This window comes from Mastacembelus armatus, chromosome 5 (genome assembly GCF_900324485.2).
Source record: "Mastacembelus armatus chromosome 5, fMasArm1.2, whole genome shotgun sequence".
NCBI classification, from domain to species: Eukaryota; Metazoa; Chordata; class Actinopteri; order Synbranchiformes; family Mastacembelidae; genus Mastacembelus; species Mastacembelus armatus.
In genome coordinates, this window is record NC_046637.1 from 27,556,694 (window position 1) to 27,628,782 (window position 72,089).

Consider the following 72,089-nt stretch of genomic DNA (forward strand, 5'->3'; position numbering starts at 1 on the left):
TTCACAGGTCGTTGCTGTGTATGCTGATCTGCTTAAAAGCCAAATGATTAAAAAAAAAAATGCACTGGGTTTGTTTTTAGTCAAACATTTAGTTTATTCAAAATGCTTATTAAAATGTCAGATAATACAACAGAAAGACAATGGGATGTACCACACAAATACAAGCTGTCATCTTCAATAAACAGTATAAAAATACCTTTAAATATGGCACCTTTTCTCTGGCAGGTAAACATGCAGTCGTGATCAGCTACACAACTTCCCCCCAAATAACAAAAACATTATGTACAAAACATTGGCAGAATACGGATCGATTCTTCATATTTAATATAAATGATTAAAATAAGTTGTTTTTTTTTTTTTACTTTGACACATTTAGCTGATCAAAATTGATCAACGTTGGATTCAAAGACAATTTGGAAACATTTATGGTAAAGTTTTTCTTTTGTTCCTTATGGAAGCTCTCATTTACATTTCTGGCTTTTCTCTCCTCAACACATCAACGGCTGTAGAAGCTGTTATTTGCTTCTTTTAGCCATTCGCTAACTAAAGTAACTGACAAAAATAAAAATGTGATTTATTACAAAGTTGAAATACTGAGCTAAAATACTGTTACACTATGCAGATGATGTTTGTGTTTCAATATTTTTGGAAAACTGCACCAAGATTATGATTAGTACAAAAAGTAAAAATGCTTAATGCTCTGTTAGAAGGAGGAGGCAAAATAAAATCTCCTTATTACACAACATCTTCGTAGTATTTGGTAAATGACAGAACAAACTACACTGATTATGAATTTAACTAAATGTCCTGTTACATGTATTTGATTTAGTGTTGTCTGCTTATGTTCCTCCGCTTTTATTGCAGCTGTCATGTGTTTTTTTAAGACTTTTGTCCTGCAACACATTACAAATCAGCAAGTCCAGCAATTAGTGTGTCGGCTTTAATAGAGGCCATGAAATCGCTAGTTTTATTATTTATTTTGAAGCAATATGAAGCACAGGGCTGCTGCAGCTTCAGTCGTCGGTGCATTATTTTCAAATCATTAGGATTTAAACCAGAAAACCTTCAACCCCAAGAAGGAAACTGTGACATGTAGACCTTTTGCTTTTAAAATCAATCAGTGACTTTGACAAATGTTTAACGAAGGTAAAATAAAAACAACATCTGCTAGACGCTAAGAAATCATGTAGCTTTTAAAGAAGTGGAACAAAATACTTTTAAATACCAAAAAAACAGAACATATTTGTCTTAACCTAAGTGGATAAGAATGTGCAGCAAGAGTATTTTTATTATAAAATACTATACTATTCTAAAATACTATAATAATCATGTATGTTTACTTAATACATTTGACAGTACAGTGTTAGCTGAGTCAGGTAATTGTCCCCTCCATGTTTGTATACAGACGCTGGTCCTGTTACCTGTGTGCAACATGAAACTGATAAAGGTACAAAAGTACTTCAATAGTTGGCAAAGTTAAACTGAGAAAATCTGGGTGAAGTCTGAAAAACGTCTCCACTGTGCAAATGTCAAAATGTCTGTTTTACTGCTGCACAAAAAGAAAAGCTTTGTTCTTTCTGTGCATGGTTTGAAGAACATAAACCAGGGAGGCACTTTGATATCCTCATTCAACCCAGGGAAAGGTGTGGTTGGACTTAAAGAATCAATAAATAAACAAGAACAAGTCCTGGACAAAAAGGTCTATTTTAGGCCGACACTCCTGTGGCTGAGGAGGAGCTGGTCACAATCACCGAGCTGCCTTTAAAGGACGAGGACCTGCACAACAGATCATCATTTAGTTCTTATGTATTCAACACCCGACATAAGCCATCGTGTGTGTGTCTGTGTGTGTGTTTTTGTACCTTCGGCCTCCCCAAGGCAGACCTCTTCACATTCCTCCAGGTGGAGGAAGCGGTTGTCATTACCTTCACAGCCGCTGTAGATAAAGGGCCTGCAGGCCTGAGCCAGACTGTTAAAGTACCAGCGCAGAGTGTATCGTCCACAGCTCCCCTCCTCCATGGGCAGCTTGCACAAGTCTGCAGGAGCTACACACACACACACACACACACACACACACGTATGAAGTGTGTGTGTACACAGATACAAAGAGACATGCATAATGAAAAATGGGCAGGCCAGGCAAAAAGGAGCTGAGGCAGAGCAGTAATAAGTAGCTCCCCTGGACCCAAAGCAAACACTCTCAGCCACTGAGATTAAAACAAACCTGTTTATTTCAAGTATTTGATTTTTTCTTTTGATAAGAAGGAACACATTAGGACTAACATTCTCTGTTCTATTAATCTTTCTTGTTATCTTTTACTTTACTGGATGTTTATGTGCTTCTGAATCAACACCACAAGAGCCAATAGAACCTGAGACATGCAAGGAGGGCAAGACATCAGGCAGGAAGGACGGCAGGTTTAACCCTTTAACAGATCCCAAAACAGGACAACAGCACATGAGCTGGTTTACCTTCCCCTTTGACTCTCCTCTTGGACCTGACTGATCTGGACTGGACTGCTTTCATAGGTATAACTTTGGCAGCTTTCTGCTCATTAGCTGCTGTTGTTTTCTGAACATCAGCACTGGCTGATTTGCTGTTTGGTTCAACTTTGGCTGCATTTTCAGACTCCTTTTTGACAGCCGCACCTGTTGACACACACATGATCACACAAACACACATGAACGGGCACACAGGAAACAGCAGAGGCAACTGAATTAGAACAACAGAACAACAGAGAGAACAACAGGCTCAGGACGGTTTGCACTTGTAACAGTCTGGTACTGTCATGAAATGGGCACAAAGTGAAATGCCATATAACATGAGACACACTGCTCCAGCACAAATTGGATCATGCGCTGATTAAGTTAACTGAATTATGGGATATGGGCACAAATATGATGCCATCCTCACTTACCACATGAAACAGCTAAGTCAGTAACATGTAAATGAGTCATGACTTCAGCTCAAGGGGATTCGTAGTAGTTGTCAAACTAAACTTTCTAAAACTGACATTTGCATCCACTGCAGCCTGGTCAGCTGCTGGTCAGCTGCTGGTCAGCTGCTGGTCAGCTGCTGGTCAGCTGCTGGTCAGCTGCTGGTCAGCTGCTGGTCAGCTGCTGGTCAGCTGCTGGTCAGCCTGTGTGCTCAGTGTGATAGAAAGTGCTACGTCGCTGCAGGTTAGCAACAGATGAAGACTGAAACACAGTACCGTCACTCAGATTAGCAGATGGAGGGAAAAAGAGCAGTTCGTCCATGGGGTCATCATAGGCCTCGATGGAGTAGATGTGCTCGTAGTCTGGGTCGTTGGTGTTCATCACCACATGCAGCTCACGGCCTGAAGGAGAAGCAGCACCACATAGATCAGAGATCCTTCACCTTTATCTGCCAAGCTCCAAGGTAGAGGTGACGCTCTCGACCACATTAACTCAAGGCTAAACGCTTAAAACAGGCCCAGTTAAATAAAGCCAATACCTTTCCAGAGTATCTGTCAGGATGTACCCAGAGATATGAAATACACCGTAAACTGTGTCAGCCGGACACATAAAACAAAAAAATGGAGCCTTCTGTTTTCCATGATGAGGAAAAAACCCAGTACTCAGGCCTCCAGACGGAGCACAACCAATCGTGTTTGTTAGGAACAGACCCCCAACACAGACAAACACACCAAGGGAAACAGGTAGGACCATAGACGTACACACTCACCCTCCTGGCCCTTCAGGACCACTTGTTGCTCTGGTACAGGCCGAGTCCTGACTGTGTCCTGGGACTGAGTGTCTGGGCCTGAACCTGAGACCGCCAGACAGGACAAGGAAAAGCGAACCGGGACACCGAGGGAGCACAGTCAGGATTCAGGGAAGGAGAGCGACCCGGTAATTGTTACCCAACATGTGGAAAAGGAGGTGAGCAAAGGCAAAATGTTGAGAAAAAGACAAAGAAAGGACAGAACACTGGGAGTAAAACATTTAGAAACATGAGCCAACAATGAACCCAAAGCAACACAAAAATCATTCCCCCGATCCAACATCAACACACCACCTAAAAGGATTTACCCAAGTTTTTTTTGCAAGACCGGTCAGCACGAGCCAATCTCCCAAAAACTGGTGGTAATCCTTTACGGACTCAAGTCACCGTGATGTGGACTTGTGTCGCACTCGAGTCAGTTTTTTAATTTTTTGACTTGAGTCCAACTCAGATGAAGACTGCAGGCTGAAGCCGTCACTAAACTGTTAATTAGGGAAATATTTCTTCGATAATGCAAAACAAATGAAACGAGTGAAATGTGTGTTTGTGTACACACACACACACACACACACACACACACACACACACACACACACACACACGTGCACTAATCATGCTGCTGCCACTGCTGCTTATAACTAACAACTTCAACAACAAACACACTTTGGGAAAGTTGATGATTTTTGTTTATCCACTTTAACAGATTCTATATTATTGCTCGTCATTGGGGATACAGGTGTTGGATCCCTTCATAAACTGGATCTACAGTGGATATTAATACCATAGGCCATTTAATAAAAGGCCAGAGCACCACATTTATCTAATTACTGAAACAGTCGGGGCAAAAGGACTCTGACTCTAGTATATAACAGATATAATAGACCGACTGTTGTCACTACAGACTCTGAAGCAGCATATGTGGTAATGTGGTACACTGCTGTGACTCATCCTAAATCACAGCCCTTCTGTCCACCTTTTTCTGCTGCAGTCCAACGGCTCACTCACCTCCACACGCTGAGGATCAGACAGATGGACAGGAAGGGAGCCGAAAGAGAGGGGATAATAAAAAGCGGTTAGAGTCATGAAATTACTGTAGTTCTCTGCAACTTCTCTTGTTTCATATACTGGAGTTTAGCTGAGCCCGTGACTCATATGCTGCGATTACTATCTGAAGTTCAACCTGGGGACAGCACTTATAAATTAGCAATGCAAGCTGCACGAAAGACTCACCACAGTGCTGACTCATCTCTGAGCGAACATACTGTCTGACCTCATCCTCCTGAATGCAAAACAAAGAGGGGTACGCTTACAAACACAACCCCAACATCAACTCTGCGTATATATCTGCTTTCTGGAGTCAGCGTCTGAGGACTGAACCCTGAGCCCTGAGGTAAGGATCAAGCACTGACCGTCATGCCTGGCTCTCCTCTGTCTCCCTTCGCTCCACTTGTGCCCATTTCTCCCTGCAACGTGAACAGGTTTTAGGCAACACAAGACCCACAGAGAGGCTTGGAGCACATTAATTCATTAGACTAAGACGAGAGACATGAACTAAATGCAAAGTCAAAGTGGTGAGAGGTGACCTCGGTAAGAATCACCTACACAGATACATTCAAATAAATCAATCATTAGATTCTTAATCTCGACCGCTTTATTCTTGTATGTAATTCCTAACACGTTTGATATGTGGCTGTAAATTTAAATGTCACATCAATGCATCATGTCCATCAATCAGGTCCAGTCCACAGCAAATAGTTCAAACTATGAAAGTTGGTTACCAAGAAATCAAGCAAAATATAGAGATATATAGAGATTAGGGTGACATTAACCTGTTCTCCTCTCTCTCCCGGGATGCCCGGGATACCCCGTGGACCAACCATGGCGGGACCGATCGGCCCTCTCTCTCCCTGACAGACAAGGACAATGACATTACAACATAGATCAGCAGCAGACAGATAAAACATAAAACGTAAACCACAGGTAAATCTCATGGTCAGGATGGTCAGGCTCTTGTATCTACAACATATTTCCATATTTATTCTACAATACACATCACGACGACACATTTACACCATGTAAACGGAGCAGACCGTTGGCCATTTTATATTATTATACAGTCGTCCTGTTATCACATCATTCTGTGATAACAGGACAAGAGTGTGTCTCAGTCTAAAAAAAAAAAAAGTGTGTCCATCAGAGAGACTTGACATGACCCTGATCTCCCGTCACCAGCTTTCTTTATTTACTCGATGAAGGAGCAGACAAGCCCGTCAAACACAGGGCCCACTAGCTGTCAATCATCAGGAAATAACGTACAGTAATCAAACCAAACTACCAGTCGGGCGAAGTAGAAAGAGGCGAAAAAGAAAGAGACTATTCTTTTTCTATTTCTTACATCATACGTTTTATGTCAGAACTGTCGAAACAAAAGTTTATCGCAGCCACCTCTGACATTTTGTACGCTCAGTGATGTAATTCATGCTTCTGTCTACTCCTGCTTCCATTATGGGGCTGTTTTTAGATCACCATTAACTCTCCGCACAGTCATGACCGACGCTGCATCCATTTGCTGGTGAAATGTCATTAGATCCTGTCTTATGATTCCGTTAATACACCTCCACTGCCACAGATGCAACATGTGACATGTCTAGAATTAGACATCGTCAGGTCGAAGTATAAACATTCACCTTCTGTCCCTGGAGCCCCTCAGGGCCTTTAGTACCAGGCGGTCCCTGAGGACCGGTCTGGCCAGGGGGTCCATCCACTCCTCTTGGACCAGGAGGGCCAGGTATAGCAGGTGGACCCTACGTGAAGATCAGAGACAGTTAATTATGTATGTCAAGATTTCCTGATACTGTGCCTCTGAGAGCACATGTTGAATATGACTCACCCTTTCACCTTTCTCTCCCTGAGCCCCTTTGGGTCCTGCAATACCATCAATTCCACGGTCACCCTTCACAGACGGAGAGAAATCAGTTTGATTTCACACTAAGGGACAGTTATCGTAAAAACAGATGGGTTTATGATGATGCGTATACCTTAGGGCCGACTAGCCCCTCATTTCCAGGGGTGCCAGGGGCACCAGCAGGCCCAATATCCCCCTAGAGAGAAAGCAAAAAACCAGACAACAACTGATGATGATCAATGTTGAAGAAAAATATATGGATGCACAAAACATCTAGAGATCTGAGTCATACCTGTTCACCTTTTCTTCCTGGTAGACCTGATCGCCCATGAATACCAGCATCGCCCTGAACACAAACACATTCATTCATTTAATTTTGTTTATCACACAATACATGATTCATACACACCCGAATCATTTAAAATATATGAATCATCAAGCATCATCTCATGTATTTGCTTGCTTACACAGCAATATTACCAAATTAGCATGTTTCTGTTAATTAATGTAAAGGAATAAAAAAACAACCCACCCAGTCTGAAAGTAGCACTAGACTAGTTCTTCATTCATACTTGTTTCATGTCCTCTTCCTCTGTCAGTTTCACTCTCACCTTTTCTCCTTTGGGTCCTTCGCCTCCACAAGCCCCCTTGGGTCCTCGATCACCCTGGAAACACATAAGTTCATCACCGACAGACACATGAAGAGACTCATGAGTCACAGACCAGCCAGACGGTGAGCTCATCCATAGCCTTTACACCTGCCACTCGGGCTGAATACTAACTAACGTTTACTGAACAGACACGAGGGCTGTATACATCTTCTCATTTATGAGAACTTTTTAAAGATGTATGTGATTACACAAAGGCAAAATATTAATAAATAAATTCTAATATTATTACTATATTTATTTTTTGTTAGCCTGCATTCTCTGAATACAGTAATGACAGGGTGAGAGCAAATATTCCGCCAGAATATTTGTGACACAGTCTGTGTTAATATGCAATTACCAAGTTATGACCATTCTCATGCCATGTGCACAAAAACACTGAAAATACCTTGATTCCTCTCAGTCCGATGATGCCAATCTCTCCCTTCTCCCCTTTACGCCCTGGCAGCCCATCTTTTCCTGACAAACCCTGGAAGAAAAGGGAGATATCATCCCCAGCTCTGTTCATTAAAGAGCAACAGGACACAGAGAAAATGAAGCGAACACACAGACCGATTCACCAGGTACTCCAGGTTGACCTGCTTCTCCCTGCAGAGCGAAAGTAGAATTACAGTAATTATAGCAGTAAAATTATTACCTGCACTGACTAGTGACTGGGTTTGCTTTTAATTATGATACTGACATAATCATAATGTTCAGCCATGCACAGCGTCACTCACTTTCTGTCCACCAGGCCCACGGGCACCTGGGAACCCAGCAGATCCGCGCTCCCCCGGCTCACCCCTCAGACCCTTATGTCAAATTCACAGAAATAAGCATAACGATAATTTATAACGTTTCATTTAAATGTTATCTTTGCACTTAAGCTACAATTAAAACACTCTCCATTCGATGCACAATCTGCTTGGCCAATTACCGAATTAGTCAAATGACAGAAAATGAATCAAGAACAACTTAATAAATGTTTTTTTTTTTTTTTTCAGCAACGATTCTGCAGCTTTCTTGCTATGATTAGAAGTCTAATAACAGCAGTGCACAGATGCCACTTTGGGAATTCCTGTACTATTTCCTATGTCTGAAAATAAACCAATTTACCTGCTCCCCTGGAGGTCCCTCTTGACCCTTAGAACCTTTTTCTCCCTGCACGCCTTTGATTCCCCTGTCACCCTGAAATGGAGACCAAATATATAAGAGCAAGAACATTAATCAGGAACCAAAGTGGAGATTTATTATAATCTAAATGTGTTACACATCCAAGTGTTTACTGACTGTTTCTCCTTTATTGCCCTTTTCACCAGGAGGTCCTCCCACCAGCACAGTATCCCCCTGTGAGTGACAATACAGGTGTAAACAGCTGCCTCCAATGTCTCATCCTGTTACGTCTTCATAAGTTAAGTGTCACAGTCATTACCAGTGTGTGTATTCATGTATTCCTCCTTCTCTCAACAGAGAGAGACTCACAAAAATGCCCTTTCAAAACGGCCACTGCACAATATACAATACGTCTGACTTCCCTTTGTGTCAGTGTCTTACAAATCTAAACAAGTGAGAGAGAGAGAGAGAGAGAGGGCGAGAGAGCAGTAGTTGAGCTTATTAGATATTAAAATGCACACACCTTCTCTCCTTTGTCACCTTGCGGCCCAGAGTCTCCCTAAAAAAAAAAGGTTTGAGAGCAAAACATTTCATTCAGGCGTGACAATTTAATCACTACTTTACATGAGCAGAAATCTCAGGGAGCACAGCTAACATGATGAGACACAAAAATGGGAAAAGGACTGGGAGAATTCACCTTCTCTCCCCGAATACCACGAATCCCTGGGGGTCCCTGATGAACACACACACACACACACACACACACACACACACACACACACACACACACACACACACACACACACACACACACACACACAGCCCCTATTATACAGGGCTCCACAGGGAAAACTGACCACTTATGTTTCCACATTCACCTTAGACAACGAAACACAAATCATAATAATGTCACGACTCCTCAAGGCCTAAAAGTCTGATTAAAGCACAGGCAGACGTCTGTAGAAAATATTTTAAAATAATAATTTGCAATGGCAGAAGGGAAGATTTATAATATAATTCTCTAAGAAATGCATCGTGTCATTTTAAGGAGCTGCCCATCTATAATTAGAAAATAACAATTCTTATTCTTTCAGGTCTCTGTGCAGACTGCCTCCAGGTGAGTGAGGCATTAAAAAACACAAAAGAGATCCCGACTTCAGTGGTGGAAACAGTGGATGTGTCACGTTGCTGAGCAAAGGATGGCAAAAAGAAACACGTGATATTTACTGTTGGCCCTCTCTCCCCATCCGAGCCAGCTCGACCCTCCTCGCCCTAAGACACGACAGACAAAAGGCGACACACCAGTATCAGTTTCTATCCTTCAGGTGCACGTTAGATTACAGCTGCGTTGACTGCAGTGCGACTAATGTCTTACTCTGGGCCCAGGATCTCCCCTCTCCCCTCTGGTACCAGGGATTCCAACACCAACTTCTCCCTGGGAATACAAGTAACATTTGCACACGTCAAAATATTGTATTAGCATCGAAGCAGGTAAACACAAGTATGTGTTGGTTTGCTAGTCACCTTGTCCCCTTTGACCCCATTGGTACCAGCAGCGCCCTAGAAAACAAGGTATTAATGATTTATCTAATAGATTCTGTTTCTGTTCTTCCAGTTCTCTCACATTATCACAGACATATTGCTTTTTTTAAAAGATCCGATTTAACCTCATTGAAAACACAATCTTTGCACAGTTGTATGCAAAAGTTCAAGTCAGGGGACAGTGTGTTCATGGTGGATCTTTGTCCTATTGTAGAAGGAACCTTTTTTTAGTTTGACATTTCCATTCAGAGGATGCCGACATTTAGTGGGATCCATTCTTCGTTCTATCCTGTGCCACTGGCAGCAACACAACCCCAAAGACTATTTACAAGCCCATGGAGTTGGCAAGACAGTGGTTACAAATACTGAGAACAGGGGCCCATTTGTCCATGGGTCCTTTTAATGTCGGTTTTCTGCAGGGAATCTATTTACAACTTTCCCCTTCTGAAGTCAACAAAACTGGGGTGTACACAGCTCTTACATTCAGCCTAACTAGATATAACCTAACTTCTGTTATCAGACCATAATATACATGTGCAGTGAGGTCAGATGCCGAGTGGAAATACTTAAATGCTTGGCAAAACCTAGCTAGACAGCATAATAAAACCAGAACCTAAACTCACTGCTGATCCGGGAGGTCCAGGAGGACCAGGAGCTCCGGCATTTCCTGCACGTCCTGGAAATCCTTGGAGACCCTGCAAGTGAAGCTCGCCAGTTGAAAACCATGTCACAGAGAGATTAAAACTAAAAGCAAACTGGATTGATCTTTATGAGCAGCTCCACTGACCGTCTCCCCTTGTGGTCCTGGAGGTCCTGATTGCCCATTTTCTCCCCTAAGGCCAGGCTGCCCAGCATCACCATGCTTTCCCTGTGGTCCGGGAGGACCAGGAGGACCAGGAAGACCTGGATCTCCCTGAAATACAGCTGTAGTTAGATTTTGACCTGTGACATTATCTGATAAACTGCACTAAATGATTAGAGATGCAAAAACTAATTTTGCACCACATGCCTTCACTCACCTTCAAACCTTGAGGTCCAATCAGACCAGGGGGACCGACCATTCCTATTCCCTTCTCTCCCTGCAACACAAGTCGTCATAAGTGTCAATGACAGTTTTGGCATCAGAGAAATCAATAAAACAAGTAAAAACCAACTCACCTTATCTCCTTTAGGCCCAGGGGATCCCTGTGCTCCCTGCAGGAAAAACAAAGAGTTAGCAGTAACACATTATTTGAAAATATACATATACATTTTTATCATTGTTATTAATGATAAATCCAAAGTCAGGACTTTGCAGATTTGTTAGTGGCTGTGTTTTTGGATTCCCTCCAACTCTCAGTTCAGTTTTCACTGTTATGCTGGTGAAGACGTCATGTTCTGTCATTACAGTTTAGCTGCCTCATTAAGCTTAGAGACGACAAATAACCAAACCCTCGAGTCTTGGAGGAGATTGGGCTCAATTACAGCTGACACTTTCAAAAAATTGAAATTGATAGAGGTGTGATTCCTTTGTTCTGGTTTTGAAATGAACGAATCTGACAAAAAAAAAAAGAAGCTTAGTTTATAAAATGTCTTAAACGGAAATAACCAAAATATTTCACCTGTATCAATATATTTACTCTACCTTTGCAGGAATACTGGATAACACTGAATCTTACATAAGATGTGATAAGTTAAATTTCAGAAACATGCTAAATATGATCATGCTACAAATAATATAAAAACCTGAGCCACATATTAAATTTCTTTAGATACTCATAAAACCCAGCTTTATTCTGCTGGGTACAGCACATGATGAATAAAGTATATACATATCTATAACACAAGCCATCTGCTGATTGTTTACATCCAGCTCACTACTCACGTCTTCTCCAGGATCCCCTGGTTCTCCAGCAACTCCCTAGTATGACGACATGGTGACAACACGTTTTAAAGATGTTGTCGTCTTCACATTAAAATATAAGTGTTGATCTACAGAAGTGGTTATACTCACTCGTTCTCCTTTGCTGCCAACAGCACCTTTGTCACCCTTTAATCCCTGAATCACAGCAATTATTACACAGAGTTAATGAAAAAGCACCTTCACGGTGCCTGGTGTCACTGACAGAGAGTCTCATGGTTTGGTGAGACTCACCCTTTCCCCAGGTGGGCCTCCCTCTCCGGCTGTGCCTGGCAGTGTTTGACCAGGAAGACCCTGCGTTAATCAGAAGCAAGAAAGTAAAGTGAGCTGCATGCAGCTACTCTGTTCTACTACTCCATATGTTTTTAAATCCTTTCTGGACTAAGACAGAAGACAAACAGATTACTGGGGCTACTTCCATATCAAGGCAATATTCAGTGACTCACCCTCTCTCCTTTGGGTCCAGGAGGTCCAGCCACTGCCTGTAAACAGGAGAGGAAAAAATGAAGAAATAGTAGAAATGACCAGTGCAGCCTGGTATGGATGTTTGGTTATAAAAGGCTGTAACCGTGTATTTAAATGGTATTTAAATATCCCATCAGCCCGACCTCCTACAGGTTTAATGACTTCAGCTACGAGACCCAACAAACATGACTCTCAGTGCTTAACCTTTGCATTTTACCTCATCTAACCTTTTCAATATTAGTTTTACAGCCACTGGTCTCAGAAGTCTTTGAGATCATAATGTGCCCATTCTATTATATTTGACAATGTCTGAAAGAAATACTCAGCTGTGACGACTGAATCAGGTTCAATAATAAAAAATATTTTGATTCCATTTTGACAGAACGACAACTTCCTGAAGGTTTTCTGGGTCAACAGTGACTGTACGAAGCAAAGTGGAGACTCAAAGGCACCGATACCAAAAAGCTTAGAGCTGTATTTTAAACACCCGTAAACACCCAGTGCAGATGTGTGTGTGTGTGTGTGTGTGTGTGTGTGTGCGTGCACGTTTGCATCTGTGTGTATACAAATGGTGGAGCTGAAGAGCAGATGGACGTGTGTTGCCTGGTCATTTGTCAAAACTTGTGAACTCTGTCCAAGGTGCTGAACCTGAGGCAACGAGGGGGAGCTGCTCAACACACCTGACGATTTGTGTCAACATCACAAACATGAGTGACGGCACAAACTAAATCGCTGCCAATGAGAAGTTCATGCCAATGAGGAGTTTAATAAAATAAAAGAACAGGATGGCCCAGTGCTTAAAGACACATATTCTACCATATGTTGTGGTTCAGTTCCCGCCACTGATAAAAGCTACAATCTGAATGAATGGAACTATAACACAGATCATTTTAAAGCCATTATGTACAACCTGGTGTAAAAAAGCAGCATAATGTTGTGTGATTAGACTTAGTTCAGCATGAAAGCAAGAATAGTTGAAACAGCTGTTTAATATCTCCTCGAGCGACTCCATGAATTCCTTTTGAAAGGCTCGGAAAACAGAGCGGTTCTGAGTTAACGGCTAATAAATGCGTGACGTTATGAAGTCTGGCAGGAAGCTGATAGACTAAGGTTTTGCATTACAAAAAGCACTGCTCCGAGCCAAGAGGTTTGAGGGCTCGGAGCTCAGATGAGGGGGAATCTGTTGCACCACACACAGAAGTACCACATTAGAGTACAGTGTGCTGGGAGCATGCACAGGTTACAAATAGTCTGGTAGCACTTTAATAAAGACGAATAGTATCTGCAGTGCAATGACATTGATACAGGAAGTGGAAAAGTTGTACTGAGGCATGTCTATTAAAATGTAAGAAATACAGAGAATTCTGACTCTGTGTGATAATCCCTTAAAAAAAAAAAAAAGAAGTTATAACCGTATTGTACATGACCTTCTCTGTCATTTTCATTCTCACTGAGCAGAAATGCGACTTAATTGAGATCCTCACTGGCAGAACTGGGACAGTTCAGGGCTTTATGAAGCAAAGCCAGCCCCTAATAACAGTCTGCAGTCATTCAAATACAGACAACTGACAGGCAATAATATTTCAGTGTCAGTGCTATTTCATTTTTTATGGTTCTGTAAAAGTTTGACACGTGTAAGTCAAATATAACTCACTGAAATCCAGCCGGTTGTTCTCTTGACTCCAGACATAGCAGCTGCTATACTAAAACAACCTGACCCCTATGGTCAGACACACACACACTTTATCGTGCCTGATTAGATAATGGGTCCCAAGATTGGAGGAGAATACATACGGATATTTCTTTGTGATCCAACACACCTGAACAAGCAAAAGGTCTTTCTTGTTATACGTAAGGATGGAACTGCCACAATAAATAACTATAGAGGTTATTTATATGAGTCGGATGAATTACAGGGTGAGGCTGATTCTGTTAATACACTGAAGGCAATGATCCGCATATCTTTTTGCAAGGATTTAGCTAAAATTCAAGGTTATCTCTGGTATTTTATTCGTAAGGAGACACTCCTCTGGGTTTTTTCCTGTTTATTCAGCATAAGCTCCGGGGCTGAACTGCAACAGATAATAGAGGAGCAGAAGAACAAATTATTTAACAGGTTTCATTCATAAAAATAAATAAATAAATAAAAAGAAAAAATCATTTTACTGGGTCAGCAAGTGCCAGAGAATTAACTCTCTGAATGTCAATCAAACCCACAGAGACAGCTTGTATGGAGACACAGTTCCTGCTGCCTAATCCCAAAATTCCCACCAAATGGCAGGGAATGTTGTGCTGGGTATTTCATATTACAATTTAGGGCTAAAAACAGAGATATGGACATATGTTTGTTTGGCTAAACCAACACTGAAAGAAACTATTACTAAAACTAAACATCCTAAAAAGCTTTCATACAGGTCTGTTTAGTCCTTCCTCAGCAAAACCAGCTCAGTTTCCCACTGTCTCTTTCTCAACAGATGGAGGTGCAGCACCTTTTATTTCTTTCTTTTTTTTTTTTTTTAAAGATTTTATTTTACTTTGTTTAACTTCCAGCAGCCTCAACCCTTCAGGACCCTCCTGCTCCGCCTGAAGCAGAAAAGGCTGTGACCAGCTCTGCTCTGTGGGCAGCGATCAGGCATAATGGTGGCCACCGTCGTACGTAGGAGCACGGGGCCCAGACTCAAAGAGACAAACCTTTTGCATCTCCTTGCAGCTGGTTAGCGTCTCTCTCTAGATGTTTTGTCTCTTTGTAGTTGTTTTGCTTGAATTCGGTTGTTCATAGCATTAACATCGCAATGTGCATTCTCACATCACAATAAGAGAATACAGGCTTTAAAAGTCACTTCAGCGAATCATCCATGTCCACAAAACTGTTCATCCAGAGGCTGATTGGTAGATACAGCATGTTCTCACCTTCCCTGGAGGGCCACTGTCTCCCTGCTCCCCCTTCAAGCCAGGTTGGCCTTGAGATCCAGCAATGCCCTGAGAAACAAATTGGACAGCGATCACTACGAGGACAACCGTACAAAAACAGAACAGGATCAACCACAGATACACACAACATTAACATCAACACACACACCTGCTTTCCAGGTAATCCAGGTAGCCCTTCTTTGCCAGGCACTCCATCTCTTCCAGGAACCCCAGGTTTTCCTGCTTCACCCTGTAAAGCAGCACATGTACAATCCTGTTCTCCAAATTATAAAGACTAAACACGACCGAAGCCGCCATTTATCATAGAAAGCAGGGCACACATGTACAACCAGGATAAAAAAACCCTCCAGTGGCATACTTCCTCTCTGTGCTCCAAGGTGAGAACAGCAGCCGAATCAGAATTGCATACTCACCACCTGCCCTGACAGTCCTGGAGGGCCTTGTGGACCCTGCAGGGAGAAATAAATACATTGGTAAGAAGGGACACAGTGTGATACACACAGGGAGATATAAAAAAACATGAAAGCAGCTTTTGAAGAAGATGAAGTCGTTTTTATGAAGACACTTACGACAGCTCCTGGAGGGCCCGGTGGGCCTGGGAGACCTGTGCTCCCCTGGGCGCCAGGAGGACCCTGCAGAGAGAAGAAATAAACTCACACACACTGTAGATCTGTCTATATTAACAATTAAATAGCTGGTCCAAAAGCCATTGTGGGAATTAAACAGCACCGTCACTGTTTTACCTGGACTCCAACACCTGGCTCTCCTTGACTGCCCTGTGGAGAACAAACTTTTTATGACTCAGGGCAGCAAATAATAATAAAATGTGTGCACGCAGATATGGGCACTGAAACTCACCTTCACACCGGGGGAACCTGGAAGTCCACTGGGACCCATGGGGCCCTGAATAAAACACAGACCAACATGTAAATTGCTGCTGCTGTTGATAAAGAGTCTCTGGATGTGTATTCATGCGTCATCTTACGCTTCATACTCACAGTTGGCCCCCTTATGCCAGGATCTCCTGGATTTCCCTACAAGCAAAACAGAAGTCACTGACAGTACATTCACAGCATGAAAGGCCACACGCAGCACACAGAACACATGTTAAAGCAATAATTTGACATCTGCCTCAGACTTTCTGACAAACTCTCTGTGAGGGCAAAACTCCATGAAGTCACTGTGGACACGGTTCCACTTTAAAATGAGCTGTTTTTACACTTATGTGTGTGTACAGCTTAAACAAACGAGGCATAGCAGGTTAATTAGTGCTGCCAGGTCAATTGTGTTACCTTTGGACAGAGCCCAGCTACTCTTTCTGTGAAGCTAACCAGCTGCTGCAGATCTTTATACTCGATAAGCAGACGTCAGAGTGGCTTTAACCTACTCAGCGACTGCATGTCTCATCAGGAATGCAAAAATGTCAAACTATTTCTTTAAGCGACATATTTATTGCGTAAATATGTTCAGAATATTGAGTCGGTAAATGTCTAAACATTCACGGACTCAATATTGGACGTGGAGTTTTAAACAACGCACAGACAAACCGGTTGACACGAGGAGACACAAACGTACAAACACGACGACTGACTCGTGACAACAGGTAGGACGGGACGGACGCACAGTCAACAGTGTCACTACAGAAACACTCAAACTGTAAGCTCTGGAAAAAAATAATAAATCAGTGCTGTGCAAAGGATAAGCACAGAACAGACAGCAGGCACAGCTGCATGCACGATAAGCAGACTCGAGTGAACCGACACACAGTACTTTTTGGAGTAGACCCAAGTTTGTACCCACCCACCCACCCACCCACCCGACTATTGTACGCTGGATCGAGGCGACAGCTTCAGCTGAGCTGACTTCCTTTCATCTCCTCTAACAAATCAATGGTGTTTTACATGTTTAAGATTCGACTCTTGAGTCTGACACAGGTGCTTTGGGCACAGGTGCTTGTGATTAATATTTCATGAGGAACCAATCGTGGTGCAACTGCTTTCTCAGACCACAGCTCCCAGAAGATGCTTCCAATACAAATGAATTAAGATTAAAGTGGTGAAATGTGCCTGGAAGGTACATTAGGGCATGTGCATTTGGAAGATAGCTCGTCCCAGTCAACTGCTGTTAAACGCAGATACATGTACATTTTTCACGCTACTTAAAGTCCACTTTGGTCCACTTCCCCTCTTCTTCTGTTATCTGATATTACTGTACAGGTACATGTCCTCCCAACCCTCCCTCCTCCAGAGCTCAAGCATGCCAGCCAGCAGCAGAGAACCTACCGGTCTGCCTAGAACTCCTGGAAACCCAGGCAGGCCCTGGAGAGGATGTAAGACAGAGAAAGGGAGGGCATGGGGAACAGGTGGGTGGAGAATAGTTTTGGAAAAGGGGGAACAAACAACACAAAGGAAACGGACAGAGATGAGAGACATACGAACAGAAAGGGGCAGTTAGAGAGTCAGGCGTTAGCTGCACAGCTGCAAAAGGTTACTGTCTAAGAATCTATGAAGCCTCGGCCCAAGGAGGGAAAAACAGAGCTCCGTTGGCTTTGTGCTTGCAGCCGACCCAGTGGTTTCAATCTGCAGATCAAGCCTAAGAGAAGGTCTTTTTGCTGGGTTACTGGTTACTCACTGGTTGGCCTCCAGGACCAGCGGGCCCTGATGGGCCCTGCTCCGACATGGAGGAAAGGAAAACAAAAAAATGTGAGGAAGTGCACGTGGTTGCTCCTCTCCTCTTTTTATCATTACACCACACAAGCAATCACAACTGACATCATGTGACCAACAGTGCTGTGTGCTGATGAGATGAACCAACCATGTATAGTATGTTTTTGTATTAATGCAGAACATAACTTTTATATTATTAACTATATATAGTAGTTTCCATAAGAAAAAACAAAACATACATACCAAGTCTCCTGAAAAAAATATTCACTACAAATTTACAAATTTATGAAAGACAATAATAAATCATTCAGGGTTTTCTATTTAAATGTCACTTTCTGATATACAGTAACTTAGCCTACATCCAACAGGGCACTTACTGGTTTCCCATCCTGACCAGATTGTCCTGGTTCTCCAGGTGCTCCCTGAAATTACAAACCACATGTTAAAACATTAAATGAACGGTGCTGACATTTTGGGAAATATGTGCATTGACAGCACAAAGAGAATCCCCTTGTAAAACCACAACATTTCATTTTCACAGTTCGCTTTTTGTATGGGAATAAACAACAAATAATGAGACAAATAGCATCTTTAACAAATAAAGAGCGAGGCTAGCTGTCTCCCCCTTCTTCTGGTCCTCATGCTAAGCTGAACTAGCCAGTGGGTTGCTTATTATTTCATGGACAAACATGAGCGGTAAACAAAATGATTTGTAGAAACAACGGCAAGAATAAAATATGATTTTTTTTTATCATTATTACAATATTCTAATCTAAGATCTGAAAGCCACCTCACCGATGATCCATCACGTCCCTTTTCTCCAGACTCTCCTTTGCTGCCTTTATCCCCTTGAGGACCCACAAAACCCTGTGAGATATATTAAAATAGCATATTTGTATTAATAACACACAACATAAAAGGATATGTGATACTGATATGTCTTCTTTTTTTTTTTTTTACCCGATCTCCCTTAGGTCCTGGTGGTCCTGTAGCACCCGGCTCGCCCTTCTGTCCCGCAAGTCCTGGAGGGCCTCTGGCCCCGGGTGCACCAGTCAGTACCGAATCAGCAGATGCTCCCTACAGTACAGAAATAGCCTATATTTACTAAATAATGTATCACAAGGGTTTCAGTGTATTAATAATAAAGATGAGAAGAAGTTCACCTTTTGTCCTTGTGGACCAGCTGGTCCTGTTAGTCCAACTTGACCCTGATAAGCAAAAGAAATTTGTCAAAAAACTGTCAAAATGTTTTGTCCAAAACATGAAAATCAGCTACATGAATCAAGCAGAAACACTTACAGCTTCGCCTCTGTCACCTTTCTCTCCTCTCTCCCCCTGAAACACACACAGGAATATTAGCAGAGGTGTTTATTTCACGAGAATATCTTCTGTGTTGTCAACCAACTCTTTGCTTCACCTTGTCCCCTGGTCTTCCAACTTCACCCAGTTCCCCAGCTCGGCCAGGAACACCTGGTATTCCTGGCTTGCCTGGCTCTCCAGCAGGTCCCGGGGGTCCCTCTGGGCCACGCTCTCCAATGGCTCTTCCAGGAGGCCCCGTTGCTCCTATGGGCCCTCGCTCCCCTTGTTCCCCTTTTGCTCCTCTCTCTCCTGAAAAACCACGACCACCCTAACATTCAACAGGAAATGGAAAGAGAAATATTATGCTTTAAAACAAAATAATCAGGTGAATATAAAATGCAGTAAACATCAAAATGAAATGTTGAGATCATACTGGGGATCTTTATTTGTTTCTACTGTTCTTCCTCCCAGATGCTCTGTCATACTCACATCGGCACCAGGTGGTCCTCTCAGTCCTGGTTCCCCCCTGTCTCCTTTGTCACCTTTCTCTGCCTTCTGTACTGGAGGAGCTATTGGTATGTCCTTCCTGTCCACGACCACCTTCAGATCAGACACCTGTGTGGAGAGAAGTGACATGGTTGACAGGAGCTTCATAACTTTAAGCCACAGGTGCTTGTCAGTGAAATGCTTTAGATACCCGTCATTTAGAGTTCTGGTGTTTTCTGTTTCACCGTCACCTGCTGAGTCCAACATTGGTTAAATGTATCGAGAGCGTATCCACGTTTACTGTGGGAGAATTTAGAAAATGTACCGCGAAACAATATTTCTAGCATGAAAAAATGTGATGAAATGCAGCATGAAAATTAAACGCAATCTGAAGTCAATTTAATTATGACTCCCCGAAGCTGTTTATGTAATTTATGTTAATACAAGACAGTGTAATAGGCCAGATCGTATTTTCTTGACTGATCTGATATTGAGTCTGACTAAGTCCAGCTTCTTCACCACTTGAGTTTTTACAAGGAACAGAGGAGGAGGTGGAAATCTGCAAGCTCTGCTGATACGCTGTGGTTTACGTATCGACTAACACCACTAGCCTACGCTCATCTACAATGGCGTCATCACGGAAAATCAGTGACCACCAAACACTTAAGACACCTGCAGCACCAGTCCGGGCATCAAGTCAACACACAATAGAGATAACACCAAGCACTGGGGTCTGGGTCGGCAGCAAGACGTGAGTCCATCTAAAACAGCTCATTCTCTAACACACGTACGGCAAATCAGACGTTGCTGTCAATATATGAGGATATGAAGGTGAAAGAAGGTAGGAGTCACTTAATCCTTATTTACAAATGCTGCAATAGATAAGTTTGACAATAGTTTTCCCTCTTAGTGCAGTAACTATACTGCGCCATGAGTGAAATGTTACAACCCACACAATTAATAAGTCTCCACATTATATTATATTTTTCTAATGCTAATTACACATTTCAACATTGCACCTCTGTTAATCCACATTTAATATAATAAATTGAAGGCAATTTTATTGTTAAATTAACTGGGTTGTTGACACATGGGTTACAGTATAATTACTGCAGATCAGCTGGTAATGGTATGATGACATTTGCAAACAAATGGACAAATGAAACACAGTTCCAGGAAATCAGTCAATAGAGAGGAGCTAAAATAGTTAATCCATAAATCCATAATAGATGCATGAGTAAAAGGTGAATTTTCAGGCTGTTAGGATGGATATTTTTAAGTATTACTGGGCAAATGATCTTAAATGTCATGAGAAGCAATGATCCATTTGAGGCAGTGCATCCCAAAGAAAACAAACTGTGTGCAAGTTCATCTGTTTCCAATTTTAAATCTATTAAACATTTCTGGCTCATAAGAAGAAACCTTATGTGGTTTAGGACTCATAAGGGTCTATCTACTGCAACTATATTTTATTATAATGATTTATAATCTTTTATATGTGTGTGTTGAAAAGGTACAGCAAACATTTTTACAGAGTAAAATACGATTAAGGAAAGTTAATTATTACTACTAATAATTCAAATTAAATATATATATATATATTCCTAACAGTTTTAGATGATCACATACCTGGATACCGAAGCCGGCCAGAGCCTTCTGTAAATCCTGTTCACAGAAATACAGAAACGTCATTGAACAGAGATGAAGAGTGAAGGCGGTGAACGATTCACAGCTGGGTCATGACGAGCGATGTGCTGAATCTTACCACTGCTGTCCCGGGTTTGCCAGGCGAGCCGTCTTCTCCTGGATCTCCCTGTCAATGAGAGGATACCAAAGTGCAGACACAAAACACGTGAAACCTTAAAGTCATGTCACGTTTCAGTTCAACAGGAGTAGAAGTTCAACTTACAACTTCGCCTTTAGAGCCAGGGAGACCTCTCTCCCCCTGGAACAAAGAAAGTTAGAAGGTCAAAAAACAAACTGAGCCGTTACCAAACTAAAGCAAATTTCGATTAGTAAAGACAACTACAACTTACTCTGGCTCCCGCAGCTCCTGGGATCCCAGGGACACCCTGAAGGACAGAGCGAGGACAACGATAAAACAGCAGATAAGAGCGGCAGGGACGTAGCAGCATACAGACAGAAATGCAGATAAAACACACGTCACTGCTCCTGCAGCTGAGAGGGCGATGGTGCTGAAGATACTACGACCACACAGGAGCTAGATACATATTACCACCAAATGTTTATTCGGCACCTTCTGCTGGTGTTTCTGTAAAATTACCACACACAGCACAGTTGTGAAAAACAATCACATGCAGAGGATTGGTTCTGTGTGTGTGTGTCTTTCATTAATGCATGTTAGCCCACGTGATTCCTAGAGCACCACGCTGCAAGAACAGCAGCCGTGTGTGTATTAAGTTGACATGCATTTAAAGAAAGTAATTAACAACAATGTCACGACACTGCAAAGTCGTGCACACTCACAGGGGTGCCTGGGGGTCCCTGTGGGCCTGGGATTGGTGCCGCCTCAGCTCCTTTCACATACACAACCTGAGAGACAGACCAACACAGATTGGTGATGACACTATCTTTCTCTCTTGTGAGAATTTTAAGTGTGTCTACATCATATGGACCTGTCCAGGAGGACCAATGCTGCCAGGTGCTCCAGGTGGGCCCTGAGGACCAGCGGGGCCAACAGAACCTGCAAGGCCCCGGTCTCCTTTCTGCCCATCACGGCCCTGGAAAACACACAAGACTTGCACTCAAGGTTACTTCCTCCTACCCCATAGTGCAGGCTGAGCTGTAAAATCAAAGCAGGTGGCTGCTGCCACCCCTCCACTGATGTTGGAGAGATAATTAATATGAATTTGCACATGAAAACACCACGCTGACATTTGGCACTCCTCTGGATTCCTCTCAGAAGTGGCTCTGCCTTAAAGGCTAAGCTTGATCATTAGAGGCTGTAAATGTATATGGCTGCTTCTGAGATACTCACTGATTCAGGAGTGAGTGAGGCTGTGATGGCAAGAAAGCTAAAGTGGACAAATACACACTTGAGGGGAGAGCTATGGGAAGATGAAAGAGGAAAAGTGATGTGTACAGCAACACACTAAAGCCAAGGAAGGCAGATCGATGCAGGAAGGAGCAGCGGGGCAGGCTGAGGCTAGAAGAGAAAGAACAACAGTGTAGAAACAAACAAGAGGAACAATAATATGAAGGAGATTTGGCAAAACTGACATCTCTTCCAGGTGTTCCCGATTCTCCTTTGTCACCCTGTAGAGTAAAGAACGCAGTGTCAAATTACAAAGAGAAATACAGGCATAATAATTCATTGTTTCAATAAGATGATTTTGTTGTTTGTCTAAATCTTAAATACCACTGGGGTAAAAAAAAAATACATCGTGCCAGGGCAGGATGATCTCATACAGTGACAAAGAGACACAAACCTTCCTCCCATCTTCACCTGGCACTCCATCCTCACCCTGTAAGTAAAACAAAGAGCATTACAGACCGGACAGGGACAGACTGAATAATGACCAGTCTGCAGGAGAAGTGCTCCGATATTTCTGTGCCGCTTTTTTACAGACTTGCTTAACTCAGCCATTATGCAGCAGACCCTGAAATAAATGTCGAAACTGTTCCTGATCAGTATGCATCATTCTCAGGAAAGGAGCATGTCAAATCCATTACCAATTAGAGAATGACAGAGAGACACACTGAGTAAAAACACACTCTACTGACAATGTTCATGTTCTTACTGGACAGAATCAATATCAAAATATGTCAGTCAAAGCGGTAAGAAATGTGTGGCCTGTCAAATTGGAGTATGTCAGGAAAAGATGCCATCATATTCAGGAGTATACCAGCCAAGAAAAGTTGGAGTAAGGAATTACCATTTTGCCAGGAGGCCCAGGTTTGCCATCTTCCCCTGCTTTACCCTGAAATAATAATAATAATAAATGTGGTTGACTGAAGTGTGAAGAAAAAAAGAATAAAAAACTAACAAATGGATGCGTGTAAAGGAAAGACTGTGTGTATACTCACAGGTATCCCTGGGGTGCCTGGAGGTCCAGTAGGTCCAGGGGGGCCCTGTTCCCCTCTAAGTCCAGGTAAACCCTGAGAAAACAGACCAACACCCACCAGTGCATGGTTTAATGACACATTTAGTTCATTTAATTATCTGATAAGCTACAACCGATACAGGTTCAGTCGTTTTCTGCAGAATATTACAGGAAGAGTGTAACATGTAGTACATTTCTACAGCGCAGTAGTATTTATACATCTATTAACAGTAGTAATCAGTTTTAGAGTCAATATTACAGGAGACTATTATGGATCGTTGGCCTGGAGACGCCTGTCTCTACAGCCGACTTATGCAACTGGTCACAGGCTGAAGACTGAATTTAACATCTCCACAGCGCCCTCTGCAGCAGGCACAGTTAAAGTGCAACTCAGGGGCAGATGAGTGTTGCTGTGATGACACCAAAAATAACACAACTTACTAAAGAAATGCAAATCTCACTACTAAACTCAGCATAACACACAATTATTAGCATTTATTACCAGTATGTATTACTAATCAGCCATACATTCAAACTACCAAACCCACAAAGCAAAAAGGAACCTTACATCTCTCCCAGGATCCCCCTGCTTTCCAGAATCACCCTGCAACACACGAAAAAACAAATCTGTCAGCGTCATACCCACTAAAAGCCCTGAAGCTCCACAGACAGTACGTGTTTCACTGTTTGGTGAAAAGATACTTAGAAACTGAAGTACCCTCTGACCAGGTGGTCCAGGAGCACCTTGTTTACCATCCAGACCAGGGCGTCCATCTAACCCGGACGCTCCCCTTTCTCCCTGATCACACAGAGACTTTGAGTTAGAAAAACCGTACAGGTGGGAACAGCAAACAAACGGTCAGAGCAGCTCATGAAGCTCATGAAGCTCCCTGCCAACGGCACGGAAATACAATCCAGTGGCATGAAGGGCAGAGGGAAAGCAAAAAAAAAAATTTAATTTATTCTATTTTATTTTTTTTTTAATTCTGATAAAATGACATGGCTGAATGAAGTCAGTGTAAATGCAGAGGCCATTCAGATTCAGATTTCAAACCTTGTCTCCAGGTGCTCCTCTTTCTCCTGTGTCTCCCTGGAAATATTAAATGTGAAAGACAAATGTGAAAATGGTTGAGATGTGTCCTGCAGCCCTGAGAACTGATGACCAAACACAGTAACTAAATGCAAACTCACTCTTGAGCCTGCAGGCCCCCGTAGTCCCTCAAGCCCCTTAACAGACAACAGGGAAAGAACATTAAGGCACAAAGGATCATTAACTGTGTGGGGCAGATCTACAGGGAAATGGGTCAGTGTGGAGACAGATGCAGACACAGTGACCAGAAGGTCACAGAACCATTTCTAAATTGCAAGAGTGAGGCAAACTCACCCGTGGGCCTGGGGCTCCAGGAGTCCCCGCTTCACCTTTTTGACCTTTGCTGCCATGCTCTCCCGGGTCGCCAGAATCACCCTGGGAAATTAAACGACATCAGAGGTTTTATTTGAGCTAATTACTGTTTCTTTTATTTATTTAACTTTTAACCCTGACCTAATCATGAAACAGTGGTTTTAGAGCTGCCTGGATGTGAACACGTTACTGTGCATGAACCTACAAACACAGTCCATCCAGGTGGGATGCACACACCGTACCTTATCTCCTCTCTCTCCTTTCAGTTGGCCCTGGACGTCAGCCTAATAAAGACAAAACAAACGTAAGATCAAATGTAGTCCTGCTTCCTTTGTTTTGTCACAAATGTATGAAGGTTGGCCAGTTTTAGGAGCATGTAGTTCACTTTAACAGTTTAACTGTATGTGACACACTCACCACTTTTCCTGGTGGTCCCGCAGGCCCTTGGAGTCCCTTAAAAAAAAGACAGTATGTGAATCCACTGACAGTAGATATAGATGTGAACAAGGTTGTAGTTGCAAGAATAAGGCAGACAACAGACCTGTTCTCCTTTCTCTCCTCTTGGCCCTGCAGGTCCAGGGCTGCCCTACGATTGAACACAGATTATTAAAGATGCCGAGCAGCTGACCTCTGTCACCGTTTCTCCTCTCAAGGCCTCAGTGGAATAGCACAGGAGCATATTGAAAAGCTGTCTGTAATTTGTGTCTCACATTTCTTCCCTGCTCTCCCGGGTCTCCGGGGTCTCCTTTCTCTCCTGGCCGCCCAGGCTGACCAGTCAGTCCCTATGGGGGGGTCAAACAAAAACTTAACACGTGAACTGAACTTTTTATTGATGTAACTTTCAAAGTTAATTATCAAAGATTGACAATAATGGTTTCAGAGATACCCTTAGTCCTTTGTCTCCTGGTTTCCCTGGAAGTCCAGACTCCCCCTGATGAAAAACAAATTCAGAACGAAAAAAGGCAGAGGCAGTGACACAAAGGTGTGTATCATGACGAATGAATGAATGAAATGGAGAGAGTAAGAAGACTATATCAAACTTACAGGAGTGCCTTCGTCTCCCTTTTCTCCTTTCTCTCCCTGGAACATAAGAAGAAATAATTCAGATGAAAGTGTTAGACACTTTCTATAGTTTACGGATCACGTCCTCCACTCTCACCTCTTTTCCAGGAATACCGGGCTTTCCTGGGATTCCCGGGCGCCCGTTGTCCCCCCTCTCTCCTGGGTCACCTGGGTCTCCCTAAAGGACAGTGAGAATCATCCTTTAATAATAAAATTAATAGAAACAAACAGAAAGGCTAAAGAAAAGACAGCAGGCCTCTCACCTTGGCACCCGGCCTTCCGTTGATGCCAGCAGGTCCCTGAGGAAAGAGCACGTGTCTTATGGGTAACAGTTTTGGAGTAAAGTGACAGGTGGCACAAGCTTTAAGACGTAAAGGAAGCTATGATCACAGCAGCTGTAAACACATGATAGTTCTGATAATGTGGTGTTTGCACTCACTCGGTCTCCAGGCTCTCCTTTAGGTCCAAAAACACCTGACCCTCCTGACCCTGGAGACCCCTTTCAGAAGGACAGAAAGGGAAATTCCACACATGCACATATAAAATCATATTGTACACACACACATAAACAACTACACATTTTAGGACATTATCATCCAGCGGTTGCTCACCTTCTCTCCTCTCTGCCCCGGCTCTCCTTTTTCTCCCCTTGACCCATCAGGACCAGGCAGGCCCCGCTCGCCCTGTGGGAGAAGAACGGAGGTGTCAGAGTCCAGTGAGCTAAAACGAGAAGTTATCCGATACCAGAGTCTGATACCTTACCTGTTCCCCTTTCTTCCCTGGAAAACCTGGAGTCTGCGTGGTTTAAATAGAACAGTAAAGAGTCGTCGTCACATACGAGGACGTGAAGGACATTATAAGAGCGTACTCGAAATTAAGAGGACACTCCAATTATTACAAGTCATGACTTTTTTCTCATCTAACTCACACTTCTGCCAGGCTCCCCACGTGCTCCCTCGCTTCCCTGGGAACAGACAGGTTCACTTGTACATTCATCTTTCCTTGGAAATTCATTACATCAGATTATGAAACGTCCTTTTATGGAATCACGTTCCTGTTGACCTGCTGCCTCGCATGTGATTACACTTAATTGAATCAGTCTCACCTTTTCTCCGGGCGGTCCACTGGGCCCCGGTAAACCCTGAGGACAAGTGGAAAGACCCAGTGCATTTCTAACAGTTAGTCCAAGCAGCAGATATGAACCAAACAGCACAAAGATGACATTTGCCAAATCTACGTCTGTCACTCACTCTCAACCCTTGTGGTCCGGGGAGGCCTGACTTCCCTGGGTCCCCCTGAGGACACAGGATTATTTCAGTTACAGCACAAAATCCCACTCCAAGGAGAGGATGTCATCACAGCTGTACTCACTCTCTCCCCAGTTTCACCACCCGGTCCTCTCTCCCCCTGCAAAGAGACATGTCCAAATTCACTGACTGTTTTCTAGTTTGTCTGTAAATCTAAACTTTTTAGGCTCAAATCACGTGACTCACCCGGTCTCCCTGTGATCCAGGCTCACCCGGCTGTCCTCGGTCACCCTATAGGATTAGAGAGAGCGACAGAGCTCAGTGTTATTTATTTACATCCACCAGGAGAATTTACTTTTCTTACCTTCGTCTTACCTTGCTGCCAATTTCTCCTGGGGGCCCACGGGGACCCTGAAAGACACGATTAAAGCTGTTGTTTTGGGCACTTAAAAAAATGACAGATGAGACTTCAGTGGCAAAAAGTTTTAATTTTGGACAGCACCACCATGTGGCCATTTATACACCACTTACACTTCAGCTCACAACTCCTGAATGTATCTATCCATAGTTGAGGACAATCTATTTGCACATATAAAACTGAAAAGTACTTTCCTGTTCTGTATTGGTGTGTTTTAACATACGTTATCACTCTTCCTGAAATCATTGAACTCATAGCAAGTACAGACATATTTTAATGATACGTCCCTTTAGGAGATACAAAACTTAAAAAGATGTTACCTGTGCATGGAACTACAGCCTTATGGTGAATTCAAATGACCATAAAATCATTATTTTATACTCTTCAATGACCATGACTTTAGTCTTACACAAAAAAAAAAACCAGTGTAACTGTCTATTTGTTTGCTGTGATGCAGAAGAAGCTCACGTTTTTTAAAATTGTGCAGCCTTAGCAAACAAATGTCCTATGACTGTAGGTTTTACTGTACTTACATCTGTGAAACTAGGTACAGTTTGTACAGTGTTTCTGACCTACCCTGTCCCCAGGCTCTCCTTGCCTGCCTTGAGGTCCAGGTGGACCTTCAGCACCATCGCCCTGAAAAACAAAAATCCCAAGGCACGTCTCTGAGATAAACAGCTCACATGCTCAACCATTTATACACCGATTCTCTTGGCAACTACTGTACCTTGTCTCCTTTGCTGCCCTGTGGACCCGTCAGACCTCTGGGTCCTTGAGGTCCTGGAGATCCTGTAGTACCCTGATAATATAAATGCAATTAGCAAATGCAAAACACAGGCCTAGATGCAAATAGGGTTCATCCGCACACATATAGCCAGTGATTGACAGCACTTACCGGGGAGCCCTTCTCGCCTTTCACAGCCACCCCGCTGCCTACTCCTGGAGGTCCCTGACAGCAGAGAGAGATAAAAGCTGAGAATCATTATGTTTTGTGCTCATCGGGACTTTTCTGCAGTGAGAGGACAAGCTGGTGATGGTGTGACTCACTCTTTCTCCTGGGCTGCCCTTATCTCCCTGCAGAGATGTAGAAAAAGCGAGAGGATACTGAAGTTTCATGATAACCAATGATACGATGATGATTGATTGTTTTTATGGTTATACACATATAATCAGATTCTTTCATACATGAACAACCCACTAACTCAACAATAAGACAAAAATGATAAAGGAAACTGATGATAACAAAATACCAGGAAGAAAACTAACACATAATAAATAACCAATGATTTTTTAATCCCCAGAAAACCAGTTCATAGGGAATGAAAAACGCATTTCTCGTTTGCTGGTAATGAGAATCAATACTATAAATACTCAATTGTTGTGGCTAAAAGTTTGAGAACACCCTGATTTTTCCAGTTTTTAGTGGGATTTAACCAGTTTTACTTCAGTAAATAACCTGAAATGGAACAAGAGGTAACTAGTAAAAAAAATAATGAATATTGTTGTATATACAAAAAGGCCTTTTTCAGTAATGGGTCAACAACTTAAAAGATGTTCTGCAGCAGTGAAAAACCTACAGGTTTATTCCTACAGGTGTCCAAACGTCTGTTGTTTACCTTCTGTCTGTAGTGTTACTACATGCTCTTAAGCAATATTTGGAGAGTATTACTCTGCAGTAAATAGTATATTGCTCTCATAATGATGAGAAAAAGGCTATTAGAGGAAGACGGGCAAACATAATCCCATATTCACCAAATTGGCCCATTGGGTTTGGGATGAACTGGGTGAAAGCAAAGAAACCTACAAAACGTGTGTGAACATCAGCAACAGCTTTGGGAAAAACTTTTTGTATAATCTGTTGTAAAGAGAAACCACAGGTGTTATACAGATTCAGATTTAAATTAGTTAAAGAAATGATTTCATGATATCTATTTTTCACAAATTGTTTATTTGTCCTATGCCTTAAAGTAGGTCCATAAAAACTGTAAAATCCGAAGTGTTCCAAAGGTGTTCCTTTGACCAGTACTGTTTGTGCTGTTACAAAATCAAGATCTGTTTTTCAATGCACTGGAAAACACAGAAAAAGTGAATAATTTAATTTGGATGAACTCACAAAAGTGGCCCCTGAAATCTTAGATTTGCATGGACATAGATTGCAAAGCCTCCAGTGAAGAAGTACATAAGTGGCTCAGTGCTACCACCATGTGTGTGAGTCTGACAATAACAGTTTCATCAGGGAGCACTGGAGCCAAAATCCTCCACTGAGGCAAACCTTGATGGAGAGTCCTGGTGTTCCTGGTATTCCTGGGCGACCATCCTGACCCGGTGTCCCAGGAACTCCAGGGGCCCCTTTGGCGCCGTCACTGCCTGAGCGACCTGAAGTACCCTTAGTACACAACGCAAACACTGGTCAGTATATAGAAAAGATGAAGAGATTTAGATGCGAGACTGTGGGATTGAGGTTAATGTGACCATACAAAGCATGTTTAGTCTGGTACTTACTGGTATCCCTGGGATGCCTGGTTCTCCTTTCCTCCCTGGTAGACCCCCTCCAGGTACTACTGAGCCTGGTTCACCCTGAAGCATCAGCAAAAATCAGGACACACGTCACATTTTGTCTCCCTTTCTCTCTCAGACCATCAAACCAAGTCCAGTGATCCAAGTCACACAAAGCACTGGATAAATAACTCACACACAGAAACATGGAACAATAAAACAACAACAACGCAGACGGAAACCAGCAACAAAAGTTTCTAAAAACAAACAAAAAAATAATCTTAAAATCTAAGAGAAAATAAAATTGGGGTGATATGAAAAAAAACACAAACACACCAACACATATAAACTATTTGTCAAATGCATTAGAAATGATGACTGTACTCACCCTCTCCCCTTTATCACCCTTCGGACCTGGTGGCCCTGACGTACCTAGTTCACCCTAGAATGATGCAAAAAGATTTAGGAAGCAGTCTACTTCATATTCAGACATGCACCAACAACTCAGCAGGACAGTTACTCACTGGGTCGCCTCTGATACCAGGTAGGCCCTGTGAGCCCTGCAGCACACAGAAGAAACGGCATATTGTTGATGCTAATACGACAAACATGAACAAATCAAGCGGGTCCATATGTCCTGGTCCCTCTACTCACCGGGACCCCTGCACTTCCAGGGGAACCTGGTCGTCCTGGCAACCCTGGGTTCCCATCAATACCAGGAAAACCCTAAAAACAGAAAACATGTTTGTTACTTTTTTCCATCTGGACAAGTTTGTCTGGTGTTGCTATAGTCTTCACTGTACTCACTCGCTCCCCCTTTTCTCCTTTCACCCCCACTGAGGGGTCAATAGGGATAGTTTGGCCTGGTGGACCTGGGCGCCCTTCAGGACCTCTGGGGCCATCCCTCCCAGGCAAGCCATCACGGCCCTGCATCACACACACTTTATTTCCATGCACTAGAAATATTCAGTTGGTGCATCGGCTCATTGCTCTGATGCTTCATATAATCATCAGGGTCAGTGTTGATGGGTGACTCACAGGCTCTCCTTTGCGCCCATCTGCACCGTCTCTGCCTCTCTCACCCTGTTGTGGAGTCAATAACAGTGACACACTAACAACTGACCGTGCAAATGACAGTAAGAGTAATTAAAAATGGATCTGGTGTACGGTACCTTCTCACCACGGTCGCCTTTCTCGCCCTAAAAAAAAAATGGGGAAACGGGGAGTAAAGAGAAAAATCAAAGATCTTTTTGTCAGTTATCAAACACGATGAGTCTGAAACAATAAGCTGAATCTGGCAAAGGTTGGAGTATGACTGTAGTTAGAGATCAACTCACCCCAGGGCACTGAACGGTACACTGGTCTGTACCTGGAGTTACCTAAACATAACAATAACACAGACATGCGGCTGAAACGGACAAAGGTTTTTTTTCTGTCTTCGTTTTTACAGCAATTCAACTTTGCAGCAACTGATTTGAAAACATGCTTTTTCCAAACTTCTTCTCACTTCTGGTATTCTGGCAATTCCACAGAGCAGGTCTGCGAGATCAGTGTGTAACGTGTCCAACTGTGCTGCATCACGGATATACAGGACGTTCTGGGTGCTGCTGTCCGTCACAGCCCGCCGCAGCTCCTCAGTATCCGCCTGGTCAATACCCACTGCTAACACTGTGACACCTGGCAGACACACACACAGATTTGTCCCCCTGAACAGGCTGATGTTTGGGTTTATGTGTGTAGTCTATGTCTAAGTGCAAAGATGCTTAGGGGAGCATATATTAAAAATAATCAGCTCACACTTGCTCACTATGGTCTGTGGCTGACATCTTAAAAGGTTTAACTATGCCTGCTAACTACCAAGAGCTACATCCGAGTGTCTGCTGGTTTTTCTCCAGCTCACCTGTATCTCTGAGGCTGCTGGCTGCGAGAGCGAGGTTGTCAGAGGATTTTCTGTCAGAGATGATGACAACGGCACCGGGGACCCTTGGTCTCCGTCCAGCTGAGGGGTTCAGGAGGTACTGCCTTGTGAAAGACACGGCCTCACCTGCAGAGGGAGACAGACAATATCACACACAAAACAGGACATTCAGTAAGAGCAGAAAAAAAAAAAAAAAAAAAAAACACTTACCAATGTTATTCCCTGGACTTTCATCAAAGGGGGTGGACTGGATCTCCTGAAGCAGTGTGTCAGACCTGCCATGGCGATTGAGCAGGAACCATATTTTGGGTCTGTAACCATAAACTACAACACCCATCTGAAACAGACATCAAAAAGTTTGGCATTACACATCTGAACAATTATCACGCTGGCAGGTTGTGTGAACCTCTCCACACCCTGTTTTCAGGCATCTGTCAAGGAGAATACCTGTGAGTCACGTTCTCCAATAGTGTTGAGCGACCGCGCTGCACTTGTGAGGAGTTGGCGCAGAGGTCTTGCAAGGCTAATCCGATCGTTTGATGCCGGCACCAGAAACACCACATCTAAGCGTCCACCTGCGCACACTGTGCACGGAGACGAACGTCAGGCTAAATAAGGTGATCATTGATACGATAAGCACAGGAAGGGGCATGTGTTGGAGTCTTACCAGTGTGTTCCTCTACAGAACTCTCTGTTCCCAGTCCACTTTCAAAGGTGGGCTGAATGCTAAAGCGATACAGGCGGCCCAGACGCAGCCCAGTCACCTGGTAAGAGGTGGCCGAAGCAGGGAGCGAAACAGAGAAGCCTCGACCGATATCTGAGAAATGCAAATGTTAAAACGATATTACTATAGAGTCTAAAACGAATCACTTTCTAACATCCAATAATAACAACATGTTTCACCTTTCTCGTCTCTCCAGCGTAGGATATATCCTGTGACACCTGCTAGTGGAGTCCAACCCAGCCGCACAGAATTCTGGGTAACCTCTGCAACTCGTAAGGTCGTGGTAGGGAGTGGGACACCAGCTGCGCGCGCAAACAGAGGATCACCAGTCACACAGCTGTGTGTTTATTGTGACATTTCAATTTGACATTTGAGCCAATATGTGACACACTGATTGAATCATTTGAATTTTATATATTAAAGTTTTGCACAGAAAGTTTGACTTAATGCGAAACACTGGTAGCATGTTACGTTTTACCATTTCCAGCATTTGTGAACTTTTCTTGTGTGAAAACATCAGGGGCTGTTAAGTCTGTCTCTACTCCACACAGTCCTCACAATGTGGAGAAACGTTAAGATAACGTCTGGATTTAATAAAAACTCAGGACTCACGTGTGGTGACTCTAACAGACACAGGACTTCCCTCTCTGTTTTGAACCAAAGCCATGACCTGAACCTCGTACTGGGCTCCAGGGTCCAGTCCGTCTAAGTCCACTGCTGTCACATCTCCCCTAACCAGCTGACTCCTCTCTTCACCACCTACAGCAGGCGAATAGTTAAAACAGTGAGTATGAGGACGTTACATCATGTTATATCATGAAACATGGGCAGACTACAAACAACACACCATCGGTTCTCCTCCAAGATATACGATAGGCCGTTGCTCCCTGCACGCCAACCCAAGTAACTCGGACAACCTCACCAAGGGTCTCCTGAACTTGGAGTGACGTGACGGTGCCGACAACAGACTGATCTGAATCTGCGGATCGGGACAAGAAGCGTGAAGCGTTACTTACTTATATTCTTGAACATTTCACTTAGTATTCACCTACATATTGTCAGGTTTCTCCCAAAAGATGCTCTGAACAGCAGCAGTAGTTACACTGATGAGGTGTGGTACCTGTTCTGACATTCAGGGTGGAAGGACTTCCCTCTCTGGAGCCAATCAGGGAAGAAACTAACACACTGTAGGATGAATCAGACTGTAGTCCATCAATGGTAAAGGAAGAGACATCGGCAGCCACATTACGAGTTACTTCAACTCCTGCACCAAGCAAAACATGACAGAGATGGAAACGCAGGAATTAGATGTATGAGGATTGAAGACCGATGACCACCACATGTCTAAATTCTAAACATTTACTATTGATTATAAGTCATGGATTCGGATGTATCTCGTGTCTGTAAAACAGTATCCTAACCATCCTAACCGCTGCTCACCATCGTCACGACGCCAGGTGATCTTATACCCAGTCGCTCTAGAGGAAGGTGACCATGCAATGCGTATCCTCTTAGGCGTGACATCAACGATGCGAAGTCCAGACACTGATGCACTGTGGGGATTAGTCCGAGCAGACAGCGTCACCACCTCCCCAACGCGCTGGCCGACAACCGCCGCAACACCAATGACCACCGCCTCATTGGGTTGCAGGCTGTCTATGGTAAAGGTCGTGGACTCCGCCCCCAGGAGACGGGACTGCTCTGCACCTGCAGTGCAAAACAGGAAAACAGGAAAATAAAATCACCCACATAAAAACAGACTTCAAGCCAATATATAAAGACACACAGCACTTACTGTTGCCTTGCCTCCACGTAACCCTGTATCCTGTTGCTCCAGTAAGACCCGCCCAGGCAATCTGAATCCTCCGACTGTTTACGTTCGTCACTCTGAGGTTAGTTATTCTTCCAGCATCTTGCTCTGAAATGACAGGAACACGGTGCCTCATGTTAGCGAACGTAAACGTTCACCTCTTTTCAAGCAAATTTCACTTCTAGGACGACAAAAGCGAGAGAGCAAAGGCTGCACATGAGGAATTCCATCCAAGGCTTTAGGCTTTCAAAGACCCCCATAAATATTTAAACACACATGTTATAGTTTCTAATATCGCCTCCACTGAGAAACCAGTTGGCTGCACTGTTGAACGGCGTTTTTACTTTTGAAGTGCTGAAATTGGCAGAAATATAATGGAAACACACAGAAGCACAACACACAGCTACACACGTCACCTGGTTTGATGAAGACAGTAACTGGATCTCCTTCATTTTCTCCCACCAGTGCTGTGACGCTGACACCGTAAGACACTCCCACTGTCAGGTCTCTGAGGTCAAGGGTTGTTTGGTTTCCAGGGATAACCCGGATTTCCTCGGTTCCCACTGAAACGACGTGAAACACACAGATGGAACATTTGTAGTGTAACGTTTTTTATTCATGGTTTGGCAATAAAAACGTGTTTATCATTGGGAATAAAATCCTTTACTGTACCTTCTTCATTCAGGATGATGATGCGATACTGTGTGGCCCCTGCTACACCCGTCCAGCCGATTCTGACGATACTGCCCAGATACTCCACCACTCGCAGGTTGGACACCCGCCCCACTGGCTGTTCCTCTGCGACATCAGAAGATAATGACATAAAAAACAATTCATAGATATCTAAATTTAAAGGTACTTAGAACTGCCTGGAACCAACAAATGCACATTTATGAGCCATAAAAACCAACGGAGAATCCTTCGTCTCTAACCTCTGGATGTGGTGGAGACAGGTGTGGCCTCCTCGCGGCCTTCGAACAGGGTATACAGAGTGATGATATATTCTGTGTTAGGCTGGAGGCCTGTCAGCTCATAGCTGGTCGTGCTTCTAGGAAAGGCCAGGTTCTGAATACGACCCCCTGGAGACAGAGCAACAGTCGTCAGATCTGTGGGTTCACTTTAGTATCAGCACATACATATACTTCCTGATACCTGTAAGTGGGTATAAAAACATAACTAGGCTATACAGTATTTGAATGAAATAATGTAGTACTGATTGAATGATTGATTAATCATCATACACATTACTGTTGTCTATATTACCACAAAAGTTTACTGTACTTATGTTTCTGTCTTCCTGAATCTCCCTTCAGGGATTAGTTAAGTTTATTTGATCTTAAATTAAAAAAAGAGATGATACAACTACACGTCGAAGTAACATGAGGTTCAAGGCAATTACTTTTATAGGTTTGATCTCGCTTGTTAAGCGGATACTGTATTATTACATTCTGAAATACTTTATCATCATAACTTTTTCCACTAGTGGCAAGCTCCCAATAAAAACACAGCACATCATAAGCAAATGTATGTGTGTTAATAAGTGCAGAGGTGCAAGAGTGACAAGTAAATGTTTGGGCATGCACATCGCACCTTCGCCCTCCCTCCACTCCAGGCGGTACCCCTGAGAGGACTGAATGGTTCTCCAGTCGAGGCGGATGGAGGTGGAGCTGGTGATAGTTGCTCTAAGGACCTGCTCCTCCTGATTCTCTGAGGGAAACATGTTGAGTAATGTATGTGATTCTGTGCAATGTCAGTAGGGTTATCTTCAATCATCAACCTATCAATGAAAAACGTAAAAGTCTGTCTACAAACAAACTGACTCGTTCAGTGGTTGATGTAATAATTCCCCATATCCAACCTGACTGAATACGGTACTGAATATTGAACTCCATCACAACTGTATCTACACTATACTCTATGAGTTCAATGCAAACAACTCATACAAAGCTGGATAACACACAAACGAATCACAACACTCATATACATGAACACACAGCAGAGATTCAGTGATGTGCAGAGAGACATTAAAATTCAGGGTTTATTACCTGAGCTTCTCTGTTTGACATAACTAATTAAACACAACAAGTGATCATTAATATGCATGCCAAACTGAAACTCTTCCAAATCCACAATTCATTCCAACAACAGCCAGCTGGAGCATTTTAACACATTAACATACACAACCTGGATATATTCATGCCAGGAATTTAGTTTTCTAAACTTCAGTGTTGTAAAACTGATGCAAATACCAATATTCCGCGTGTAATTAAATTACACACAGACATCTCAGAAACAACACCACACCACCACCATCTGGGAGAAAGGTTCTTAGGACACCAGGTGTGAGGGAGGGACAATTATCAGATGAGAATATGGAGTTTTAGAACATAGACTTAATTATCTGATTATATGAATGTTTATTTGCATTTATTTGCATTCTGGAAAAGACAGACTGTCTGCTCTCTCTTTATTGCTCATTGGACAAACACTTTCTAATACTTTAAGTTGTAACTGTGATGAACGGATAAACATAAACGTACCAAGTCTCAGTGGGAGGCACAAAGTCTAGTATAGTATAGTCTGACCCACTGAGGCAGTGAAATTCAGACTATGCAATAAGACTTTACATATTATTCCATAACTTCTAACTGAATCCCATACAAAGTTACTATAAACAAGTGAGAATTAGACTGAAACTCTAAATCTAATCGAAGTCTTTGATACTTTAATGCACAATATCAGGAACCCCACATGTCAGGAAGCTTAATGGTGTTGATACATTAAGGGCTTCATTCAGTGTGGTCCTCAGTGTAGAGTCGGCATTTGTTCCTAATGAGAAGGAGCAGACCAGACACTAACAGATGTAACTCCGCTGGTTTACACAGGAACAAACAAGAGAGCAACAGGCTGATGTGAAGTTTATGTTAATGCGGTGTAGTGTATGTAGGGCAGTGTACACACGCTCGCTCGTTTGATAGCGAAACCAGGGCTTCTATCATTGCTGCCAGTCTGCTGCTCGGCACAGTGGCCCTGCAGTGACTCAGCCTTCATTCAAGTAACACGGGCCCATATGGGTACTATTTTACTCCGCTTTATGAGAAGCAGATGGCGCGTGTGAGTGTGTGTGTGTGTATAATGGGTGTGTAGGTGGAGTAGAAATGTTCCCTAAACAGAACAGTAACATGAAAGAAGACAGACAAACAGCATTTTCTCCCTCTCTGCTTCCTGGCCCTGTATTTGGTAGGACTGAGCAGAGGACAGCCTACAGCATTCAGAAAGCATTCTTTCACTGAAATGACTAACTGAAGAAACATGCAGGGACCCAAAAATAGCTGGTCGTTTACTGTACTGTTGCAATTAACTGTTTAAAGGCTGTAATGAACACAGAGACACTGACAACAGAGAGGGTGGTATTAAAACCAGACCTACCTATCTTGAACCGGGCAGTGGTTACGGGACCCTCGGTGTTGCCCTCATACAGCGGGATGATAGTGACGATGTACTCGATGTCGGGCTGCAGTTTGGACAAAGTGTAGAACTCACCATCACCACTGATCTCCACAGTCTCGACATTTCGACCTTTGTGGACAGAAAAACCAAAATGCCACATTGAGTTAAGTCTGGAGGGAAAAAAAAAAAAAAAAACTTCTCAAATGAAATGTTTGCCTCTTTGATGTTTTCTGCTGGGCAGCACAGTGGATTAGTGGTTAGCACTGCTGCCTCACATCAAGAAGGTTCCTGGTTTGAAACCCATCAGGGGCCTTTCTGTGTGGAGTCTGCATGTTCTCCCTGTGCTTGTGTGGGTTTTCTCCAGGTACTCTGGTTTCCTCCCACAGTCCAAAAACATGTATGTCAGGTTGATTGGTGACTCTAAATTGCCCATAGGAGTGAGTGTGAGTGTGTGAGGTTGTTTGTCTCTATGTGGCCCTGTGATGGACTGGGGACCTGTCCAGGGTGGACCCCTGCCTTTCACCCAGAGAGAGCTGGGATAGGCTCCAGCAGGTCCCTGGGATCCTGGTTAGGACTAAGGGGGTATAGATGATGGATGGATGTTCTCTGCTTTGTCCTGACCTGCAAATGGTCCCCAGACCAGACGGTAAGCCCGAGCACCACTGACACTTCTCCACCGCAGACGAACACTGTCCTCCGATTCCGTCTCCACTGACAGCTGCTTCACGGACTCAAGGCGCACTGACACATACCAAAACATGAACACACAGACACTTTGAATAATGTCTTCTGATTAAGTCAAACCCATCACAATATCCAAGTATAAATACTCTACTGTATCAAACACCTGTTATAATACTCCTCCATTTTAGTTCTTCATTACAAACTGTACCAATGGATAATACTGTGTCCACTACAACTGATAAAGTAACAAGCATTCATCATCAACAACATATAACAGTAGCAAAGGTGGGTGGACTCACGTGTGCGGGCGTTGAGGATGGAAGGGGGTGCAGAGTCTCGGTTGAAAAGGGGGTACAGACTGATAACATACTCTGTGTCGGGCTGAAGTGACTCCAGGGTGACGGACGTGGAGTCTGCAGACAGAGATTGCTCCGACAGCTGGGCAGCTGGTTGACCTGCTCTTCCGAACACAAGAAGCACAGGACAAAAGACCAGTTAGTGAGCTCTGGTTGCAATCTCAAATTATACACAATGTCACCTGACTGACTACTTGACAACAAGCTGCCAAAATATGCTCATGTGTCCTTATTGTATTAAGTTCACCCGATTCTCTCCTCTGAGCACAGCACATGGCAGCCTGTGAACTACAGGAAAATGATTCAGAGCCTTTTATGCTGCCTCTTCCAATGCAATGAGCCTACAAAGACCTGAGCTTTCTGAAAAACACCGTCTTTGTTATGCCCGTTTGTACTTGGGCAGCTGTCAGCATCTGCCTTGTTTGAACTGTAAGTGTCAATGGGTGCACACCTGCTAGAACCAGCAGACGCAGGAACAGGCAAAAACACAGCACCTCTCGTTACAGGATACACACTGACCTTATTTAAATACTCTCACACAAACATGCCAGCACGACCAGTCAGAAGAGGAGCTCCATGTGATACTGGCACTCCAGCCTCAGCGGGAGAAACCCTGTTTTTTTGTGTTTTTAATAAACCCCCAGGGGCCACTTTGATGCCTTAATCACGGCATAAGGGCCCAGACAGCTCGATACTGTTACGATCCAAGGCACAGCCTGTCTCTACACATGCAAAGACAAAAGTACTGATGATCCATGACACAAGTAAAGGTTTTCTGTGTATCTAATTCAGGAGTGGTGATGATTAAACTGTATTTGATATTTTAGGTAATGACTAGGCAATAAAAATCTTTAACTGACAACCAGTGCCTGAGGGACTTGAGGTGTTATGTTCCCCGTGCTGAGCCTCCCCTGCTGTACATTCTCGACATGTTTCCGACTTGCCACCAACAGGTTGTGTTATTCACCACATTACTGCTTCTACTCCTTTTTTTTGTTGTTTAAAGAGTATTCATAGTTTCTGCTGGGGTTAGATATGTATGTGCTTGACCTCGTGCTCCGTAGGTGAGTCTGTAGCCCTGGATGGAAGACGAGGGTTGACCCCAGCCCAGAGAGAGAGAGAAGAAGCCTGCCTGTAGCAGACGGAGACTGGAGACACCTGGCAGTGACTCTGTATGGGGAGGAAACAAGACACTGCAGGTATATGCCTGTGATATGTTCCAATGTTTAAATTCACGTCTCTCCGTCTTGTGTGTGAGGTGGTTGTGTTAGTACTGTCTCTCTGATGACATCTGAGTCCTTTATGGGCTACTCACTGGTTCGTTGCTTGGCAGAAACAGACTCTCCCACGCTGTTGGGGTACTGGGCAATGACAGTCACCAGGTAGTCTGTTCCTGACCTCAGCTCTCGTGCAGTGTAGGTCCTCTGACTGGCAGGGACAGTCTCCTACAGGGACAGACACAGGTCGTCTTTGTAAACAGTCAAGCAAACAGGTTTTAGCAAAGCAAACAACTAAAAAAAGGAGGATAAATCATCACATTCTTCAATCTTCATTGTGTCTGTCTGAGTAAACATGAGGGAATTTCACTTTTCGCTCTCCCAAACTTTAATCTCTACAACATCTGACAAAGATCCACCCATTGGACAGGTTTATACCCATCCTGAAGACATGTGTTCCTCTCACAAGGCGGGAGTGACTTTGGCTCCTAAAACTGCAATTAGCTACTTCAATCTAGGTCATGTGAATGTGTCGGCACTATATCCTTCAGCACTTGGACTTGCCTGATGCAGTTCTGCTGTGATAGGTTGACCCAGGCCAGAGAGTGGCACATACTGGACCGCATAGCCACTAACAGGCCCCCCTGCAGCGCTCCAGCGAAACCTGAGAGAATCCACTGTCTGTCCTGTAAACTGGATGTTGGATGGACCAGAAAACGCCTCTGGGTGGAGGAGGAGAGGGAGCAGGATAGAGGAGGAGACGTGGATAAAATTATATGCAGCTTTAAGGCCTGAGATAATAGTCTACACATATTTGCGACTGTGTGAATTTTAGTATACAGATGTTGGGTTGCGGTCTACAAATTACCACACATACCATCGCTAGCATAGACTCCTCCTGCTTTGGAACAGACTCTGGGGCTCACAAGAGGAAGAAGTGTCTTCAGCAGTTTGAAGTCCCCAACAAAGGAGGTGAAATCACTGCTGGGCTGGGAGGAGATCTGAGCTAATTCATTTACGTCTGCGCTCTTTATGCCTAACAAACAAAAAAAGTTGGCGAATGAAAAAGAAATCACAGCGAGTCCAAAGATACTCCAACCTACTCTGAGCAAGAGAGGACAGAGTGCAGAGACACCTACCAATCCCAAAAACATGCACGCCTTGACTGCGCAGCTTCTGTGCAGGTTCCTGCACATTGTCCTGCGACTTCCCGTCTGTGATGAGGATTGTGATCTGAAAGTTGACCATGACCCACATGCAAAATTAGAAACAAGTGCACTGCTGTTATTCAGGTATGGGGAAAAAAAAAAAAAGAGAGAATCCCAGAATTAGATGCTCCTCAAACCTTTGGGACATCGCGACTAGACACAGGGTTGAAGAAGTTATCGGCGACAAACTTGAGACCAGCACCCGTGCGTGTGTTTCCACCTTTATAGTTTAGATTCTGTACAGCGCTGACCAGCTCAGTTCCATTGAGGTAGGTATTAAAGGTAAATTCAACCCTGGAAGGAGAAAAACGTCCATCATTAGATGATTTTGATTTTACAGCAGGATGCTGTCACTGCATGCAATATCATGAGGTACACCGCCACTCACCTTGGGGTGTCACTGTACTGTACGACCCCAAACCGTATGCCGGACTCACTGACAGAGCCGGCAAATGGTTTGACGATTCCAGCCATGAAGTCCTTCACCTGCAGAAAGTTAGTTCGTCCAATACTGGAAGACCCATCAACAAGGAAAACAATATCTGCTGCTCGGACATTATCGCACCTGCCTGCAAAGCGGAGGAGGACACTGAGCATATAAAGACAAACCTCATGTGCATTAACAGGAACACAACCGGTGGTGGGATAATAAAGGCTGATGACAAGAAATTACGCATTTTACCCTGAGCGTCCGCCTGTTTGGTGAAGGACAGCAGCACAGTCACGAACACACCCCAGCTCCACATCTTCACAACCTGGGCACACACGGGGAGGTTAAACCTTTTTATGACGTCCAACACACTTTCAACCTGCTAGAAAACAGTCTGACCGAAGTGCAAACATGGGATCAGGTGCAGTTTATTTATTTATTTATTTGGGTTTGTGTTAATTTCCATCCATTAACCACTTGGTAGTTTGCAGACATGGAAGCTCACGCTTCCTCGTCCCCCTCCTTTCCTTTCCTTTCCTTTCCTTGTGTCTCCAGGTGTTTAGTCTTTGTATTAGTCCTGGTATACCAAACACTGGCCTTCAGGTTCTGTACTTACCAATCATCCCCACCAAATTACCTACTTCTCCTACTTACCCGCCTGTGTCACTTTCCTGTGCAGCTGAATCCCATTAGTCATTTGTGTCTCAACATATGTTGAAGGTAGCTCAACCCTGTAATCTGTTAGATTATCTTCTAGGCATTGTTCCTGCCTGTACCTGTTCACATCCACGTTGCATCTTTGATATCCTGCCTGCCTGTTAGTGTGAATGCTGGATTTCATGACACCATAGAAGCCAAATCTGCTTCGGATACAAATATGCAAGGCTTTTCTGTATACAGTACATTTATTGTAATTGGTTAAAGACTAATGGGTTGTGCAGAATGGAGTAGATTAAGTCTCCAAAACATGCACATTGTTTGCATGTAATAGTTTTAGGGGAAATGAGTGTTAGCATTGGAGCAGCAGCCTGAATGAATCATTCTGAAACTAACATCATGTCAAACACTGGAGCTTGTTAGGACAGAAACGTGAAGTCGTTACCTCGTAGCTCATTTATCCAAGTGCCACCTAAACAATCACTCACATAACAAAGCCGTCTATTGATTCAGCCACACATGCACATAGTCCACACATCTACCACTGCATAGGTGCTGAAGATTAGTGGCTACTGCACCAAACAATCCACTGCATCAGCCTTCGTCCGTTCCTCAGCTCAATATACGGCTGTTGTGATATTGTGGAGTAACGAGCAGGACATCAGGGATGATCAGATCCCCACATCTTTCTTCTGGGTGACCTTTACTCACTGAAACGCTTCATTTTAACGGCCTCAAAGTAAAAAACAAAGAATAGACAGATTTACATTATGTGTGAAGCACTGTTGTGATATAATAGATGAAAACTGTACAACGCAGGAAACACACATCTCCATTTGTGAGCTCAGTATTTCTGTTCTGCCTGACACTAAATCATGTACATTTTAAACACGTTGGGAAGTTATTTATGTTTTGTTATGTGGTATTTACAGCACCAACTTTCTAGATTTGTTTGGTTTTAAACATTTATCCCCACGTCACATCAGAACATCCTGTTTTGACTAGAACATTAGGACATGAGGTATAAGATTTCGACTTTAACATAGTGAACATTATCGTCCTAAGTGAATTTCTAACATTTGTTCTCCATAACTGTGGTGTGTTAAAGAGTTAAACCAGCGATGGAAGTTGTTCTCTAGATGCTTTGGCAAACCCAGAAAAAGCCATTAAATCAACAGAAAACAGGTGAAACAGGGTAGAAACAAATGGCCAATGTGCTTCATGATCTCTGTGCACGTTAGTCTGACAAATCTCAAGCAGCAGCACACAGGAGATAAACACGTACTGATGAAGCTGCACCTACTGCATCTAAAACTGATCTTAAGAACATGATATTTGCACTGTGCAGATCTTCTCCATGTGTTTGCAGACACATTTCCATTAGCGTTAATTGTAATCGCCAGTATCTAAATCACAGGTTAAAATCATTTCTGCCTATAATTTTCACAAAATATGGGAAAAATATATTTGCTGAGTTCAGATTAGAAAAAAATACTTAAAGTCGATATTTAAATACAAGTTCTACATTTTAAAGGATCTATATCACACACACACGCACACATTTGTGTGCCATTTTGAAAAAATGCCACAGATCTTACTCTTTGAGACGTGAAGTGTTGATGTTTGATTGACATGTGATGGTGACACAGGTCAGCGACCTCAGCTTATGAGTTATGAATAAAACGATCAGTGAACGTGTGACGGCTTTCATCAGGCGAGGATGTAGGACTATTGTTTTTATGACGATCTCTGTTCAAATTCACCTGATTAGAGGTGATGCACGGCACAGCGGCTACTGCAAATACCTTACAGATGTTGAGCCAGTGAACTAAACCTCTGATCTACTCTGTAGAGCCACGGCCCCGAAAATAAACAATGTCAAGAGGAAAACCACGGGAAAGCACTTAGTTTGATATAAGGGAAAGCTGCAGGACAGAGTCCAAACAGGGACACAAATAACCTCAAGATCATGTGGAATATGGTTAATTCTTATAGCTGGCACTGGAACACTGACCCAAATCAGGTTCAGTGTCAGAACCAGTCCACATGAAAGACCCCTGCAGTTGACACATGGCTTGATAACATTGACAACAGAGAAAATACTTTACATACTTAAGTATAACAGCTAATAGCAGCAAGAACAGTTTTACCACATAACATCCACTGTTTGATTCCAGATGTTGAACATCAAACCACTCTGTCCCCTTGTTTCCTGTCCGAGTCCATTCTGTCAGCGTTCCAGTGAAAATAAAATGCTAAAAATAAAATCTTAGGATACAGTTTAATATTTTGGGGAAACACTTTTAAAGTTCACTACATAATATTTTACACCTGCTTTGTTTAATCAGCACAAAATACACAGAATACTACACTCAAACTATTTAACAATTATGTTAGGGTTAGGGCAGGGATCAAGTTTTTGGAGGACTTGGGTGGTTCTGTTATAGCACTTTACTGTTTTAATGCACAAAATATGATATAAAGTCTAAACTAAAAACCTGCATGGATTAAAACACATACTGGAATTTGTCGCCTGCAGCGAGAAACAAGATGATTCATAAATGTTAATTCTCTGTCCAACAGGTGTCTCTAACATGCAGCACACACACAAAGCCTGATATGCTGCAAGTGTAATGTTCTTTTCCCATTTAAAGATTCAAAGTATTTATTTCAGAACATGAATAACTATAAGGATAAAATGAACCCCTGAGGAAACACAACTGTTTGTTCTCCACTCATTTTATTTTGATTTTTCCTGCATGGATGCTAATGAATCTGTGTGTTTGCCAGCTGTGCATGCAGACCACCAAAACCACCAGCTGACGACTAAAGGAAGTGGCAGCAAATGTTGAAATCATCACAACGAACAGATTTTCTTCATTTCTTCCCCCTTCCTGCCACTCCCACAGCACAACCATAAACCCTACTCCAGGTTCAGGCCCTATGCAAATCTTTTCGTTCATACCTCCTGGTATATGATATATCTTCAAACAATTACTCACATGACTCACTGCATGGATCGAGTGCCAGCTGTGGGAGGAACCCACTTCCTCTGATAAACATTTTTATTATAGCAGATATTCTATACTGAGCACATTCCCAGGGTGGTCTCCACACCTGGAATTTTAAAAGGATGAAGTATCTGGCATATGTAATATATTATTATTATTATTATTATTATTATTATTATATCCCCCAGTGAAAAGGTCAGTGACACAGTAGCAAAGTGGTGCAGAGACTATTGGAACACAACAGCACTGACAGGGGAATGAAAGGACTTTTCAGAGACAGGAAGAGACAGAGATTAGGACTCATCCCTGAGCTTCTGCTGGGAGCTTCACAGAGGCCGGACTGTGCTCTCTGAAAGCTCGGCTCAGGCAGGATCATCAAACATCAAGCTGTGGTTTAATGGAGATGCCATTCTCCCAGGGGGGGCAGTGGGTCACAGGCTACTGCAGCGTGACAGAGTACAGGATTGTGTAAGAGCCAGCTTCCTTCAGCACAACATCAGTCAGAGACAAAGAGTGACACAAGCAGACAAGAGAACGGACGGGTCAAAGGAGGGTGGGCTGTCGCAGTAAATTTACCAACGTCTCCTGCAATTTTGCTCCCAGATCAGGATTTAGAGTAGAACATAAGAGCCCTACTCTGGCTATCTGTGACTTAAAACCAGGACAGGAAGATCCTGTCACCCATGCCCTTTAGCCTCAGGTCAGGTACAGCTTCGCTCACATGCACCATTAACGGATTATCATCCCAGTTCTTCATCCAAACCAAACCAGAAGACTAAAAACAGCAGCTTTACATGTCTTTTGTGACCCATCCTTAAAAGAGCCCAAGGTGCTATGAAAGCATTTCACAAGACGGCGTTACTATCAACAAAAGCCATTTGGACCAAGTCGTGGGTATAACATTTATCAACGGGTCGTTGTTTTCATTCACAGGCATGAATCAGCCTCCAGGCTCAACATAAACACAGGTAAAGACACAGTTAGAGACAATCGGCAGCTTTCCATACATGAATCAGTACAGAACCTGAACGTGAGGCCAAAAACCTGAACCAGTGTAGTGACTGAAAATAAGGCAGAGTGAGTGTGAGGATGATGGCGAGCCAGAGAGGAAGAGTCTAATCAGGTCTAACGGGGGATTTTTTCTCTCTTGCTTCAGCCAAACCACAGTAAAGACATGGATGCCTCCAGACGTGGAACAGACCATTTAAATCAATCTAGACACAAAAGCAGAGGAGGAAGCGGAGGAGTGAGATTCTCTCTCGCTCTGGGCAGCAATCGTGATTTGTAGCAGGGGTAATAATGAGTTCAGCTGAGGTCACGCTGGTCCTGTATAAGTGTAATGTGCTACCACAGACTGGCTGTTTTGCAGGAGTAAAGGACTATAATTATGTCCATGAAATACAGAGCCATGTTTCAGTCCAGTCACCCAGAGGAGTCTCTGTGAGACTCTTATCACCTGAGTTACTGAAATTAGAATTTCATTCTAATTGCATCTCAGCGAAGGCTGAGAATAAGATGAATGTTCTGCTGGGTCTTGTTCAGGCTCAGAGCTTTAGCTGCAGGGAAATAAGGGGTGTTGTTACTGGCTGCAGTTCAGATCAGTCAGGCCATAAGGTTCACCAGCGTGTACATGCAAATTACCACCAACACTCTATCTCAGACAAAATATTCATTTCCACCTGATTAAGGAGCATTTAACACAGAGCTGCAGCTCCAAAGTCCCACACATGGATCTCCCCACAGAGCCTCGTCTGTCCTACCTGCGGGTCTCTGCTCCGTTCACCTGGCCACAGCCTGCCGCTCCACACCTTTCCACCTGTGGCATATCCAGCCCTGGCTCTCCGTGCAGCACCTGGCCCCGCACTGGTTCTTTTCACAGTCCGGTGCCGCAGCTCCAAAACGCACCAGACAACTTCGCCAGCTCAGTAACTGAACTCGTGTCGTTGCATGTCGCGGAGTCAAACGTGCAAACGCTATTTCTGACTCCAGAAGCTCCTCGCTTTAGCGCAGGCTGCACACAAGCAGCAGCAAAACAGTCCAGACTTGTTCGGATGCCTGAAGGGGAGTCCTAAGCTCTGCCTTTCTTCTTTTTTTTTCTCACATCCTCATTCACTTTGCCTCTTGTCCCTCCCTGCGCCTCCACGCAGCCATGTGCAGCTGAAGCATTGTCCTCATAAAGTCTCCAACTTTCCCAGGTAGGACAGGAAACTCGGGGTCACATGTTTTTATTTACAGACAACCCAGATGCGTTCGTTTAAAAACAGGAAGTTGGAAAACGACAAAATAAAACTTAAACAATAACAAAACAAAAACTTTAAAAAAGTGTTGAGTCAATAATATTTTCAGCTTCTGGAAACAACTGATGTCCTCATTAACTCTGGTCATCTTTCTTGTTGAAGACCAACCAGACAACAGCCTGTTGATGAGGACACTCAGCAGCATATCAAGGCAGTGGGTTCCAGTACAGCCTGGAAAGACGCCCAGTAAAACACCTTAAATGGATAACCCGGGGGGGTCACAGGTCACAGGTCACTGTGGTGGTTGCATACACATGATAGCAGCTGTAGCCAGGGACTGAGGAGCTGTAATGTTTCTACAAATCATAAATTCCCTCTATCATATAGTCAGAACATCTGAGGTTTTGATGTTTGAGCTGCTCTGAGGTCAGAACTGGCATTTTAGTCCCAATCCATAAGTCTATTGAGCCCAATAATCAGTTTCCAGTGATGAAGACCTTTATCTCATAATGTCAGTCCAACAGCTCCTCTAAGGCTCAAACCCTGTTAATTACATCAACCCAAACTGGACCCCCACTGTTGTCTCTTATTAGAGTCCTCTTTGCTGTTGGCACAGCAACACCTGCACCACCTTGTTCTTCTAACTATTTCAGAAGATATATACTTCCTGTTTCAATTCTTATTTCATGATGTTTTATCCAGGACGATCATGGACTGTGGTGTGTCAGTCTGCAGTGTGTTGTGCTCCATGTGCTGTGCTGTCTCATGGCGTTTCAGTGCAGCTTCTTCAGGCCTTTCAAATATTGGAAGTTAAATGTTTTTGTGATTTTCTTCATGTTGGTACAAGAGTGAGTGTGAGTGTGAGTGATGCTATAGGAATAACACGCAAATGCCTACAGTCGAGTGCTGTTTCTTAAAGTGCAGCGCACTCCTGCCGCTGCCGCGCGGTACATGCAATAATGCCATGTGTGACAGGTTTAGTCAGTAAGCTGCCCAGACAACACACTCTCTGTCCAAAGTGACGCTGTGTTACTTTACAGTCAGTAAGTTAGAGTTCAGCTTCTTAGAGAGAGGAGAGAGAGGAGAGTGTAAACAGCAAGGCAGGCAGAGGTCTAATGAGATCTGTGCACGGCAGATGTGTTGTGCAGATCTGGATCTTTTGAATCAGCCAACAGAACTGAAACCATAACCATGTTGCACTAATAAAAACACATTCCAGCACCAGAATGGATGTTCTCCTGACTCTGCCTTTTTTTGTTTAGCCTGCAATGGTTGGGGACAATAGAGACAAGATGATCTGTGGGTTAAACTGCCTCCATTAGCATTTTAAGCACAATTTCCCACCTGAAAAATTCTCCTTCACATGGTCCCATGTGACATCCATCAGTTTTAATCACAGCCAGGCTGCAACAGTAAAACTACAAGTTAGGAAAATGAGTCTGTGACTCAAAAGCAAATGAGATGAATTCCCCAGACATGTTAAAATCCTCAGGCCGGTGTCATTTACCTGATAACTGCCTTTGAGCAGGACATTTACCCTGTAACCAAGTGTGTGATGGATTTGTTTAGAGCCCAGTGGATGTGGATTGTGGTTTTAGCTCAGACAACAGAGGTGATTTTACTATAACTACTTGGATTTGACTATGTGGATACGACACACACACATAACTTTGCATTCTAAGACAACACACCCCCAAAACATGGAAAAATGAAAGTGTGATTAAGGACCCAGTGAGCTGCAGTTTATTAAACAAACAAAAGAGACGAGTAGACAAAGATGTGGCTTAGAGATTTAATATTTTAAAATGAACTCTACTAGAAAGCTATCAATCAGCAGGTGGGAACATGTTTTCATGAGGCAATGGGTGGGAGCTGGGTACAGAAACATATAAATCATCATTTAACTGTCAGCTTCAGTAATGTTTATCAGTTACTTGGCCCTGTCATCCCCATGGACAGATATTATCTGTACTGTAGTCGCTCTTGGAAAAAAATAGAGGTTCTGTTGAAATTAAATAACTTTTACGCCCTTGTGCTGGACCAGTTTCCCATGTTTTAATTGCTGGTTTAGAGTTGTGTTGTTTTCCAGCAGGAGATTGGCATGCACAGTGACTGAATGATGGCAGACAGATTTCATGGGAGAGAAGTTATGGGACTGACTTGGGAGAAAGTCTAGTGGTTTTTCCTGTAGGGAGTCATTGTGCCTTCCCTTCGACTTTTCAGCTTTCTAAACATACTACTGCGTGAGTAGCTCCGGTGGGATTTTGGTGTGATCGTGTATGCAGGTCTGAGGTCATGTCGTCTGAAGCAGGGCCAGAGCTCAGCGTGTGTGTTGAACGACCTGACCATAGGTGTGCTCTGCTGCAGGGGCATGAAGGAGGGAAGGTTTATCTCATCATGAGGCTGGAATTCATGAGCCAGGCTGCCCTGTTTTGATCCTTAATGGCCTCCTTAATGGCCTGCAGCCTTCTCTTTAAATACCACGGCTCCAGGTGACACATACCACAGTGACCTGCTCCTGTGCCTTCATTACAGAGGCTGGGGATTGAGATTGAGAGGTGAGAAGTAAAAGGAAAGAAACATGAAATGGAACAGAAAATATGTTCAGAAAGGTAAAACATGATACACTCAAGATCTCCACTAGAATAGGTGCCTTGTATGAGTTTCCAAGGCTTGGTGATGATGATTTTAATGTGTGCTAGAGTTTTTAGAACCACAGCAATAAGGTGTTTCTTTTCTGAAAAAATGAGTCCAGTATGTAGCCCCAGTTTTTTTTTACACTACAGTTTGTTACTCCTATCTAAGTATATTTCCCTTTTTTCCTTTAAGGCCAAAATTTTACTCCTTAGAAATGCATTAAATATATAATAGGAAGATCTACTTGTAGATTGTGGAATGAATTTAGTTTCAACTCCACCGGGGGTTGTGAAAGAATTTAGTTTCTTAACTTTTCGTTGAAAGTTAACACCTCCTTCCAAATGACTAAAATTTGAGAGGCTGCAGAAGAAGCCACAGAGTGACATCTCATATATCAGGAACACAACCAGAGAAGAGTGCTCTAAAGCTATGGAGAGCATGTGATTTTGCATGGCTTCGTATCTGCACACACCCAGCACACATGGCCTTAAAACACAATACACATGCTGCATGAAAACAAAATGAAGAAGGGGAGAATAGAAACTCAAATGTCACGTCTAACAATGACAGTCTGCAACATGAAACATATGAAACATCCAGTGACTAGAAAAAAACCCAGTATGCATTATACATCATCAAAGTTGCAATTTAATTTGTGTAGATCTTACTTCTTATGTTGTACTTGAATTACTCTGCACAAGCTGTGACTCAGACATGACAGGTTGATGTACAATTTAGTTTTAAATGTATTAAATTGACTTAGAAATGCAAAAAAATGTAATAATTGCAACAAGTATGAAAGGTGCTGTGCATATCATCCATCATCTGTACCCCCTTAGTCCTAACCAGGGTCCCAGGGATCTGCTGGAGCCTGTCCCAGCTCTCTCTGGGTGAAAGGCAGGGGTCCACCCTGGACAGGTCCCCAGTCCATCACAGGGCCACATAGAGACCAACAACCTCACACACTCACACTCACTCCTATGGGCAATTTAGAGTCACCAATCAACCTGACATACATGTTTTTGGACTGTGGGAGGAAACCAGAGTACCTGGAGAAAACCCACACAAGCACAGGGAGAACATGCAGACTCCACACAGAAAGGTCCCTGATGGGTTTCAGACCAGGAACCTTCTTGCTGTGAGGCAACAGGGCTAACCACTAATCCACTGTGCTGCTCACAGTTTAATACCAAAAATCTAAATTGAGAAACGTGTGTAATTTACTGGAGAAAGTGTACTGATGGACATCTATGTGTTCATCTAATTTACAGCATATTGTTATAGACATATGTTATTTCTATGCTTTATGGGCGGGATGTGGGATTGATGTCATGTCTGGACTGGATCAGACTGAAACAGACAAGTGCTGTAAAATTCATTCTGCTCCCACATAAGGCCTATGTGTACTGCTAAAATAAAACCATGTTTTCTTCACACCAATCTGTCCTCACAGTCCCACAAGCACTAAATCTCATTTGAATCTCATGAAATGTTTGTAAGAAAATCTTTTTTCATTTTAGTTTCAAAATCCAGATCGACGCATGTTTTTACTGTCATGAATGGCCAAAAATCTTGAGTGTACATGTTCTAGTTACCAAGATAACATTTCACATGAGAAATAAGAGTTTCACCAGAATCTTAAACTGATGCAAGAACTTGTTTTTTGTTTTTTTTTTAATAAAATCAATTGCAAAATACCTCACTGCACTTCCAAGCCGTTCATTTTTCCTTTGGTGTGTCATGGTTGCCTAAAAAACAAACATCACGAAGAAAACAGGAAACATATCTCTACAGAGCAGATTTCTAAGAGATCAGGACTCTGGCTGCGTTTTGGCCGATCACAGCTCATTTATTGTAACGACTGAACTTCCAGTTGTGCTCCCAGTGACCTGCAATGGAAACCATGTGAAGGGCAGACAGAATGCAGCTGATTTTAATACTGAGTTTCTAATAACAGAGTGGTAACATGTCTGAGCAAACTCATGTCCACAAAGGCACTGTCTTTGATGATTCACCAGTTGGCTCTGATGTTCACTTCCTTAGCGATGGCACCGCTGCACGTTAACGTTTCTGGCTGGAAGATCTGAAATCTCTTAAAGGATTTAAAAGTAAAACCTCAGGATTAAGGTGTTCACTTTTTCTCAGAGTCTTTTCTCAGGTCTGAATGGGAAGCAAAAGGAAATACTTTTTCACACTTAATTTGAAAAACAAAACAGTGTCCACCACCACATTTAATATTGTTCTTTGAGGAACTCCACGTCTTCACATCTCGGGTGTGGTCCTAGTGTAAAAAAAGCTTTTTTATGATGATACGACTTCATCTTCGCAGCCATCATGAGACTCTGCAACAACAGGGTCCATGCTGATCCATATCCAGAGATATTCATGGATCGTCTGTCTGCAGATGAACATAAGAAAGACAAACTGATCATACAACCTTGGTCTTACACTAAGAGTTAGATGAAATATTGGCTATTGCTCTCATTAAATTCAGTAATTAACACATTATATTTGCTACTATTTGTTTAATCTGTTTAATAATTAACTTCTTTTATAAAAGAAAAAAAAAAAACAAAACGGTTTGCCCTTAATTTTATTGTGAGGCAGAAGAAAGTCCCAGATTTATTGTGATGTCCATCTAATAAATCTCTGTGGTAGGTTCCAAACAGCCTGTGCTTAGTTTGTTTTAGAACCAGTCAGAAAGGCAAAAGGAAGCAGACACGGGTGGTTATGGGTGGGAAATGTTGAGCCACAGCCTCGGGGGGGGGGGTGTGTAGTGTCAGACAGATGACTAAGAAAATTCTCACACCGCTTTGTCTCAAACTCACGTACAGGGTTTTCCCCAAAAAACTCATCCGTCTCATTTTAATGTGACTGGGCTAGAACGAATGAATAAAGAAAACAACTCTCTGAGGACCTCTAGTGTTAAAAGGACGAGTTCTCACTTTATCAAATTACCTCTCCTGTGCCCACTTTCAAAGAAGCCACCAAGTCTGATACATGCATTTATAAATGGTGAATGTATATCATTAATAATAATAAGAAGGATAAAGCATAAGACATGATTTGTAGTCAGTTTCTAAATGTGCGATGACTAAGCTGCAGTGCAGGTTAGTGTGTGTGTGTGTGTGCATGAATATTGGTGTATGTTTTAAATTGTTTCAATACACAACATGTGATAGCAAACAAATGTACACATTCATTATTTTAGAGCTTCAGTACTTTTTTAAAAAAAAATGCTAATCATTATCATCATTAATAGTTAAAACAGACACGGTGCAGGATAAAAAAAGGGTTGAATACATTCAGTGTGACCAAAGGCATGTTGGAATGTAAATCAATATAATCTAATAATAAAAAGGATTAAAGTTTCACACATCTCTTCTGCCCTTTACAACAGACTGTTGTGAAATATAGTCCCACACCAGCAGAGGGAACCACTGGACAACCAGACCGTCATTTCTGTTCATGTAGCAACAAAACTCTAGTTTCACAGTCGTTTTAGAGGTTTTTATCTTTTCATTTAAACAAGTATAAATAAAGGTGAAATCAACCACATGGAAACTACGGAAACAGTAAATCATTTGTCTTCCACGTGTTTGCAGCCTTATTGGTGGATGATTGAAGTGATATCAAATTCTCAAAGTCTTACTCAGAATAAAGATGAGACTGCTATGACTCTGATCATACGTCTGTGTGAAGAGGCTTGGCATCAATCAGTTGTAGTTACACTGCACTCCCCTAGGGAGCAGCAGAGATTCAGGCAGTTAAAATGTGCCTTTGACATCAGCTTCAGATTTTGTTGACTCTGGCTGAAGGATGGTCACATGAACGGAGTATCTGGCTGTTATGCAGTAAATGTCTAAGTTCAGCTCATTCACAGAGGATTTAAGACAAGCTTTTGTTCTACAACAAGGTCTAAATCCATGACCTTTCATTTTAAAGCCCACTGAAATGTCAAGCTGTCAGATCAGCTGAGGATGAGTGTGTTGCTGTCTGGTCATCAGGCCACCGACTGATCATTTGACAGTAGAGCGGTGCAGCCACATCTTGTATATATGGTTGAAGTGTCCACTGGTGAACTAAACACCCACAGCTATCCAGTGTCATTTGTTTTTCACCCTTTCAAGGTTTAACCCAGAGTTGCCAGTTCATGTCCAGGCCTGTCAGCTCATTACACTGCAGAAAGTGGAGTAATAATGGGCGTGATGTGGATTAAAGAGTCCCTGTTCCTGCCCATGCTAATATTTTTGTGAAATACAGTCTGGGATTTAATGACTTATTGATGCACCATTATGCTGCATGTTTACAGAGCTCAGACATACACAGCTGGTTACTAAGACACTGCTGTGCCTTTATCAGTCCAGCTCGTTGTGAGAGCAGATGAATATCCATTTTTCTCACTGGGATGTGTTTCTGTCAGTCCTCTTCTGCAGTAAATAGCACACAACGACGCATGAGGGAAAAATAAAAAAGGCTTTGGGGAATCCTTGTAATGGCTGAGAGGTCTTTTCTATCCTGAAGAGAATTATGAATAGACTCCAGCCTGGCCTTTTTGGTACATAATCACATACACTTCCCCCTACGATCCTTTCAGCCCTGTTGGTCGCACACACACAAACAGGCACATGCACACACACTGCAGCTATAGACATTTCAGTGAATGGCAGCGTTCCTCCCTCCTGTGAACTGTAGGGTGGACAAATGTACATAAAAGAAGCTGAGAGCCGAGTGATGGGGGTTTATACAGCTCTGGGGAGAGGTCTGTAATGAGCCTGAGGCTCTGATATCTGTTCGGTTTGGCCATTTGTGGATGTCATGGTGAGATTTAAGGGTATAGCATTATCCTGTTGACAGGGAAGCACACTGAAATTGTTTCTAGACATTTGTGTGTAGCAGCAGCAGCTGGTCTTCATACCTGCATTCGTACTTCTACCACCTGGAGTAGCAGGAGCTGGATGTTTCAACCGTTCACTGATTTATTTAATTCATTAGTTTTATTTCCTATTGCCAGTCAGTTTATACTCTGTGCCACAGTGGTGTGTGATAGCTTATATACTAATATTCTTAAACTGTCCATGAATGATATAATACGTCAAAATCGAATAATATATGAGTTTGCACAGATGTTTCAGTCATTAGCAGATACACAGTATTTGCCCTTTTGAGCTAATGAGGTTGTTAAAAATGAAAATATGATGGAATATGGAAGAATTGTAGACCTGCTGTCACTTCTTATTTTCAGAGAGTATGTGCAGCCCCACTGCTGGAAGATGTCCTTCGTTCCATCATATTCAGCCCTTCTGAGTTCAGACTTTAACGCTGCACCTTTATGCACATTTTTGCAGGAGAGGGAAAGAGCCAGCATCTGCCTCCATGTGTTTATTCACAGAGCTGTTGCACTGACGTGCGATGACAGGGGACTGGCAGCCTCTTTCCGTCGGGAGGCTGATACACTCGTATAACCCCGGCTTTTGACTGACCACATCAAACGCCCAGAAACAGCTGTGTGCACGTGTGTGTGCGAGTGAGGATACGTGTTCTAGTTAGTCATATTTGTATGGCTCTATGCTCTTGCCCCAATGGTTTGTTGTTGGGAAATCAAAGATGTTTGTAAGTTTGTAAGTAATTATACCAATGTCACAGCAGTAACATGTCACAGCTCTGGATGGATGCGGATCATCCTCGTCACAAACGTACACATACAAGTTGGGAAGTTCCAGGAAGAGGAATTTAGTGCGTCACAGTTTCAGTCTGTGTGTCTGTGCTTGTCTGTGGTGGATTCAGTCCATCCCCACCTTCTGCTCTTTCTGGTTTCTCTATCCTCTCGTCGCCTGTACTCCTCCCATCTGCTCAGGGTCTTTGTTTGTATTGTTTGTGTGTTTTAGGCTCCTCTTACTGGGCAAACATGCTCCATTTTCTTGAGTGAGGTTTTGTCACTTTGTCAGAGCTTCTGGACTGACCCTAAAACACACTCAAGCACATGTCCAAACACACCTCAGACAATCTCAAACACACGTTTTACCCACATGCTGTGATCTGTGATATCCTTATATTAAGAATGGAGGACCGGATGACTTCTATGTGAAAAGGAATCTCTCTCTGTGTAGTGATGAACTCACTTGACTCCACACTTTGCACCAGTCTACAGAGCTTCTTAGTGGATTTGAGCTTATTGTTTTGGTTTTCTGACTCACACCTGTCTTGCGTCATGTTCAGCTGCAACAGACATTTGTTTGGAGTTTAACACAAAACCTCAAAAAATGCAAAGCGCCTTCCACCGAACAGCAGGCAGACAGACTTTGCAGCTAACTGGCAGAGACAGCTAGCTGGCATTTAGCAGCTAAAGACACCTAATGTTTAACAATGTGCTTCTTATAATAACGTACTGTTTTTTCTGTCTGAGTCCCATTTGCTGATTATTACAATGTCCATCTGTTGATTTAGACTTGTTCTTAATTGAGACCATACATTCATTGTCTGTTATTAAAAACGTATGTCACGCTGACAGTAACCAAAGCTGTCATAACACCAGCTGCATTCTTTACTGTAACTGTATATGTCACATTATTTCTGTAGAGCAGCACCCTGAGCTGTTCTGAGCCCTCCAGGAGCAGGTCTTGGGATCTCTGCTTATTAAAAGTAATGACAAAGACAGAGAGCTAAGTCTCTCAAGAGCTACCTTATGTAAACTCTGAAGCTCTGTATACATATATAGAGGGCTGTGAAACTGTCCTGATGTGTTTACCGGCTGCCTGCCCTATTTCTGACACTGGTGAGCTCTCATGGCATGTTGTCTTTGCGTTGGGGTCCTGGGCCTGGCACCCATCACACACAGGAAACAGGCTCTGGCCCTCAGCTGCACATTAAACACACAGGATGTACACACAGGAAACCGTGTCTCAACCCCTTGTGCACAGCTCACACACTCCTCCGTCCTGCACTCCTTTCTTCCAGATCCCAAAGGAGGGCCGGCCGCCAAAGGCCTCCTGCACACTCAGCTGACAGCCTGTCTAATTCCTCTGCAGCGTGTACAGTCTCCTGTTCACCCTGCTCAACCCCCAGCCCACCAAGCAACACTTAATGCAGTGTCAGTACCTGAAGCTGGCTACAGAAATAAGAAATGCACTTTGTGGTGTTTATTATCTCATTAGATAATAAAGAAATAAGAAGAGACTGGACTAGACACCTAGATATATTTCTCTATACCTTCTCTCATGATTGACTTTGCAGACCTTGCAGTGAAAATGATTCAGGTCTCTGCAGCTTGAAATTGATCTTCCTTCTGTTACTTTCCCTTAGTCCTCCAGTTCTCTCATGAACCTTTCCTGTGTTTACCACAAGTTTGAGGAACATCACATTTCTTTTTCCCCTGAGGGATACAGGCTGGGACGTTACATTTTAGGCATGTAGGCAGGGAAACATTTGTAGAAAGATCCTGGTAGGAGAAAAGTCATTATGACGAAAAAAACAAACACTTTTTATCATATATATAAGTTGAGTGACAGGATAAATTCATCCTCTAATATCTAGCAATATGTGAGCCCCACTGTGAGGTCACATTTCCATGTGGTGCTTAATACACAAAGATACGTCTTCTCAGTAAGAACCAAGAAAATGTCAGCCATAGAAACACCCTGGGAATGAGTCTTTCTTTCCTGTCTGCCCAAGTTGAACTCAAGCCATTAAGTCCTTAGAGAGCAGATAATAAAGACTATCTGTTTCCTTTTAATTAATCAAAGTCATGTTTAGCTCTGCTGCTGCTCTTAGCTATATCTGTTTTACTTTGCTGCTTGAGGAACAGCCCAGGCTGTCAAAATAACATTTTATGAAGCCAGACTAAAATTATTATCTTTTAAACCCCTTCTTCTCTTCGCTGACTGACGGCCACAGGGCTTATTCAGCTAAATGGCACAGTTATGTTTCATTTACTAAACACAAATGTTAAGTAAATAGACACAACTTAACTCACCTGACTTCGATAAAGAATGGTTGCAGGGTTGGTGGTTTGTTCCTTGGCGTCGCTAGTCCACGTGTCAAAGTGTCCACGGGTAAATCTCCGAACCTGAACTTGTTCCTGTTGCTCTTCCATTGGTGTATGAGTGTGTGTGAATGGTTATTTATGCCGATGTGCAAATAGTGATAAGCTACAAGTGAATGTGTGTAGAGAAAAATAGGGTCCATTTGCCATTTATTTGACCCACGTACACACAGAGCAAGTACAATTCAATCATACACAACAGGATCAACACAATCCAATTAACATTTTATGTTCAGTAAATTGAACATAACTGGGTGAGGTAGCCTTTAATTAATACTGTTCAGTCATATTTACTTAATAACATGTTGTTGTATTTAATTAACTGTTTTGTTTCCCTTTTATTTAACCAGCTCTGGTGGAACTACAGTACATTAAGTAATACAACATTTCATTTCTTAGAGTGCTCATTCATCAGACTGGGAAATTAACTAATAGACTGAGAAGGAGCAGCTGTGATGTGGATGTGCGGCTCACTATCATCCTATTCATCAACAGAGTCTGCTTTTTGAGCCCGTCCACCATCTGGTTTCCATGTCTTAGGTTCCACGATGGAGCCATCCATCAGTGAGACGGAGCTTTCCTGAATTTCTGCTCCCTCTTTCCTGTATTTTAGGACCTGTCTGTTAGTGTCTTCAGCTCTGTCTCTGTGGGCGTCGTTCACTGATCTTTACACTGTCACTCATACACGGGCACGTTCTCATGTGGCGCTGATATAGGAAAGGTTCATTTCCTGGGGTTAACAAAGAGAAACAATCCAAACCGGAGAACGCAACACTTCCGTCACACGCAGCATTGCTCTGCTTTATCGAAGCTAAGACGACATCCTGTGTGTGATCAGGGATGAAACGAGACCCGAGGAGAGCTCACATCTCCGAGTGACGAAGTGTGATAGATGTGAGGGAGTCATGGTCACACGCAGCTTTCTTTGATTCCTTTGAGCTTTAAATAGAAAGATGGATTAGGAGTTTCATCTTAAGGTAAACCAGTGGACACATATCCATGTGACACACACAGATGGGACTTAATTGAAAACCGACTCCAGGAGTTTCAGCTTATTCTGCACCCCCCCCATAACCCCTCTGACGTAGAGTCACCTCTTTCTCCAACCCGTGGTGACCCTAGTGCCTGACTGATACTCACCTGGTTTTCATTACTTATCAAGCCCAACACTTTTCACATCAGCAGAAATCATTATAAGAAGTTAGAGTGAAAGGCCTAATGCTGGGGAGACTGTAGTCTAATCGGCATGCTATATGTAACGTGACACATGTGATAGTCTGTTTTTCCTCTTCAAGCACCACCACCACCACTATGGTCTGCATGTGTGTGTGTGTGTGTGTGTGTGTGTGTGTGTGTGTGACCCCAGTCTCTTGACCTGGTGTGGAGAATCAGATGAATAAGGGTTTAGCCCGATGTAAAACCACATCATCTGTGCCGGTATTGTGTTACTCGGTGGCTCACTTACCTGACATGTGCTGAGAGAGAAGGATACAGATGGAGCCATGACACATTATGAATAGGAATTGACATCAGGATCCCCATTACATTCAAACACAACACAACCACATATGCACACTTAACTCTGGTGGAAAAAGTGACCAGTGAGACGTCACAGTTTTCACATTTTTCCATGCAGGAAAGAGTTTTATGGGACTAATCCAGGTGATGTATGTGAACTGAGCATGTCCAGAGGCAACACTCTCACCTGCTGTTCTATGTAAAGTTATTCTGCACAGCATCTCGGCATAAAGCGATTGTTCTGTCTCTGGCTGATGTCGATGAGCTTAATGATCCAAGAAGAAAAGCAGTAGTCTCTTCACAGGACCATTACCCTCCGACAGCACTCCCAGTTTACAGCCAGGAAGTGTGACTTGATTTAAAATCACATGGTCCTCGTCCTCCCGTGTTCGTCTGAAGTCACCATCTCAACTAAACGTCCCGGTGCAGCAGATAAACACCTGATGTACGCTGCATAGCTGATGTTTCGCTTTGCCTAACTAGAAGAGGCTGTCAGAGGGAAATAGAGAAATAAGTGTGGTGTTTGAGTGCAAACTGTAGAAACACTGTGTAATTAAAAACACAACCTGTGTTCATGATCATTGTCTGTATCTGAGCCTGTGCCCAGACTCACTGGGTCACTTAGTGCTCACACAGTGTTACTGAGAATGTGTCAGCTCATTTCTAGCATGAGGTGGTGGTGAATAAATGTGCAGACTTGCTGAATTAGCTGCACCTTCTGAGAGTATCTGCACTAATTATTTAAAGTTCCTCACTAATCTGACGTGCTCTTTGCTTGTCATTTCACTCGGACATCACTGTGAAGAATCTTTAACAGTACAAGGCAGTTTTCACATCCCTGCTCACCTGAGTTTAACGCCTACATGTACAAACAGTGAAGCAACACACTGAACCGACAACAATGACCATGTGGCCGGATGGAGCCAGGTCACGTCGGTCCTCTAAGGTCTGACCTTGGGGTTAACTACTCAGCAAAGTGCTGTAAGTCATAAAGCTCAACATGAGCGAAAAGGCTCATTAATGAGGACCAGTCATTGTTAGGACTGTTAAAAGTGTGGAGATAGTGTCTGTCTCACAACCTAAGACCCTTTGTTCTCTGTTATATTCTGTCATATGTGGGACAGGATGGGGCCTAAGTACTGCAGCAGCTGATCTGCAGCACACTGACCTGTGTCCAGCTGATCCGATGGGGTAGAAACTCACATTTTAAGCAATGCACCATGTTTCATATAGTAAATAATTTGCAGCTGGTACCAGTTTAAACACACAACAAGCTCCCCAAAAGCAAGTTCTCAGCACAAGTGTCACAAAACAATGAATCGTCCATTTAAATATGTCTCTGAACAGTTGTTTCATTACTTGCAGTGGCTTAAGAGGGAGCCCTGCTTTAGTCACCCATCCTTGACTTCTGAAGGCAAATACTGACTAGCACAGCAGCTCTGAGGGTCTGCTGAAGCAAGTACTGGCTCTGCTGAAACTACATAGTGGGAAAGGGCTACTTGATTCCTGTCACATCCTCCAGACTTAGCCCAGAGCCTTGAAGCCTGCTGTGGTATGTGGTGGGTGCTATGATGGCGTGTCCCCTGGGAAATATTGTGTTACACTGCTTTTTTAGATCAGAGTTATAGTTTAGGAAAACTGTGCTTCAAGGATTTTGGACAGTTGATCAGGTAGTGGCATTAAGAGGTTGGATTGTAATCTTTGTCATCACTGAAACAAGACTGTTTTCTTCCTTTAAATGAGTTTATGTTGCAGTTAATACTGAATTTCTGTGAGATCTGAATCAGAAATGCATGAACTTAAGTACTTTTTCTAATTTTGCTTCATGTTTGTGGGGCTGTCAAACATGTGTCTCTAGTGCAGGATTAAAGACTTTACTTTTCCCATCTATTTTCAATTAGTGTTATTATTAAAAACCCACTCGTCCTTTTGGGTTCGTGTGGTGCAGCAGGCTGCAGAGCAGAAAGGGAGAGAGAGAGGAGTGCAGTAGCTCCAGTTGTGTGGGAGGGGGGGGGACCATTTCCTGCATTCACAGGAAACACTCATATTGGAAACAGATTTTCTCTGACAGTTGATTTGAGCCAAAACCCAACTGAAACCGTTCTCAGCTGCCCCGGCCTGCACATAGAAATGAAGCAAGGAACTAAGGGAGGGGGCAGCTTTGAAACTCATCTCCCTCTTTTTACAGGGCGTGGGGTACTCCCTTCATTATTCATATTTGTTTAACAACCACATATTATTTCTCCTTAGGTGTTTCTTTGGCTCTCCTCGCTAAACTGCGGCCTTCCCTCCTCATGCAAGGCTCATATTTCACTGCTGAGTGCTGTTTGGTTTTTCAAATGTCAACACACAGGAGCCTGCCTGGGCGGAGGAGGTACCCCAGCCTCAGCAGTACAGTGAATACAGAACCCTGGTCAGGTCCGAACATAAATACAGCATGCAACACACCACCACACCACTCTTTCAAACCCTCAGGCAGAGGAGGTTAAGGTTTTAGCATCACAGCACAAGCAGCCAGTCATCTATTCAGTATATAAAACTGTCAGGAGAAACCCAACTGACCCTGGACTCAACCCAAACACTCTCTGCTGTACGCTGCACGTGGAGACACACAGTCCAAGATGACATAGGATACATCCTTAGACAGCACTGAAAGTGTTGTCCAGCTCTGAAACAGTGAAGAATGTATTATTCTCAACCATTAGGTTGTGCTGCCTTGTATGCATTTGTACAGTATATTATTTTCTGCAAGGTACAACCTTCATTCAACTTTCACTTTTGAATGCAATAAATTCATGAACGCTGTGATGGACTGGGGACCTGTCCAGGGTGGACCCCTGCCTTTCACCCAAACAGAGCTGGGATAGGCTCCAGCAGATCCCTGGGACCCTGGTTAGGAATAAGGGGGTCTAGATGATGGATGGATGATGGCTGGATAGATGATTGATGGATGGATGGATGGATGGATGGATGGATGGATGATGGATGGATGGATGGATGGATGGATGGATGGATGGATGGATGGATGGATGATGGCTGGATAGATGATTGATGGATGGATGGCTGGATGGATGATTGATGGATGGATGGATGGATGGATGGATGGATGGATGGATGGATGGATGGATGGATGGATGGATGGATGGATGATGGATGGATGGATGGATGGATGGATGATGGATGATGGATGGATGGATGGATGATGGATGGATGATGGATGGATGGATGGATGGATGGATGATGGATGGATGGATGGATGGATGGATGGATGGATGGATGGATGGATGGATGGATGGATGGATGGATGGATGGATGGATGGATGGATAGGTGGATGGAGGGATGGATAGATGGATGGATGGATGGATGGATGGATGGATGGATAGGTGGATGGATGGATGGATGGATGGATGGATGGATGGATGGAGGTCAATAATTACAGATTATGTAACATGTTTTCAGATTTTTCCATCATCATTGCATTTTATTGTCTGTTTTGTTGTTGACATGAGAGATGATTACCAACAGCTTAATGTGAGAAAGGCATAAATAGTCATGTCTGTATTGATGCAGCAAATGACTCTTCAGTGACCAACACAGCAGAACAGCTGTTTAAGTCCAGATATCAGCCAGTAGCCATCATTATTCCTCATGGGTGCTGTAAGCAGGATTACTATGGTGATAACCCTGAGGTCAAGGGAAGTGTGCCAGAGGTGGGACCTCCAGCACTGCAGGCAGGGTCACCAGGGGCCACATTGGTACCTCTCTGGAGACCATTGTTTACTTCAGGCCATTTTAAAATGGCCAAATGGACCAAGCAGACTACAAAAACACATCTGCAATAATTTCATATCACAAGCTTTCTGGATAAGAAATTGTGCAGATTTTAATGACCAAGCTTCAGTTAAAAACCTCTATTTTATATTTCAGTAACTCAGAGTAGGTTTCATCCATCATCTATACCCCCTTAGTCCTAACCAGGGTCCCAGGGATCTGCTAGAGCCTATCCCAGCTCTCTCTGGGTGAAAGGCAGGGGTCCACCCTGGACAGGTCCCCAGTCCATCACAGGACAGTGTAGGAGTTTCTTAAAATTAAAATATTTCAGTTAATCTGCATTTTCACACTGAAACACTAACTGCAGCAAAAGTTAATAAGCATTAAAGTGTATTAAAACTGTATTTGTCTTGAAAATCTACATGTAACTTTTGATTAGTTCAACTGGGGTTTGTAGTGTTGCTGTTGATCCTTCTCTCTCCTGTTGTGTGCTGGTTTGACTGACTCCATATCTTTAGTACTGCTACGCTCAGGGAGGTTGGGGGGGGCTCATGGCCTTCCAGGTGTCGTAAATGAGCCGTAGGGATCCTAGAAACCTGCCGGTGATCTGCGTCTTGGGAGACTGAAGAAGATGTGGGTGCACTACGTACACACCAGCATCAACACTTAAATCGCTCGTGCTGTCAGTACATCCATGCTTTAAATACAGCACAATACAGTTATCAACCTCATACAGAAATGCTTTTGCACTGTAAGCCACTGAAAACAGGAATAAACCTCAGGGGTCAAAACGCATCTGCTGTGGGCAATGGAAAGGGAAGAGAACGACCGTGTTCACGAAGCCTCAGACATGTCCTCGAGGAGTTCTAAATAGAAGTTAGTGGAAAAGAGGTTTCACTTCCATCATATTTTATTCACCCTACTGCCACGCTGCCAAACAACATGTGGATCTTTGGACAGAGCTTCAGGGTGTGTGCTGCAAACTTCATCTGGGAAAGAATGTGCTCTCTGTGTCATTTTGTGTTTCTGCTCTTGTCTATATTTGAACATGAGAAGCTGCACTCTGGTAAACCACATGCTTTGCTCTGGGTTCAGATTTGGAGGTTTTGCTTGGCGTGGTCTAGTGATTAAATACAGGGAGACAGCAGAGCAGCTGAGGAGATTCCCCACGAGCCAGGATCCCCAAACTGCACAAACACCACTGCCGTAGTCGCAGCAGGACACTGCTGCATGCAGCTTACTTTTCCTTCGTCATGATAAAACAATGAAGAATCAACATTTCATTGCCCCCTTATCTAAAACAACATAGTCTCTGTAAATACCATACACTTGTTTGAAATATCAGTGCAAATGTAAGCAAAACATTTCAGGTCAGCAGAGGCAGATGTTTTCCTCTATGTTTATATTGCACTTCCCATTTTGGTTTCACATATTTTCTATCTTGCATTTCTATCTTGCTCTCACCCTTTTCTTCTCATCCCTGTGCAAACCTGAACGGCATATGGTTATGATCTTGTTGGGCCTGGTTCCAAGGAGAGTGGCCCAGGTCCAAATAGCACCAAGAAGCTTTTCACACCTGGGTGCCGAGGTGGGGGGTGGGGGGTTAGCTGCTGCATCACACAGCACTCCTACTAACAGCTATGATGAATAATGAATGGACAGCTATAATGAAGAAAGCTTTACAGATTTACAGATTTATTTCAGAACAGCGTCTGAAACTGGACCTGACATTGTTATCTGGATCTGTTCAAAGCAAATCTAAATATCTATAAACATGCTTTGTATATTTAACTTTTACAAAAGTTTAAATGTAAAAATAGAGAAAGGATGAAAACTAATACACATTACCCAAAATGATGAACTATTGCTTTCTAAGATTTCTTGAAAATTGCTCACGAGTTGTTTTTTCCTGCAATATGTGTGTTTCTCCAAAGATGTGCTGTGCATGTTGATGAAACATGTAAGCATATATCTGCATTATATCTGGTATTAGATGCTTAATGTCTTCATGCTCACACTTTAAGCGACATGTGGGTGCTGCTGATGTTAGAAATGAAGGCCAGATTAAGATCATATCCTGACAACGCTGCCAACTTCTACATGTAAACATCATTTTTTTAAGAACAGGCTCAAAGATAGAAACAGTGATAGCAGTGATAACACGTTGATATAGCTGTGAATAAATCTTCACTACACTGCCTTGACCCGGACTATCTCACGAAAAAAACAAGCGCAGCCTTTTCTTTGTAGTTTGAAGTCTGGTCCCAATTATCCTGATTGGACTGGGTCTGCTATGTGAAGGTGATCACATCCCAGCACCCTCAGGTGTGAGACCACATTTTAAACTTGAAATAAGAGATGGACAGCCGGACCAGCTGTGATTCACTCAACAAAATTAGAGTTTAGTTTTTCTCATTGTTAGAATAATTGAAATCTGAGTCCTTCACAGAATGAAAAGTGGAAGAGCAGGCTGCCTCTTTGAAAGTGCAGCCCAATCATGTGAAGAAAAGCAGTGGACGGGGAAGAATAAGCTGAGAGCAGATTTAATTTTGGGCCAATTCAAGCATACAGCTGAGAGAAAGTGCTGGTTTTTAGTCCAAAGTATTTAGAGGGGTCGTGTTTCCATCCTCCCAAAGACGCTGTTGGTGGTAAACTCAGGTACACTCTTCTCATATACAGCGTGATAAGCCACAGCTGTCACTCTTGTCCAAATATGGCTTTGGAGTAAAACCTCGTCTCACCACATCCGCCTCACTTGCTATTGTTTAGACAAGTTGCTGTAAACGTCTGCATGTAGGGAGGACTAGCAGAAGTTAACTACACTGTTTAAACTCAGCAGCTTTCAGTTCTTCTTCAGCCCTGTGCTTATGTGGACCTGGACCATCACCGTTCAGTCGCAGCGTCTCATTTCCTCCACGGCAGCGAACAGCGCAGCTCTCTGAAAGGTCAGGGTCCAGGAGGTCACCGGCTGCAGGCGCCTTTTAGCTTTAGTGGAGCCTTTTGTCTTTGTGAGAGTGCCTGTGTTCCTGTACACTTATTATTGCCACACTTCCTCCACATGTTATTAGCAGCTAAAACCTCAGTGGGCTAGAGAAGAAGAGCGCGTTGTAAAATGCCAGGTCACATTGAGGACCAGTCTGTCACAAGTGACCCTATTGATCTTCTCCCAACCACTGTGACATCTGCTCAGCACTAATTGAGAGTTTCATGTGTACAACTGTCAGCCGCTATAGTGTCAGACTGTTGTAAAACTAATTCTCTCAATAGTGTCAACAAGCCTGTGTTGTTTGCTGACAGACACTGGCACTAAAGAAGAAGTCAAGGTTTGTTCCTCTTTTTTTTTTTCTTACTTCGTTTCAAAATAAAAGACATTTCTCTGCTGAATTTTCTCATAGATCATTCAACTGTAAAAATGAATGATCGATGTTTTCAAAAAGTAATTCCAAGGTGCATTATGTAGTCTCAAAGAAACACGTGACACATGGGGAGAAATTCTGATTCACTTGTTGAAAGTTACTGCTGCCATATCATATGAAACTTAGCTTAGCTTAGCATTAAGGTCTGAAACACATTTCTGAATCTGAAATTAATTATACCTTTCAGTACCTTCAAACGTTTACGAATCAAAATATTCTATATTGTTTCTTAAATCAGTAGAAAAACCAGTGAAAAAAAGTGAAATAAATAAATAAATATCTTTAGCCACATGTACTGTTTCCTGGCTGGGGGCATTATTTCTTGCTGTCCTGTGGTCACTCTGATGTTTTCCTCAACATCAACTTCTCATTTGTTAAAAAATCACCAATAATCTATAGTGTAATCAGACACTATTGCTTCTCATTTTAATTCAATGGGTCACCGTGTCAGTGAAGCCAGTGGCTCACATTGTGTAGCATTTGGTTGATAGACAGCCCATCTCAGAGAGCAGACTGAAGGCCACACAACACCTCAGGGGTCAGGGGTCAAGAGGAGCCACACTTCCTGTTGCCTGCACCGTCGAACCCCTGCTGACTGCTTTACAGGCTCTCTCAATGTCCAAATTCATCATCCCAGCCATTGATGTGGCCTCTGACAGAGGCCATTAAAGACCAAAGAGCATCACCCCGAACCAGATGTTTCACCTAACCGAGTCTTCGGTGCACACTGTCACTGAAACACACAAAGTGCATGAAAAACTGATGGGCTCATGAATAAGGTTTGGACGTCACCAGCCAACATAAAGCATGTCAGCAAATACAGGCTCTGTCCAGCTGTGAGACATAAGTTGAACATCCTTCCACGTACTGTATGAAACTGGTTTGAAATAATAAAGTAATTATGAATAAGAACAAAAAGAAGGGCAAAGGGTTAAAAGGTTTTTGTTTGTGTCCAGGGGTTTTTATTATCCTATTAAATACATGTAACGCTTCATAAGAAGATGTATATCTAATTATGTGATAATACAGTGTACCCCCGCAAAGTCACGGTTCAGAGTTCACAGCCCCAGTCGTTCGCAGATTTTTGCTTAGAACCTAATATAATGTTCGTGGAACAACATATACATACATATATTTCTCATGCGTTTTAACAATAAATTATTAAGAACAATATTATTTACTAATAAAGTAGAAGCTGAGTTTGAAATGAAATTAAAGTGTTTTGGGGGAATATTTAGGGTTTAAACTATAAAAATAGGAATTTATAGGCATTTTTTCATTTTTTCACAATTCTCGGGTGCTCTAAGACGTGACCCCTGAGAATTTCGAGGATTTACTGTAATGAAAGACTTTGCTGCGTTCTGTTACCGTGGGGTTTTCTGCCTTTTTCTTCAGCCCGTGTTTGATCTGAACAATGACCATATACAGAATAAGTCAATTAGCTTATGACACAAAACATCTTGACCCTTAACAGACTCTGTCAACATTTAACTGGACAATAAACTTAAATGGAGCATCAGCTTAGTGAAATAATGCTCCCACCCAACCACTTACAGACTAAAGACATGGATAGCATAAAACATACACTCTACACATAATTTAGCTGTCAAAATCCAGTATGCACAGGCCATTTTGGAGTTATTTTGGTGGTCATGTGACATTCTGCAGGGCAGCTTTGTGTTTGTTGTGGGTGAGACAGGTCAGAGGCACAAGGGACAGAAAGACGATGAAAGAAACAGAGATAAAATGAGAGGGTGAGAAAAAGAGAGCAGAGACTCATGTGGTCTAATGATGTGATACAAAACCTCTGAAGTCAGGACTGGAGGATCACCAGGCCTCCGCTGCCTGCTGGGCTGCAGTGGCAAGGACGTGACTGCAGCGTCAGGGGGGCTAGTGTGGTCACATCAACCCTATTAGGAGAGTGCATGTGGAGGAAAGCAGCTGTACACAAAGGAGCACATTATTCATCACCTCTTTGGTCTGGTAGAAAAGTGCTCCAGATGCTAATGTGATAATGCCATTAGCATCTAATCAAAGGCAGCAATTCAGGCTGCTCCTATTGCAGATAATGTGCCTTTACTCCTGTAATGATAGCGTGGCTTCTCATTTGCCTAATGCAGGAAGTAGAGAAGGACAGTAAACAAGCAGCATCAGCTCTGACATTTTGACTCTTTGTTCGTGGAATTTAGATGGAAAACGGATTAGGGAGCCACCATAGAGATTCAGCGTTCTGTCAGAGGGATCTGTCAGATGAGAGGATGTTTTTCTCCCAAGCTGAAAAAATCCCAATAAACACCTCTGTGTTTCACAGCTGAGGCCTGACACAGTGTGACTGACTAATCATACATGACTGAAACATACATCAAACAATGACTGAAGTGTCATGCAAGGGAAAAAAAACAACACATGGCAACGCAAAGCTCCACAGCAGAACACGTAGACTTGAGGTGAATTATTTCATGCAGTCTGTAACAACGGCCTTAAAGAGACAATAGACTTCCATTCTTGCTGAGACACAAGAAAACTGATACCTAAGCTAAACAGGCAGCTACAGAGTGGTTCTGATTGTAGCAGGGACTGTGTCACACCATTAAAATGTGATTTGGTTTTTTGTTTGTTTTTTGTTTTTTTTAGTTTGAAAGATTCAAAAATAAAATTTCATCTGGACTGATGCATGAACATATTCCTATAGCTTTATTCGATTATGTTAGCAGTACAAATATCAAACACAGCATGCTGTTGCAGTAATTGTAACTGAGCCTATTGATCCATTTGATCTGTTCTAGTAAGATGCAGAGTTACACACTGCTGAAGACCCTCCAACAGCACACAGCCTGATTGTGCTCAGTAAACACTGATGTTTTCGGGGGTTGGTCTCGTTTGGCTCATCATCACATCCGTAGGTGCAGAAATCAACTGTGTTTATGTGAAAGAGGATGAGTCTCCCAGTGGCTTAATGAACCTTTAGATCTTTTGTAGATAAGTAAGAGCTTTTTTTTTATCTGCTTCAGTTTTAGTTCCCTTGTCAAGACTGTCACTTTTCATGGGCCACTGTGTCCAGGGGAGGGTTAACGGCTGTGTGGTGGGCTGGTGGTGACAAGTCACAAGAGGCCACGGAGGTGACAGAGCTCAGCAGCAGAGTAATTAGCAGCACAGTAGTCAGTCTGTGTCATCAGATGTGATGGCTGCTGTTCGGCCCTGCAGCCACACAGACACTGAGGTGCCGTGGGTCATAAACTGGTCAGGCTTATTATGTGTCTCTGCATCATCCATCACATGCTCCCTGCATCACAGATCACATGTCGCTGTTATGTCATTACATTTTGACAAATTGACATTTGTCCTAGTGCTTCTTCAGCTTGTTTTTCAACCTAAAGACTTTATTGTAGGTCAAGACTAAAAACCTGCACCCAGACTAAAAGCTCCAGTTCCATTGTTTAAATCTCTTTGTTTTATTTTATACTTGTTTGCTCTTGTGCTACTACTTTTAATTGTTGAAGTGAAATTATGTTTAACCTAACTATAAGCTAAATAGTACTGAAATAGTGGCGTACAGTATAAATAACTATAAAATGCATTGGCTTTATAAAGTCTTTGAGGATATTGAAAGAGTTGTTCTGAAAGGTTATTTTTATTATTTAGTAATCTGCCTACTAATATAATAATTTCCTCAATTAATGAGGGAATTATGTCTAACTTATCAAAAAAACAGTGAGAAATACATTTTACATTTGAGTTGATGTAAAACAGTCAAAAATCCAAAGTGTCACGTTCACAAATCTGGACCCAAACGTTACCAGATGAACAGGAAGTTTGGAAAGAATGAACAGTTTTAAATGAGACATTGTAGAGTGGATTTACAAGTCCTGCACTGAGGCAGGAGACCACAGAATAACAACATTACATCTTTCCAAAAAGATTTCTGACAAGTGTTTCAGACGGTCCTTAGACTCACCAGACTCTAACTCTCTCACAAAATCCAGAATAGACCCAAGAAAGGCCTCAAGCTTTAAGCATCAAGCATTAAGAAAATAAAAAATGGAAAGGGGAGGGCAGTGTGTTTAAACACTGAGCAGGGTAATGATGATTGACAGCAGGTGTGCACAGGTGTGGCAGGCTGCATTGGCGGGAAAGCAGGCAAAAGGGAAAGCGGGACAGGATCTAAAAGTAAAGCTGGGACTCACATAAGGCGAGAAACAGAAAATGCAACAATAAAATAAACACGTGATGCAGGAAATATGTGTGAACAAAGATATTCAGTTTCTAATCACATGCAACAAAGAAAAACGCCACATCCTCACAATTAACTGGATGGAACCAGCAAATATTTGGCATTTAAAAAACTTAAAATATATTTAATTTTCTGTTGCTAGACTATTTAATTATTGGCTAGAGATGCAGGGAAAGTGTTGCAGTTATCACTGCACAAACATCAAAAGTGAGACTGTGGCTTTGTTGGTAATTCTGTGAGATACATGCAAATGACAGCAGGGAATCCCAGAGATAAGGCTTAGCATGACGTTCTGTTTATCGTGGTGACCAGCTAATTTTAGTGTTTTAATGTGATAACGCTTGGCAAGAAAAAGTGAAAACGAAGCAGAGCTGCAGATAACAG

At 42.9% G+C, this 72,089-nt stretch overlaps 1 protein-coding gene across 2 annotated transcripts; it reads right to left on the minus strand.

The window, feature by feature from the left end:
* Positions 1 to 311: 311 nt before the first annotated feature.
* Positions 312 to 47,946, minus strand: col7a1 (collagen, type VII, alpha 1). 2 transcript variants are annotated; one of them, XM_026306883.1, is made up of 119 exons: positions 47,614 to 47,946; positions 42,438 to 42,510; positions 42,144 to 42,324; positions 41,893 to 42,049; positions 41,687 to 41,780; positions 41,425 to 41,583; positions 41,112 to 41,269; positions 40,646 to 40,775; positions 40,381 to 40,500; positions 39,274 to 39,429; positions 38,912 to 39,031; positions 38,270 to 38,419; positions 36,431 to 36,547; positions 35,773 to 35,919; positions 35,513 to 35,638; positions 35,257 to 35,403; positions 34,826 to 34,948; positions 34,471 to 34,737; positions 34,151 to 34,294; positions 33,878 to 34,009; positions 33,643 to 33,789; positions 33,210 to 33,332; positions 32,974 to 33,123; positions 32,754 to 32,890; positions 32,517 to 32,643; positions 32,289 to 32,432; positions 31,896 to 32,065; positions 31,726 to 31,767; positions 31,561 to 31,587; positions 31,427 to 31,471; positions 31,196 to 31,315; positions 31,043 to 31,114; positions 30,913 to 30,948; positions 30,777 to 30,830; positions 30,395 to 30,469; positions 30,165 to 30,278; positions 28,940 to 28,966; positions 28,788 to 28,841; positions 28,620 to 28,691; positions 28,469 to 28,528; positions 27,850 to 27,885; positions 27,721 to 27,765; positions 27,599 to 27,634; positions 27,478 to 27,522; positions 27,333 to 27,368; positions 27,156 to 27,191; positions 26,990 to 27,022; positions 26,839 to 26,910; positions 26,667 to 26,726; positions 26,491 to 26,526; positions 26,325 to 26,405; positions 26,210 to 26,245; positions 26,052 to 26,096; positions 25,876 to 25,947; positions 25,707 to 25,751; positions 25,583 to 25,618; positions 25,408 to 25,449; positions 25,148 to 25,228; positions 24,955 to 24,990; positions 24,818 to 24,853; positions 24,482 to 24,562; positions 24,332 to 24,367; positions 23,747 to 23,818; positions 23,596 to 23,640; positions 23,149 to 23,184; positions 22,940 to 22,975; positions 22,336 to 22,440; positions 22,187 to 22,252; positions 21,736 to 21,771; positions 21,609 to 21,644; positions 21,465 to 21,512; positions 21,329 to 21,364; positions 19,703 to 19,828; positions 19,332 to 19,541; positions 19,214 to 19,249; positions 19,078 to 19,122; positions 18,875 to 18,991; positions 18,710 to 18,781; positions 18,292 to 18,336; positions 17,531 to 17,566; positions 16,247 to 16,282; positions 16,107 to 16,151; positions 15,992 to 16,024; positions 15,818 to 15,880; positions 15,662 to 15,697; positions 15,397 to 15,477; positions 15,228 to 15,296; positions 12,299 to 12,334; positions 12,087 to 12,146; positions 11,946 to 11,990; positions 11,817 to 11,852; positions 11,111 to 11,146; positions 10,972 to 11,031; positions 10,740 to 10,865; positions 10,576 to 10,647; positions 9,935 to 9,970; positions 9,786 to 9,845; positions 9,638 to 9,682; positions 9,108 to 9,143; positions 8,934 to 8,969; positions 8,588 to 8,644; positions 8,414 to 8,485; positions 8,038 to 8,109; positions 7,871 to 7,906; positions 7,707 to 7,787; positions 7,262 to 7,315; positions 6,943 to 6,996; positions 6,784 to 6,846; positions 6,636 to 6,698; positions 6,433 to 6,549; positions 5,575 to 5,652; positions 5,155 to 5,208; positions 4,976 to 5,024; positions 4,751 to 4,759; positions 3,707 to 3,790; positions 3,213 to 3,338; positions 2,473 to 2,649; positions 1,863 to 2,045; positions 312 to 1,776 (listed from the first exon to the last, which is right to left on the minus strand). In XM_026306883.1, the coding sequence occupies exons 2-119, from the start codon at positions 42,499 to 42,501 to the stop codon at positions 1,748 to 1,750; spliced, it is 9,258 nt and encodes a 3,085-aa protein (XP_026162668.1). In that variant the 5' UTR covers positions 42,502 to 42,510; positions 47,614 to 47,946; the 3' UTR covers positions 312 to 1,747. The 2 variants fall into 2 exon arrangements, with proteins under 2 accessions (XP_026162668.1, XP_026162667.1); XM_026306882.1 differs by lacking the exon at positions 17,531 to 17,566 and adding an exon at positions 17,880 to 17,915.
* Between the last annotated feature and the right edge of the window lie 24,143 nt (positions 47,947 to 72,089).

Excerpts from the sequence above, each read along its gene's own strand:
- col7a1 (XM_026306883.1), bottom strand. The coding sequence starts at position 42,501 with ATGTGGAGCTGGGGTGTGTTCGTGACTGTGCTGCTGTCCTTCACCAAA. Across the intron at positions 15,698-15,817 it reads CGGGCCCTCCAGGAGCTGTC|GGTCCACAAGGCCCTCCAGG; the intron begins GTAAGTGTCTTC and ends TTCTCCCTGCAG. Across the intron at positions 5,209-5,574 it reads CGGGAGAGAGAGGAGAACAG|GGAGAAATGGGCACAAGTGG; the intron begins GTTAATGTCACC and ends TTCACGTTGCAG.